Source organism: Alosa sapidissima, chromosome 19 (genome assembly GCF_018492685.1).
Source record: "Alosa sapidissima isolate fAloSap1 chromosome 19, fAloSap1.pri, whole genome shotgun sequence".
In the NCBI taxonomy this organism is placed as follows: domain Eukaryota; kingdom Metazoa; phylum Chordata; class Actinopteri; order Clupeiformes; family Clupeidae; genus Alosa; species Alosa sapidissima.
Window position 1 is genome coordinate 18429105 of NC_055975.1, and position 72089 is coordinate 18501193.

General features: G+C 41.1%; 4 protein-coding genes across 5 annotated transcripts in view; 1 reads left to right on the forward strand and 3 right to left on the reverse strand.

The window, feature by feature from the left end:
- Positions 1 to 10073: 10073 nt before the first annotated feature.
- Positions 10074 to 17931, reverse strand: LOC121692846 (MAP3K12 binding inhibitory protein 1). The gene is made up of 9 exons (XM_042071794.1): positions 17731 to 17931; positions 17174 to 17290; positions 16722 to 16964; positions 16292 to 16388; positions 15757 to 15822; positions 14502 to 14657; positions 12173 to 12270; positions 10770 to 10808; positions 10074 to 10546 (listed from the first exon to the last, which is right to left on the reverse strand). The coding sequence occupies exons 1-9, from the start codon at positions 17905 to 17907 to the stop codon at positions 10439 to 10441; spliced, it is 1101 nt and encodes a 366-aa protein (XP_041927728.1). The 5' UTR covers positions 17908 to 17931; the 3' UTR covers positions 10074 to 10438.
- Positions 17932 to 38047: 20116 nt separating this feature from the next.
- On the reverse strand, positions 38048 to 40298 carry nkx2.1 (NK2 homeobox 1). The gene is made up of 2 exons (XM_042072252.1): positions 39768 to 40298; positions 38048 to 39287 (listed from the first exon to the last, which is right to left on the reverse strand). Exons 1-2 carry the CDS (start codon positions 40132 to 40134, stop codon positions 38617 to 38619), a joined length of 1038 nt encoding a protein of 345 aa, XP_041928186.1. The 5' UTR covers positions 40135 to 40298; the 3' UTR covers positions 38048 to 38616.
- A 5435-nt stretch (positions 40299 to 45733) lies between these two features.
- On the reverse strand, positions 45734 to 46928 carry nkx2.9 (NK2 transcription factor related, locus 9 (Drosophila)). The gene is made up of 2 exons (XM_042072253.1): positions 46684 to 46928; positions 45734 to 46478 (listed from the first exon to the last, which is right to left on the reverse strand). Exons 1-2 carry the CDS (start codon positions 46832 to 46834, stop codon positions 45958 to 45960), a joined length of 672 nt encoding a protein of 223 aa, XP_041928187.1. The 5' UTR covers positions 46835 to 46928; the 3' UTR covers positions 45734 to 45957.
- A 17578-nt stretch (positions 46929 to 64506) lies between these two features.
- pax9 (paired box 9) overlaps positions 64507 to 72089 on the forward strand; it is a 9281-nt gene continuing 1698 nt past the window's right edge. Inside the window, exons 1-3 of one of the 2 annotated variants that reach the window (XM_042072250.1) lie at positions 64507 to 64670; positions 65165 to 65797; positions 68322 to 68461. In XM_042072250.1, the coding sequence (XP_041928184.1) occupies positions 64667 to 64670; positions 65165 to 65797; positions 68322 to 68461 (777 nt within the window). In that variant the 5' untranslated portion in view covers positions 64507 to 64666. Of the gene's footprint in view, positions 64671 to 65164; positions 65798 to 68321; positions 68469 to 72089 lie in introns of both variants that reach the window. The other variant, XM_042072251.1, reaches the window with a different exon arrangement.

Here is a 72089-nt window from a genome sequence, read left to right on the forward strand (position 1 = left end):
GATTTCTGCCCCTACGGATGAAATTGGGTTCTGACTTTGTATCTCTTCCTCTCTCTCTCTCTCTCTCTTGCTCACTCTCTGTATGTGCATGTGTGTGTGTGTGTGTGTGTGTGTGTGTGTGTGTGTGTGTGTGTGTGTGTGTGTGTGTGTGTGTGTGTGAATGTGCGTCTGTGTGTGTGTAAATGTGCGTCTGAGACTGAAACTGTGATCAGATGTGTGTTCTGAAGTGAGTTACATTTTCTCTGGGAGAATTGCATTGCTAAATAGAAAGGAGGAGATTCACTTAATTGCTATTTATCCAGCTCAGGTCTCCATCACTGTTCACAGATTTGTTGAATTCTTTTGTTGTTTACTGGCCTGAAGAAAATAGAGTTGGGTTGAAGAGAAATAACAAAAGATATGACAAGCTATGAAATTCTAATCTCAAATTCTAATCTGCACAGGCAATTACCCCAGGAATTACCCTGCTCTGGCAACGCTCACTCTCGCCACTCAGCGTAAATAGCATGGGTAAATAGCGTGTTATTGATTATTCATGGCTCTCCCATAAATCCTCAGCGACGTGTCAACCAGTTGGTCCAAAACGTCAATTTTGACTCGAGATTAATGTGTCTCTCTCTCTCTCTCTCTCTCTGAAATAGGTTAGTTTTACCGTGTAGGAAAGGTCGGGTTTGGGAGGGGATTTCTCCTTAAGATTGCATGTTCCGTAATCACACGCTTCTGCTGGTGCGTTTATGAACGACAGGCAGTTTGCGCGTTTATGGTGGGTAATATTAGGGGGGAGTAACACAGAGAGGTGAAGGGCAGAGGCTGTCGCTCGATGTATAGGAAGGCTACTGGAAGAGGAGGGGAGAGAAGGATTACTCGGAATACTGAGGCGGCCGCTCACGTGGCCTGTAATTATCATGTTTTATGTCGAGGTCAGGCCACTGAACTTCATTTAAACTCCAACTTCGACTGCATTGAGTCAAGATAGGATTTGTGTGTTGGCTTTCCTGTAAGCTTCTCTAGTCTTATCTATTTTTGCCGCAGTTTTTGGGAGCTCTCTTGGTTGTTTTATAAGCTTATAACGTTGTTTTTGTCTTAAAGGCTACAGTAAAGCCTTTACACTGATGTTGCAGTAGGCAGTCAACTTAACCATAATAGTAAGATTTTACTATTACTTCTCTGAACAGATGTATTTGAAAAATAAATAATTTTAAATGTCACATTAATTCATCAATCAATATTCAGATATCATATCATATCAGACATCATATATTAGGAGTTTACACTACTGTCAGACACATTTCTGTTCTACAGCTGATTAATGTACGCATGTTTGCCTGTGTTTGAACCCTGCTGCACAGAATGCTCATTGTTGTGTGTGATGTGATTCTCTAACAGTGTTGTATTTTGCTTGTATGGGGGTACGTGTGTGTGTGTGTGTGTGTGTGTGTGTGTGTGTGTGTGTGTGTGTGTGTGTGTGCGTGCGTGCGTGTGTGTATGTGTCACAGTGTGTCTTATCATGTGTGAGACTGTCAGATGGAGTATGTGAATGAATGTATGTATGAGAGTGTGTGTGCGTGTGACACAGCATACCTGTGTGTGTTTGGTGTGCAGTGATTGCCTCTCCCTCACAGAATGTCCACAAAGAGTAATACAGTTCCCGCCTCCTCTGCCAGCCAAACAGGATCAACACAATCCAATCTCTGTTTGCTCCACCAAGATGGAATCATTTTATGTCTAGAGGCCAAAGGGAGGATAAGGCACCACTATGAAAAAAACAGCCATTACACCAGTAATAGCACATTCATGCATGTATAGAGACAGACACACGCACAGACACACACACACACAACCACACTTTCAAGTGTGAGATTTCTTCGCATGCACTTTAAGCAGCTGTGGCCAGTGGTAATTTGGGTGTCCGAGGCAAGCCAACCACAAAGAGCACGGCAAACAGAGCATTCATATTGGCCTAAAGTCGAACGCCCTGCATTCATCTGATTTCATGTGTCATTATCCAAACACTTTACGACGATATTGTGGCTAAGTGAACACCACTAAATGGGTTTTTCGAGTCCCCCAAAGCCTTTACCCCCTAAAATGGTGACTGGCTTTTACAGTTAGACACATTTCCCCCCCTGTGTTTTTAGCTACTTCCTGCTGGTGAGAATTCTCCAGCCCTTTTACCTGTAGAGTGCTCACAAGGTTGCTCTGAATTCACCCCCATTCTCATGCTACTTCTTTTCTCAGACACTGAGGTAAAAAGTGGATGAATGCCCCCTTTTGATCCCAAAAGAATTTCTCCACTTTTAATCCTTTGCCTTGAATCCAAGGCAACACACAATGTATTGGTTCTTTTACCGGCAAGGAACAGAAACTCAAAATGCTTTTTTTTTATGACATCACCCATTCAGCTCAGTTTACTCTCCAAGGTAAGCCAAAATCCTGCAACCTAGTCTATGTTAAATGTGTTGTTAGGATTGGATTTTCATTTAATTTCAGATTGAGTTTTGTGTGGACTCACTGTCTAAACAAAAACCTAGTTTTCGCTCTACAGATTAAATTGCAGCCGGAAACACACCCAAACAGAAGATTAAAACACAGAGAACAAAGTAACAACGGCAAACTATTTTTTGTTTATTTCGGACTAGGTTACTCTCAAGTCTACAAAGCTACTGAAAAAGAAACCAAAATCGTGAAGTGTCTACAACTGAATGCTTGTGGTGCTGATGTTTACTCGCTACACCTGTCATAATACTAACACAACAATAACAACTCAAGGGCTGTGTTGACATGGGGCACATTTCCCAAAACCAGAGTTGCTAACTAAGTTAGCAACTTTGTTGGTTGCAATGCAATTTCCCATTGCCAACCAACTAAGTTGCTAATAGGTTATGAACTATGGTTTTGGGGAACGCACCATGGAAAACATCTCAGGGGGGTATTCCAAGTACGTGGTTTAGTGACAAACCTGGGGAAGTTAAGCGGTAAATCTCCTACAACAAGAGCCCTTTGGCATTGTTTTGTAAGGAGAATGAAGCCATACAGCTCTTCTATTAGGAGATTTACCACTTACTCTGAGATAACTTACCCAGGTTTGTCACTAAACCACATACTTGCAATACCCCCCAGGTCACTTCACAAATTTCCATGTTTACACTCCATTCATGCACACTGCCAGCTGATTCCAACATTCAAAAGTGACCTAGATATAGCAACAGAATGCGACAAAATAACTGTTTTGATGTAATGTAGAAAACACCTGTGGTGTTGCCTATGTTGACAAGTTATCCACCAAAGTTAGCATGCTAAGCAGCTAGCTTTGGGCCCTGTTCAGACCGTACTCTGTTGTATTACCACTTTGTCCCTCCATGCAATACAAGTCAGTGGACGAGTGCCATCACAAAAATAATGGTGAGTTGAAGACAAATAAAATCCCACAGAATACTATACATAGCCCCTTTAAGTAGTGTGCCAAAGAAATACATCCAGTATACTTACACATAGCACTGAGTTTTCCCTCCGTTTGTGGAGGTCCCTTATCAGGGCAAAAGAGCACATGTGAGACCTACAAAGAGTCCACTTTCTGGCATAAGTTGATAGAGGAACACACACTCTGTCAAAACTGTATGACTAAAGGCTGTCCAAACAAATTCAATGAAAGAGATGTTTTAGGTAAATCTGGAAAGGTTTAAATCCTTTTGGGCTTTCGTCCACATGACATCAGCATTTTCACTTTTTGGAAAACAGCTTCCAGAGAGGAAACTTTTCTGGAGTGTCTATTTACACCCCTGGTACGAATAGCCTTGGCTTTACACAGCTGAGCTATTCACACCCTGTGACATAACAACAAAAACATGTTGCTCGTTTTTTTTTTATTAGCCTACATTGTGTGATCAATATGCTAGAGTAAATGCACAGGGGTGCAAATAGCATACACTGATATTTGTACCAGACGGCATATTAATAGAACACATTGCTGTGTGCACCGGGGTACGAATAGCATACATTGATATTTGTACCAGACGGGGTATTAATAGAACACATTGCTGTGTGCACCAGGGTACGAATAGAATTCACTTGTAATTGCACCAGGGTACGAATAGCATACACTGCTAATTGTAACAGGGGTGCAAATAGCCTTGCGCCTATGTATCGTCAGGCAACATGCCTTTCTTTTCCCTGCCATGATTTCTGTGCAAGCAGCATCAGCCTTTGTAGCTGGAAGCAGACAGGGTATGTGGCCAAGGACAGGGTCACCTGTCTCCAGCATGGCAAGCTAATGTAAGCTCCCCCGTGCAACATGCTCTTAACATTATGCCAAACCACACATACCAGACATTAGGCCCGATGTAAAATGAGCACAGCACAGAACACATCTACAGTCTTCACAAACCTTGAAATTGAAAATATGTATTTTTTATTACTATGGTGCCTATAGTGAGAGTACAGAGTAAGTTACTTCTAAGTATTAGTATATATACTTTTTTGATCCCGTGATGGAAATTTGGTCTCTGCATTTAACCCAATCCGTCAATTAGTGAAACACAGCACACAGTAAGTTGAAGCACACACTAATCCTGGCGCAGTGAGCCGCCTGCAACCACAGCGGCGCTCGGGGAGCAGTGAAGGGTTAGGTGCCTTGCTCAAGGGCACTTCAGCCGTGGCCCACTGGTCGGGGCTCGAACCGGCAACCCTCCGGTTACAGGTCCAGAGTGCTAACCAGTGGGCCACGGCTGCCCACAAACTTCTATACTCTTTGCCTATAGTGAGAGGAGTATTGTATAGGAGGCCTATAGTGTGGTGCATCTACCGTGCTAAAGTCCCATAGTTGTTACACTGGTGTGCGAAATCGACAAAACAAACAAGCCACAGAACTGAAAAGCAAAGAAGAGAAAAGTAAGAGAGCTGCGACGTTGGAGGAAACATCTGTGGTGGGGCTATGAGCAAACTCCCCTCAGTCTTTAATTACATTCAGGTGCATCTCCACCCCACATGTCTGTCTATCTGTCTCTCTCTCTGTCTCCCCCCCACTCTCTCTCCCTCTCTCTCTCTCGTCTCTCATGGCAGCATGGCTGGGCTGTCACCAGGAGGCACACACAAGTGATTTCTGTAGAGGTGTGCGTGGTGGGGGGCCCATTTGGCTGCTATTGGGAGGGTTTAGCAATCAGAATTGGGGAATATGACCCCCACCCTTCCCATACACTCTGATGCAAACTTTCTCCCTCTCTCTCTGGTTCTCTTTCTTTCATTTTCTTTTCTTTTCTTTCTTTCTCTCTCTCTCTCACTCCCTCTCTCTCTCTCTCTCTTTCTCTATCTCTCTCACTCTCTGTCACACACACAGAGACATTCTTCCTCTGAATCGTGCCAGAAACACTAAGTACAGAGCACAACTGAGTGGAGAAGCTTGGGAGCGGTAAGGGCCTCAGGTGCAAAGCCTAATGCCCTCTCTTTGCCTCCGTCTCTCTCTGAAATACACACACACACACACACACACACACACACACTCTCTCTCTCGCTCTCTTACTCTCTCTGAAACACACACACAAACACACACACAGACACACACACTCTATCTATCTTTGCCTCTGTCTCTCTCTCTCTGAAACACACTCTGTCTCTCTCTTCTGAAACACACACATACTCTCTCTCTTTCTTTCTTTCTCTGATACACATACACACTCAAACATAGGCACTCTAAAGAACCCAGGTGTGTAGCTTAGGGGTTCCTCTCACCTTTTCATACACAAACAGGACCCCTGCAATCCCTGGATAGGGGACACATACTGCGCGCGCACATACACACACACACACACACACACACACACACACACAGTAGATGCTCACTTCTCAGTTCTCATGCTACACATACATACATTTTAATCTCATTTGACACATGTAAGAAGGATTGAGATGTAAAGAGCAACAAAATGAGAAAATTAGTCAGTCAGGGTGATGGATAATGTTTAGCAACTTTGCAGGGATGGCTGATCTAAATAAGATAAAGACCAGTAGGCTATAAATTTGCAACATGCAGTCTGAAAAAAACTACCTTTGATAAATTACAATCTGACATGTTTAACAAAGGCAGATATATTCACATAATATTAATTGTATTCATACTGTATCTCTTAATATTGTCCAATTTCTTCTAATTCAGGTGATAGATAATTTTCCCCCTTCAAACGTAACACTCTGGTCAGGGGCTTGCTTGCAGTAAGACGCCGGGGAAGGTCAGAAATGTGGTCAGTGAACACGAAGCACAAGTAGCTCAGTGGCTGACCAGCCTACTTAGCCCTATAGGCCTATGATGCATATCAGAGTTATGTTTAAAGTGGAGCGAAAAAGTGTGTGTGAAAGTATACACAGACTCTGCGCTGTGCTAAGCTCGGGAGAGCAGGCAATGGAGGGTGTCTGGCTTAGAGTACCCTTCAAGTGGAATGTGTGTGTGTGGGGGGGGGGGGGGGGTTTGAGGCGTGTGAATTAGGTGCGCTGTGCGAGTGTGTGCGTGTGTGTGTGTGAGTGTGTATGTATGTACTTTGTGGGTCCGTGGATGTTACCATGAGCAAGAAGGCCAGCCTATGGCTATCTGTCCAGCAGAGGGTGTTGGCAGGCAAGCAGGCGGGCAGGCAGGGGCGGCGGAGATGAGGTGGTGGTGGTTTTTCGCAGGCTGTCGCTGCCACTGCCGTCGCTCAGCGTCTAAGTGGCTCATCAGCATCCTACTCAGGCACGAGGCCCACACTTTGCCTCAGCCCTGACTTGATTGTAATTGCCTGAATTCGGCTCCTGCTGATCCATCCTGCCAATATAACTGCCACATTTAACCCCACCACTGAGCAGAGGGAGAGAGAGAGAGAGAGGGAGGGAGAGAGAGGGAAAGAGGGAGAGAAAGAGAGAGAGAGTTTAGTTCATTATGGTCAAATAAAAAGGCCCTTGCAAGCCCTTGCACAAATACAGAAATGACCATGTTTCGAGCAACTTGTTCAAAAATATCTGGCCATCATCTTATGTGGAGGATTGAAGTATGTTGCCCATTTTCTCCCATTTTCATCAGAATTATTACCTTAATTCACATGTTGTCCTCTTCATTGATGAGCTGCGTTCCATTATACAGCCCGATAAGGCCCAAAGTTTTGAGCTGGTCATGAGCAAAGTTAGTGTACTGTATGTAATTTGATTTTCAATGAGGTATCTCCTCTGGCACACATTTCCATTCAAATAGCTTCTTAGCACATTAGGCTAATCCGTATACTTGTCTGAGAAGCCAATACACATAGACCAGATGCATTTTGTATGCATAGATAGAAGGAAATGGGAAATAATGCACATCCAAAAAGCTTCTTACCATATAATTAAGTTGAGACCTTGTCTGAGATGTCAATACACATACGTAGGCCAACAGTTATTTTTTGCACGTATAATCAAAGAAAAGGGAAAAACAGTATTTCCTGGACAGGACAGTTTTTACTACACTCTCTATATGGATATCAATGTATCTCCCTAAACAGAAAACAGTGGAAGAAAGTAGGCATATTGGAGTCGGCGTTAGATGAGTGTCTGTGCTTGTGAAGGAGCCGCGGCTAACGGACTGAATCCAGAAAACCCCTGGCAGCTCTTACCCCCCTGTAGTAACGCCTTACGCAAGCAGTGAAGAGGAGACTGGTGGACAACAGGTGGTCTTTTCTAAAGCCCGAAGCCAGCACACTCTCAGGACAGAGAGAGTGAATGAGTGTGAGAGAGAGAGAGAGAGAGAGAAAGAGAGAGAGAGAGAGAGAGAGAGAGTGGGGGGAAAGTGAGTGAGGGAGAGAGAAAGAGAGGGGGAGAGGAAAGAAAAGGCCCCATGGCAAATGTGTCAGAATCTAATGTTCGGCCGAATAAAAAAAGCTGTTTTCTCCTCTTTGTTCCCTCCGAGAGATTCAGCCTTGTTCCTCATTGTTCTGCTAACAAACGCGCAACAGTCTTTTTTGACACAGAGCCACGGGTGAATAAAGACTGGAGCTGACTAGTCACAAGAGAGGAGGGAAGAGAAGGGGGGGGAGCAAGAGAGGGGGAAAAATAACGCTTTCTCTTTTGGAGGCCCTGGAGGCCATTAAGAGTTTGGGAGTTATGAATGGATATGAATCTGTGCCCCTCTTGCCACAATGCCAGGGGAGCTTTGCAATGGGGAGGGGGGGAGGGGGGGGGGGGGGGTGCACCGTGGCTTTTTCAAGACGGCCAAAAAGTCTTAATCACACGCGGGGCAGACATAAGAGATAGCAGTCCAGGAGAGGGGGAATGAAAGAACAGGAGAAAGAGAGAAAGAATGAGAGAAAGAGAAAATCCGGTGAATGACTGCGGAAGTACTCTTTTTTTTTTTTTTCTCTCTGCAAATAAAGCTGTGGAGAGGGGATACTGGAGGAGGCAGGCTGAGTTAATCACTGTGGGCTTTACGAGAGACGTGCCCCTCTGCCTCCGCCACCTGTTCACATAGCCCGTCCCCGACACTCGTCACTGAGATGTCGTCAATCACAACATCAGTCCAATTCCATCTTAATGCAGTCGTCGACAACCTACAAATCAATACATTTTGAAAGCCTGTATGAAAAATGCTTGAGGCACTTAATAAGCTTCTTTTTTTTTTTTTGAGGCACTGTTCTCGCATGCATATTTAGCCCGATAAGGCAGTCCTTGGAACATCAACACAACACGTTGCCGATCAACCTCGTTGTCCTGGCAACATACCCCCCCCACCACCACCACCACCACCCAACCCGCCCAGTGACCCTGGCTTTCGGAGCAGAACCGCAGGCCTCAGGTTGCCTCCTAGAGCTCCTCAGGAGCTCAACCCTGAGACAAACCGCACAGGCACACACAACCACGCACAGACACACACACACAAAAGATTTTCAAAAATGAACAAGATATGTAGTGAGTGGCACTTCACCTTCCCATTAGCCTGTATGGCAGGCTCAATGGCCGCGGCCAGGGTGGACCCCAGTGAGACAAGCCCTGACAAACAAAGCTCTTTATTCACATCCATAATCCATTTGTTTCACTCTAACCAATTTGTCCTCATTAAACTACACAGGGTGACACAATGGCTGAGACAAAAGCCTGGCGGGAACAATCGCCCTGCACCCCCAACCATTTGCATTGTCACACCACTCAAGTGCTCGCCTCCCATGGTTCATTGCGGGCCTTTTTTTTAAAATAGAGCCGAGATTTCAGTTTGAAAATGTGAAGGGAACAAGGCAGGAGCCACCGGAGTGGTAGTGAAAGGGAGTTTCCCCCCTCTGTGGCGGGGGGGGGGGGGGAGAAACACGCCCTATTGGGGCCTGAAGAATTTGGATGTTTTGGCACTGGCTGTCAGCCTGTGCTGGTTAATAACCCTTCAGAGCGGAAAAGTCTAAAAATCTATGAGCGGAATTAGAGCCAAAAAGTAAGAGTAGGACAAAGAAGGACTCATTCTTATCCTTTTTCTAAAAAAGTCAGTCAACTGTCGCTCTCAGGAGCTGTGGAAGTGAGGGGCTGGGAATCAGAATTCTCATTCAAGAACTCACTTTGCCTTTTTCAAATATAGACATACATAAATGGATTAACCGCTAGTATGATTTTTTGGTCAAAACTACAAAAATATAAAATATTTCTTGCTCAATTATTTTTTTAAGAAAAAGTTAGTTACAATTAGGTAATTTTATTAATCTGGATTATATGGCAGATGTTTTTACGCACTGCATTGTACCTACGCAGGCTAATGCAAACACAGCAAATTTCCCTCAGTGACTAACGTCTTCATAGAGTTTTGTTTTTGACAAGCTGGAGATGCTGTCGAGGCTTTCGTTGGACTCTCCTAAACATTAAACTTCCTACAGCAAGGAATTCAGTAATTACACATAAAGACACAGCCTGAATGGTATACACATCGTCACTCAACCATACCAAAAGTCCTAAGAACCACAAACTTGCTAGGTGCTCACATACATGTTTGCCTGACTTTTTGGATGAAAAATGCACCAATAGTAAATTATATTCTGCTTAATTAGATCAGTTTTGGCATTCAAGTGTTTGCTTATATAATGATGTAATAATAGATAAGAAACGGCAAATTTAGTGTTGTATATAACATGAAAGTTTATTTACAAAGAGACCAAGACTTTACGGTGGCATGACAATAATATGACACAGCTTGATTTTCCCAATGCAAGGAAATAATAATAATTTAAAAAAAATCATCCATTAACACTGTATGCAAAATGGTCATACATTCATTCTGACACATATAAAGCGGAGGTCAGTGGTGGGCCGCGGCAGCCATTTAACAGCTCTACATACGCCAGTAATCTGTGCAGAATGTCTAATGGCTGGAGGGAAGCTGTGGGCGGGGGATGAGTAGAGTGGAGGAAGGTGACAATGGCTGCTATGACATGAAAGGTTTTTCTTCTGTGACCTTGGTCCTGGGTAAGAGATGAGGTCAGAATGAGAAGTCTCCTGTTTCAGAATGGCGGAACTCGCTCACTCTCTTGAGCAGTGCGCTTTTCACGGCATTGATCTTCCCGTCCAACTCAGTCAGACTGTAGGCCTGAGGAGCACAAAACAGGTTTAATCCTCTTTCCTGCAGGACTTCAGCAATTGATTGAAAATGTAATGAAATCAACCAAATAGTCATATTGAGCAGATGTGTATTTAAAAAAAAACTAAAAAATATTTGCAATATTGAAAATTCTCTAGAAATCCATTTGTGACCATGGCACCTTAATCCTCAACAAAGTTTTGTGAGATTCTAGGTATGGCATTTTTCTCACCTGTGAAACAGACTGTTTGGCTCGCTTGTGTACGTAGTTCTGAGAAGAAAAAAAAAAACAGTTCACATACAGTTACTGATTTTTTATAAACATGCAAAATGAAGGATGCGGTCTCTTGTATAAGAATGAATTAAGTATTTATTGGCCATTAAATCACTGATTTGCCTAAAACAACAAAATGGGAGTTTATACTTGCTACTTAGAACATCAGAAGTGTTCAGTTCAAATTTGTTTCAGAAAATTTGCTTACAAAATAAACTTTTTTGCTTGATAATCAGACCACTCAGCCAGAATGTTTTAGCAGAAAAATTGCCTTATAACACCTCTGCACAATTTTCAGGTCAGTGTGAACTAGACCTAGAAAAAAATGACTGTTAACAGTATTTTGTAAAAATACCCCCCAAAAAAGGCATTTCTCCTTGAGGTACTTTGCTGCAATTCATGTCCAGACAGCAATGTCAAAACAAAAGACATCTGACGCATTCTCTTGGCAAATGCAGCCCTTCTAAGCCCCAACAAAGGCATGTTGAAAAATATAAATCCCAGACACTCCTGAAATCCCTCTAAAGCATTTCCTGCTTTCAAGAAGTAAATTACTATAATAACATAATGTCCACTGGCTCTAACAGATGAGGCATAAAAAGAGTTCAAGTTTTGCACTCATTCTTCCCCATCATCATGTGGAGGGACACAGAGTTGGGAGCCGGACATGCAAAAACTTTTTGAAAACATCACACCCCTTTTTCCCAGACTAAAAGTCACGGTGCACAACGGCCTACAGAAATATTCAGAACATCTGACAGTGCACCGAAATGAATACAAAATTATAATTCAACAAAGTAACAAAAGATCAGTATATTGACATTGATTTCAATTCATCCTACTGCCTCTAACTCTGTTGCCCCCCCCACCCCCTCTCTTTCTCTTAGACACACTCACACACACACACACACACACACACACTAAAGGACATGGAAATCAGCCGGCTCTCGGCTGAACGTTGAACTAATCGCAGCCAGTGAGAGGAGGTGTGCGTTGGCTGAAGGGCACTTACTCTGCTAACTTTGATGGGCTACAATCTGACATGGATAACAAATTCTAAAGAGGAGGAGGGGGGAATCACTCATATCGGCTTTTAATGGCTTTGGAGAACTCTCAGCTTCGGCCGAGTGGGTGCTGCAAACACACACACACAGGCAAGCACACGCACACACGCAATACTAGTCACAACAGCGTACAGCAGCTGGTGAAATATTTTCACTGCCCTGGCACTGTTTCATGCAAAACTGCTCCTCCAAACTGCGCCTGATAGGACCGAAGGGGTCTTCTGGGACCACACCACCCTAATGCCTGGCTCCCCCAACCCCCTCAACCAGCCACCCTCCACCCCCAACGCTGCTCACCACGGACTGGAAGTACTCTGGAGAGAGACCCTCTAGCTCCAGGATGCGATCCTCCAGCTTCTTAAGACGCTGGTACACACTCAGAGGGACGGGGCCAGCTAAGGATGGAGAGAGAGAGGGAGGAGAGAGAGAGAGAGAGAGAGAGAGATATGGAGTGGGGTCACATGTAAGAGATCTCTGAAGAGTTACATGGTGAGCCATTATGGCTAATTGAGGACTTGTGACCATCAAGGAACATCGGTGGAATTCACAGCAGAGACCTCTACGTAATGATAATAAGTGTGAAAAACAGTTACATCTGATAAATCACAGCATTTAGATGGCAAATTACAACTTCAACTACCAACGTCAACTTCGACTACAATGCATTCAGAAGTCTCCATTCAGCATTCAGATTAAGACACTAAGAAGATAAAACGCTAAATAGAACTTCCAAGGAATATAGGACATTACAAATGTGAAAACAATTGTTAGAGAAAAACCGACCGTGAAATGTGTAATTAACCATGAATTGTGTACTACAGTGCCTTGAAAACGTATTTCAGTTAGCCTATTAGCTGGTTTGATTTGCATTGAGCTCAATGAGCATCAAACCAGCTAATAGGCTAACTGAAATACACACCATGCCAATATCTAGGTATGGTGAAGGGTATGTGATGTGGGGCTATTTTAATTCCAAAGGCCAAGGGAACTTTATCAGGATGCATAGTATCCTGGATCCATTAAATAACTGGCTTTTAAAAATAAAAATCTGCCTGTATCTATGGGAATTCAACATAGGGGTATGAATACTTAATGAAGAACATTTATTTATTTACGAAACATTATTCAATCACAAAGAAAATTGGTGTCCTTATAGGTTGGATTTCCTCTTTTTTTTTTTTTAATTAAGGCATTAAGATCCATTTCCAAAAGATGATTTATTTATTTTTTTATTCCTCTTTTTAGTCAACTTTAGCATGGGGCTGAATACATTTTCAAGGCACTGTATGTCATTAAAACAGGTTTAAGCTCTTGCATTGCTTTCAAAGTTAACAATGATACAAGAAAATATATACAGTGCATATGATTTATGGGAACTTGGATGATTTATGAGATACCTTGAGGTCTATACCCTCAAAACACTTGAGGCATCATATCTAGAACTTGGTTGAGCTCTCAACATCACAGAAAATACTATTGCGATCTCATTAAGAAAATGAGATTTAGCATTTCTGGTTTGGTCACAGAAAGACCAACTGGCTGGCAAATGTTTCTCAACAACATGTCCTTTCATGACACTAATTTGTATACTCAGGCTAGTGGCGGTTGCTGCTCTTTGGAATATGGGAAGCTCTGATAAAACATTGCCAATTATTTCATTAAATTATTAAGGTGCCATATTGTTCTTTGAGGGCAAATGTTATCCCAAAACCCAGAATAGACCAAACAGTATAGAGTTCTGCTGAGACATGGCAGCTGGCTTGGCTACATTTTACCAGTTCACTTTGGGGGTGGGGGGTGGGTCGGTTGGTGTTATCTCTCTGTGACTATTCTATACATTAATCTGCCTTGCCGTTTTATTTTGAATCTCCCCTGGTGGGGAAGACTATCAAATGGCTTGTTCGTAAACAATAGCATAATGTAGCCAGGCTACACAGTAAGACCGACTGTAGACAATTAGAAACCGACTGTATTGCTGCAACTTGCCTTGTCTCTCGACATCACCTGCCAACACTAACGTTAACGCAACTTGAAACTCTTACTCTCCGATCGCGACATATGCTGTCAATAAAAAAGAATCCAACCACTATGACGGTTCCTCCAATCATACAGAAGCTCGGCATCCGGGCCATCCCACTGCCCCGTTCACTCCCAAAGACGCCGGGCTTCCCTGGAAATGACGATTTTGTGGCGTTTGTCCGATAAACATCTAGCTTTTCTGCACCGAGATCAGCCCACTCTGTAGTGTCATTGAAAGTCCAGTGACTGGACTGGAAAGTCCAGCGTCTATGGGGGTTTTGATGGATCTGTGTCATCACAGCAATGTATTAGGGGTGTGAAATCACGATAGATGATCGGCAAAACCTTATTACTGAACGAACTAGCCATGAAGTTGAACACATTTTTAGCATGTTCTATTTGGAATATAGTAGGTTAATGTAATACAGTATTATTTGATGCAATGTTCCATAATGTAATACAGTATTATTTGACAATTTTCCATATTGCATGATATTTTAGAGGAGGCTGCGCTTCCCCTGTAGAACAATCGCCTCTGACTCAGCCATTAAGAAGGACTGAGAATCAGTGTGACTGTGGTGCTGAATGTCTTTGGGGGTTGGCTGACCTGTGGGTAGCTTCAGGTGGCCCTCCATATTCTGTAGCCTCTCCTCGATGGCAGAGTTCCCGCAGTTCCTGGGGAGCCCACCCTGCTGATGTTCTCGGAGCTCCACCCCGGCCTCTGCTCTGCTCTGCGGTCCGTAGGTGTTCACAACACGTGTGACTGCAAAACCAGGCATACATAGTCAGCCTTTCACATGACACTGATCCATTTTACAGTGAGGGTTACTCTGAACTGTATTCGTACGGGAGGCATCAGAAGATTCTTAGTTTTTTTAAAAGTCATCAAGAAGCTACTGCTCAAAAAAATCTGTAAGTGGTTTTAAGAATAACTTTTCTACAATTCTTGCTGTGGTCTTCAGTGATGAAATTGGAGCCATATTAACAGAGACAGGACATTTACTGGAAGAAATTAGCAACTATAAAACCTGTCAGGCATATATTGAGGAATGGCAGTCTAGAACTCACTAGGCTTAGAAACTTGAGGTGAACCTCAAGTTTCAATTTATATGTAAAACGAGGGTATGTTCCATTCTGCCAAAACAGTGAATGTGACTAGACATGTCCATGTGTAACGGATGCCAGCTAGCTTAGCTGTGCTTGTGGAACGTTGGTAAACCTCACTCCCCGACGCCTCAAGAGTGCTGCTGGCATGCGAGCCAGTAGCCTGGGCTATTGGCTCAATTGTTAGCGCGCTCGCCTCCCGATCTGAGGTGCTGCTGTTTCGCGGGTTCGAGTCCGGGCGTGTGCAGGGCTGAATCGCGCAGGTTCAACAGCAGGTTACACATAGAGTCAGCCATCCAGGTTCAGTTCATATTTTATCAGTGTGCGATTACTATGTTGTACTAGACATCTTGTCTCTAGGCCTTATCATATGGCTTTCCCCATAATATAATTGAGTGGTTTCATTTTGAGCACAGTATAGTTTCACTTGCTGGCATTATATATATATATATTATACATATATATCCATTACGTGTCTGTGTGTTCATGTGTTATGCTCACCATTTTATCGCTATTGTCTGTAGAGCTGTACAAGATACTAAATGTCATAAATAAACATTGTTGTTATTTTTTAAAAAGTGTTCTAATGGACATTCTGGTCATACACACCTGCACATATCATTATCTATTACATCTCTTCCCTGGGAGACCACTTTGCCTAACCTCTGCTAAAGAAAATGGACATGGCTTCCTATATGAAACAAAATGTGTGTTAGGCAGGCTCACAGTTTAAAAATCCGAACATTATCAGTGAATACCTTTGACATGACTTTTGAAGCCGGGATATGGTGTGAAGACTGCATCCGTTCTAGCACAGCTGTTCTCTGTAAAATAAACATTTACACACGCATTAGTAATTTAATTTAATCGTTCCCGCTCCACAGACCCTGACGCACCCAACAACACTCTCTCCCGCAATACTGCAAATGACCCTCGTCTTGTTAGCAGTCGAGTGGCATTTTAAAAAAACATGTTCCCTAGCCCCCCACCCCCCCCAGCCAACGCTCCACGCAAATGGATGTGGCCAGAGCACAAGGCGCCTCATCTGCTGCTCACTTCAGCCCACTCAGCCTGCAGTTCGGTGTGACCTCTCGCACGGCCAAATCACCACTCTCCCAAACATTGGCAATTTCTGAGCACTGCGTGCGTGCGTGTGTGCGCGCGCACACACACACACACACACACACACACAAAGCCTTATGTCCCCCAGGACCCTGACAAACATCACAATCCTAGATAACCCCTCAAATCCAGCCCTGTTCCCAACAAGACGTCGTCCCATTCCCTACTCACCCTGATTACAGTCAATCACGTTGCAGAACTCACGCACATTATTTTCATTGATCTCCAGCTGCTTTCGCTCTATAAATGCAGATATTCTCCTTTCAATCTATGACAAGAAACATGGGAAATAGCATCGGGATGGAGAGGGAGAAGAAGAGATTTAGTACCCTAAGAAAAAGTAATGTGCACATATAATTTAGTTTTTTTTTGGTTATATGTTGGTGAACTGCTCTTAATCACTTCTGCTAATGATTACTTTTCACCTGGATTGATTATATCAACATAAAAACATTAGTCTGCATTTAAAACTATTTTCACTGAAATCCACACTGTGCCTACAAACTGAATAAGTATGATGATAACATCACTATAAAAACGTACAGACTGAGGCTGCACATCATCCACTATAATGGGCAAGCACGCGTTCATGAAGCCTTACCTCTGCCTTACCAGCCTTGATTTGCACAATATGATCGTCCACCTGTGTTTTAGCAGATGTGCTCAGGTCGTTAGCTGGGCGATGGGATATGTGTGACGACTGATCTGATGAGTCCACGACCATCTCCTCCACAGTCTCAGCAGCCTTGTCACCTGCATGGCCGACTGAAACTTCATTCTCCTCCTCTGGGGCCTTGATATTTGGCTCTCTCTCACTCAACAGCTTTAGGTCTGCTGCGATTATCTAAGAGGACAAGACATTTGGTTGTTGTTGCCATTTTCTAAAGGGTCAATTAATGGGCATTCCAACAAGTCTCCACAGAAACGTCTAACTAAATCCACGAAATCAGTGGTATGGGCAAAATATGCTTTACCATGGTATCAAAGACAAGGTAAGTATGTGTCTACATACTCAATGTGCAAGGTATACCTAAGTGTCAGAAGACTTTGTACCTGAAGCATTGAAATATGTCGCTCTAGGCAGGCATAAATGTGAGTGGGCTGGAGAGCCTGCATATCAGCCCGGCTCACATCGGCAGTGATGCTCAACACGGCTGGTCCAACCTTAAGCTTGAAAGGATGGGAATGATTAAGTACTCATTTTCTCTTCAACAAAGGAATAATTAATGACGTTTATTACTTCATATTTCCATTAACCACGGGCGCAGATAATATGCAACAACAAACTACTATTTGACATGTAAACGGATACGACACGTTAACGTTATGTTTCAGTCTAAAGGGAATTAAAATATATGTTAACATTAGCTACTAACTAAGCCTGAGTCTCTTCATATTAACTTTAAGCTTCATCGTTTGTTGATTACCAAAATTATGTGCACGTTGGTTAGATAAGCCGTAGTTTGCATTGGGCTACTTCCGTTATGTTAGTAGTTTGCAATTTGTAACAATATTATCCACGAGACACTGGCTAACAAACTAGCCATTCAGGCTACATATTCCTAGCCTACCCCAGAGAGTATACAATTCAAAAACCCTTTTCGACAAACCTCTGAACCAAAATCAGTTAGCGATATGATAAGAGCAGTGAAACTGTCGCTGAACGTAGCGGCAGGCTTTCCACTTAAGGGCATTTGGTTTGCATTCTGGTCGTGTTTACACTCCGATGTAGCTCTTTCATTCATGTCTGTCTTTTCCGCCATTGTATTTCCGCCCTCAGAGCGCATGTTGCACTGATTGGTTTGGTTCGGTGAGCGAAAGAGAGCGAGGATATGAAAACCGGAAGCTTGAATACGTCACACGTCAAATGAACACGGGCATATTTTGTTTAAAAAATAGGAATAGAAATAAAATCAGTGCCAGTAATAAACATTTCTTTTTTCGAGAATGGACTTAAAAGAAAAAATATCTTATGATCTAGTCATGATTATGATGTAGTTATGATCTAGTAATCACTGTCAACGCGTACGCTCTTTTTTGTGGCTTGGTCAGTGGTCAGTGTTCTCCGTTTTATGATTAGATTATATTCAACTTTATTATTATCATATATCGTGTACAAAGTCAGCGAAATATACTTTCATCCAGTGGGTTTTGGGTGAAATTATGTGCTTGCTTGCTTGTGTGAGAATTATCAGAGTTATATGTTATTTCAGAGAAATTCACATTAATTACCCGTGTGCGTGAGATTAGATTGGTAACTACCCACCCACTCTTGGATGCTCCTTGTTGGTGCAGCCGCCCCCCCATCCCAATCCTCCCCCACCTTTCTTATGCAGCCCCCAATCCCCCCCCCCCCCCCCCCCCATAAATGCACAAATAGGCTGACACCAGACATAATTTCACTGCATTTCTTACTTCCAGTAACTATATCCATGTGACAATAAACTTCCTTGTATCCTTGTACCCTGTGCTTTCGTGTTGCTTATGGGAATTTTAACATAGATACAAATGTATTTCAAAGTTTAAGCACAATATTATTGAAGAAAGCTTAAATACAGTATATCTTCTCTCTCTCTCTCTCTCTCTCTCTCTCTCTCTCTCTCTCTCTCTCTCACACCGACACACACACGCGCATGTGTGTCTGTGTGTGTGTGTGTTTATGTGAGTGTGTGTTCATCTCTCTCTGCACCAAAGTAGACTTTCTTCTTTTTACAGTCGGCTGTTGTCCACTGCACAGATCTTCTACTTGTGTCATCTCACTTGTATAGTGACATTAAGACAGTAGATATTCCAACCCTCTATCCTATGATTTTTTGGGAAAATGAACCACTTTTGGAGGATTACTTCCATCTCTCCTATACTCTGGTCATGGAAGAATGTAGCCTACAACCTCCAATGTCCATGATATCTACTTGATATGGAGGTGTTTTGCACCACTTTAGTGGCTGCTATCTATTGCCTCCAGTGATGACATTCAGTCAATTACTTGTAGAAACATGATCATGGGTGTGTGGAGTTTAACATATTGAACACATACATGGGAGGGAATGAAACTGATAGACTGTACAGGCCTAATTGGAAAAAGAAAATAATAGACAGTGAAATCTAAGCAATATATTATATCCTGACATGGCAGACATTTTAAGTCTCAAAACAAGAACAAGCAAGTCAGAGATTTGACAGAGGCGAGGTATTCAGCACATGTTTTACCTAATGCAATAGTGACCATATAGGTATGAGATTTACCTAACATACTTTCTTCTGCACAACTACGGACCAGATGGCTACCATTACAGTTGGATGCGACACTATCCTAATCATGAGTAAATTTTAGCCGTGCACTTAACTCAAGTCTAACTCAACTTTTCAGCATTAATGCCAACACATCAGTTGCCTTCCATATTAATAGTCATTAATAGGTATGGTGACTTGAACTGTGTTAAAGAAAGACTTAACAAAGTTTCTATGGAAAGCTGCATGCTGTCAAGACTCATAGCATCTGTCTTTAGTGCACCTGTGAAATGGATATGATATCATGGTATGACTCATGTTTAGTAGATAATGGCAGGTGTATTTTGTGAGTTATAAATGATACGGTATGGATGAGAGGCCATACAATTTCAAGATAGCATGTCTCACTAGCTCCTCATAGCTCTGGGGTTCCACACATTGTGACTGTAGCACTCTCCAAGGAGAGGGGCAATTACACGTCCATAAGGTCTGAAAGATTTAGAATAGAATTGAAAAGCAGCTGAGGATTCTTTTGTGATATTTTGCATACAGTGAACTGGGTACAAAAATTGAACCAGGAACTCGGCCAAAAACTCCCATGGGTAAAGCAGGGGTGTGTGGCTGTGCATTTCCAGATGCCTCATGGTTAGGTGGCAATGCTATGTTACGTTTCCTGTGCTCTGGCCTGTTTTAGTGCATTTGTGCTTAAATGCTTTCCAGTTTCATAGATTTGGCTTAGGTTATCCCTTCAAAGGAGGATTCTTCTTTTTCACATTTATGTACCGAGAGTACTCAGTGACCTCGAGAAACAGAGATCTGTGTTAAAAATCACAAAAATTCTCAGGGCATATGGGCTGATTTATAGAAATATTATCCAGAATATCTATTGCAGTATATTATGCTATAGACCAAAGCCAGTCCTGCACATTCTCTCCACAAAAATAAATCACGCTTGTCAATTTGTCTCCATCTTCTACTCCATCCCCTACTTTTGTGTATGTAAAGTGTGTCCATAGCAGTGTTGTAGTACTCGAGTCCAGGACTCGGACTCGAGTCCGAGTCATGAGCTAAATTTAGAGACTCGTGACTTGAATTGGACTTGAGCACTGAATGACTCGAACTTGGACTCGGACTCGTACATTCAGACCATTCAGACTCGGAAATTGAGACGAGGACTCGACTTTTTTTTTGTAATGTCAATAGGCTATAATATGTCATTAGAATATTATTTGGTATATGATTTTAATATCTAAATTATTCTCAGTATTAATATTAGTGCAATGGAATGTTCATGCCATAGGCCTACATCACACATCACGCCATGTTTCTACAATAACGGACGTTAACTTTAACAGCGGCAAATGCCGGGAAACAAGAATGCCTCAAAGGTTGTTTGTTTTGCATTTAATAGTGACTCGACTCGGACTTGACTTGGAATTTTTTTTAATGACTTGGACTTGACTCGGACTTGAACACTGGAGACTCGAACCTGGACTCGGACTCGAGGCATAGTGACTTGACTACAACACTGGTCCATAGTGTGTGTTTGTTTTTGTGTATGTGTGCTTCTCTGTGTGTGTGTGTGTGTGTGTGATTATCATAGATGTAAGGTGTGTGTGTGTGGGGGGGGGGGGGGGTTCTCTTGTGAATGTATGTGTGTCTCTGTGTGTGTGTGTTTATGTGTGTGTGTTCATCTCTCTCTCTCTCTCTCTCTCTCTGTGTGTATGTGTGTGGGTTCGCTTGTGAGTGTGTGTGTGGGGGGTAATGGTATGTGTGTGTCTGTGTGTGTTTATGTGTGTGTGTGTGAGCATGTGCATGAGTGTGTGCGTGTTTATGTGTGCGTGCCTGTGTGTGTGCATGCGTGTGAGTGTGTGCGTCCCTGTGTGTGTGCATGTATGTGGGTGCGTCATAATTACTGTAAATAGGTGACCACTGATATAAACCCTTAATAAAAACCTAACAAGAAAACAAAAAATATAACTAAAAATAAGCTTCTGTGACGCAATAGGTGAAACCAACACATGTTAAATACATTTTGGCACTTGGCACTCAGTAGTATCCTCTTCAAAAATGAAAGGATTCATTGACGGACAAACGAAAGAGCTATCAATGAGCACCTAGACAGACAAGACATGAAGACATTTTCAAGAAGACCGTGAGTAAGCACCCACCCTGTTGGGCACATTGGTTGTGATTTTTATATTCAATATAAACAGCAATGTGTAATTTGTGAACACGTTGCAATGTGTAAAATTTCCAATAACCGTCTTGCTGTGTGTGTGTGTGTGTGTGTGTGTGTGTGTGTGTGTGTGTTGTTCGAAGTGAGCATGCCATAAAGGTGACCTGTGTTAACATATGAATGAATTACATCTATGATATAGTTAGAGGTCTGGTATATTTTCTATTTGTCCCTATACACAGGCTAACCATTCAGAATGTTTCCTTGGCCATTTTATAATGCTCCTTTACCTGTGAAGCACAATATGACAGACAGCCACTCTTTTTTTCATGCATTGCTGTCCATCTGTCAGACAAAAGTATGGGGACATTGGGAACTGGAAACTGGCCCACAATGCAGTATGTCTGAGGGACTGAGGGTCTGTGGGAAAATTCTCCGACTCTATTCACTCATTTTTCCTCTCGTTTTCTATAATGAGGGGAGACTGATGAAGGCAACAACAGAAAAAAAGAACAATTACTCACAGTGACAAAGCCTTGCCACTCCAGGCTGAACTCCATAGTGTCCTACTCTGGGGTTAATCATTTTAGGAAGGGATTTCTTTTTTCTTGGAAAGGTTTTTAAAGAGACAATCCTTTCAGTGCCCATCATTTTGAGTTTTTTGGGGGGATGGGGGAGGTGGGGTCAGGGGGTGGTAATTCTGCCAGTAGAAGGGAACTGTAACACTTGACATCTTTTGACATGACAGCCTGTCGCTCTGTTATTCCCACACGGTGCTTTTTCCCAGTCACCTGGCTGGTCTCAAGAGCAAGGGCCTGTCCTCAGTCCATAGCCCTCGACTTGCCCGCGCTGAAAGAAAGGCTTGGGGGCGAAAAACAGCATCATTTTATTTCATTTGTGCATGCTGAACAACTTGTAATTAGGGAACTATCTATGGCCATTTGTTTAATTGAACATAGAGAAAACGGTAAGGTTTGAGTGAAAGCCATTTTAGGAGTTGATGACTGGTTGAATATATGCTTTTTAGAAAAAAATACTCATTTAGATAGTCATATGACCTTTGTGATGATCAGATGTATGATCTACTACTTCCTAAGTCAGAGTATGCATAATCATGTGTGTGCATAAGTGTGACTGAGTTTGTGAGTCTGGGTGAGGCGGTTGTTCATTGGTGGGTGCATTGAAAAGATACAGTGTTCTAAATAATACGATTTTTTTTCTAAATAATACGATGGAAAATAACTAAAATAAAACAACAGAAAATAGGCTATATTGACATAGTTATGTTTTGAACCAGAACAATGATTGGTCATATTTCAGCATTACTGATGTATGCTGTTGTAAACAAACACATTGGCAAACAAACATAAATCAAATGTATGACCTTTTTAAACGAACAGATGAAGACCTATGATTATGACATGGTTTTGCTTGTTTGTGATATTTTTGAGACACACACACACACACACACACACACACACACACACACACACACACACACACACACACACACAAAAATGCAAAATATTTATGAAAAATATCAATCAGGCACTGTTGAGGACAGCTGAAAGGACTCTTTACAAATATTTTTGTTTTATTGTCGCATTTACATGTGAGCGTGTGTGTGTGTGTGTGTGCACATGTGGAAATAAGCTGTAAATATGTTGAAAATAAATGTTGTTTCATCCATCTCCGTTGTGCAGTGTCAGAACACTCTTCAGCAAATAGGCCTAGCTGATTGGTGTAATATTGTGTGCCTGGTCACCAGCTAGCGGAGGCCTAACTTTCACTTTTGATGAAGAAAACGTAGCCTATCGACTGTGTTGAAACAAACAACAAAAATGCAAGTAAAGTAGTTACTTGGTTGCCTGCTGTAGCCTAGTTTTCTACTTACTACTACTTACTACTTTCTACTCTACTAACTGGGAGCAAAGCAGTGATTTATTTTACTTGCTGAGCTAACATAAGCCTTAAGGCAAGCCTAGTTTGAACTACAACGGTAGCCTGAAGCTTACAAACTGGCCTTTTAGGGCTTGCTGTACAGAACACTAGCCTTTGGACCCCTCAATGTATTAGGTAGTCTTAAAAACGGCTAAATTTAGTGCTTCATTGCACAGAGGCAGATGTCTTCTGGCCTCGACATATTCAAATTGTATTAAATTGTTATACAAAATGATGCGTTTTCATGTCATATTGCAGATACAGTATGCAAATTAGGAAAATCTAAATGTTTTTTGTCAATGAATAAGTTCTTCTTTATAAGTGATCATATCAAAGATAATATTGATATTCTTTCACCAGATTAGTCTAGATATGCATTCTGTGCATTATTTTGTGAAAGTTACTATGCATGTGCATGCAAATGTATCACATAATTTGCATACAAGGATAGATTTATGAATTGTGAATTTGAGAATTCCATCTCTCTTAGTTTAAAAAATCCTAGAAACTTATTTCAATCAGCCCATTATGGTCTTTTGGCAGGGTTATGGTGCATTCATGCATTTACCTTGGCATTACTCCGAACTTCTACTACTTCACAACACTTGTTTTTGCTCAGTTCCATTATTTTTCGCTTAAGATTCTTTATCATATGATAAAACTCTGCGTAAAATCTTTTTCAGCATATCTGAAAGAAGTCAGTACTCTGTGGTGGCCAATTTATTTGTGGAGATGATTCTTCATTCTCCTTTATCCACCCTCCCTGAAAATATTCCAGGATGCCAATGTTATCAATGACATTCCATGCTATCCATGACTATCCATCAGGCTGGGTAGGGAGAGGATTGATGAGTTCACTATCTGTTGTTCTGTTGTTTTTTTTTTGGTTCAGATGTCAATGAATGTGACATCATATCGAATTGTTGATGATACCTTTAATTTAAAATTCATCTGAAAAAACTTTCATGAAGGTAACCTTGTTGACACCAGACTGCATATCTCAATTGAGATTGAGAGTGGGTCTCAAAAGTATACATTGACTTCCTGGGCGTAGCAAGCAGTGAAATTAAACTTAAATTGGTGCATTAAACTCTTACCAAAAGGTTTCAGAAGTGTAGCAATGAAATCTTTTTCTGTAAACAAAGGTTTTGTATGGAGTTGTTTATTCAGTTCCAAAGATACACATCTGTATCCGTTTAACCACCATCAGCGCATACCAGGTAAGCGATTGTGATGGGTCCCTGGGTTCTTGAAATGTTGTCAATTGCCAGACCGACCTGCAGAGCGAATTCAAATTCGCTAACGGGTTCATCTGGGTTCTCCCAGGCTACCATGAAGGTACAGCATGCTTGGAAATGAGATAGATAAAGCTATTATCTGCTTAAGCAATTTCTAATTTGGAATTTTCCATCAATAGCTGTGTAAATAAAAATGTATTTCTTGATGATTTGATCAGACATGTGTTACACTGTTACTGTCCATTTCCTTAGCAACCAGCTAATACAGTTTTTGCCTATTGCTTACACACTAAAAACTAATGCTTAGACCACAGCCTCAATACCGGTTGTTGTAGCATACATTAAACATTGTGTAACCTTGGCTTAAACAAATGTTCTGCTTTGCACATTGTTTGCAATTCTGCAACACACTTATTGTGAAACACTTAACAGTTTTTACACAGTTTTTACACAAAAATGAAATCTCCAGAGAAAACTGAACACGAGTCTGAGGCTTAGCACTAAAAATAGACTGCAGGTAAGTTATTGTGTACCTGTTCAAGTTTGTACTTTTACACTGAGTACCCGTGTACAGTTCTGTATACCACAAACTTTTGATTTGTTGCTACATTTTTTTTATTTGTTTAGAGTACATTCACTTACAGTATTGCATTGACTGTTTTTTTTTTTTGGTAAAAACCTTTGTTGCAAAAAATGTCAGCTGATTACTGAAGAAATTCTACATTTTAATTTCACAGAAAACTGAGTCTGAAAAAATGACAGTAACCTGTTATGATCTGGGCTGAGTTCAATCTTTCCTTCCGAAATAGCATGGCATGGGAAAACTCCAGGATGACAATGCCAGGAATGATCTGCCTCAAGTGAATCAAGGAGAATGAACTCCACTGATAAAAAAAAAAATGTTGTATGGTTCTATAAGTTTGTCGAAACAATGCCAATTGAAATGCATGTAATAATAAATAATAAATACATCCTCATATGCAAATAAGTTCATGAAATTGCATATGCATAACTTTCACAAAATAATGCACCGAATTGTCATACTGTATATGCAATATTACAAGGAAAAACATAATTTTGCATAATTATTTGAATATGTTGATGCCTAGTCAAATTATCAATACATGTCTTTGAGATATATTTATATCTGCTAATTTATTCAAGTGTGCAAATTATCTCATTAACTATGCGTGATACAAAAATGTCCCAAGCAGAAATGGATTCTATGCGAAAATTACTATAGGATCAACTGAGAAAAGTTTGGTAGTGACTTTAATCAGATCGTTGAGGGTTTTGCCCTGTCTATAAGCACATGGTCCATATTATGAAACTGCTTTTCACTCCCTGGTGTTATTTATGGCATATAGAGAAGCAGTGTTTGGCACGCTTAACAGTGAGAAATGAGGGCAGAGGATTTAAACAAGGAAACAAATGCAGAGCATGGAGACTGGAATGGAGAGTAGTACGCGGAGTTCTCCTCAGATCCACTCTACTGCTACATAAAAAGATCATGAACCCTGAAGGATGCTCTAACTGATCAGCACACAATACAACAGCACATTGAGAATTTACAGATTGGAAATAGAAATGAGTCTGAAAATAGCTGTTGGAAGATTATTTTTACAGTCAGTTATAGATTGTTACAGATGCAGGTTAGATATATACAGATGTAGAGATATAGATGAGCTGTAAAAAAAACATTTTGATCAAAAACAGAATGAAATACATGTTTAGGGTTAAACAGATAATATTATGTTGACTAGATTCCTTTTGTCTCATTTCCTTGTTGCCCTCTTATTTCTCTCTCACACACACACACACACACACACACACACACACACGCATGCGCACACACACACACACACAAACACACACACACACCTCCTGTTCTCTCTCGTTCTCTTTCTTTCTCTCTCACACACTCATATACACCATCTCCCTCTATCTGTATCCCTATGTGTCACTTTCTCTCTCCCTCTCCCTCTCTCTCTCTCTCTCTCTCACACACACACACACACACACACACACACACACACTTTAGGGTGGCTGCACCTGTCACCTGGGGTCCCCTGTCTGCTCTCTGGATCAATTTACATAACCTCATTTAGCAGTTCACAAATCAGAGCCATTAAGAGCCGCTAACAGGAACCAAGGGTTCTAATTTAGCCTGCCTTTCACAGGGGGAAAATTGGGCAGCTCGGGCCCACAAATAAAGACCCAGGTCTTAGCTTTGATTGTTGATTGTGATGGTAAATGTACAGATGATTAGAGGAGATTTTCCCCTTTATTGATTTCCTGCCAAAACACAGCATGTCATGGACCTGCGCTGAGAAGCTAACAGGAGCTTGCTGGGGGTTGGGGGGTGTGGGTGGGGTGGGGTGTTAGGCTAGGAGGGCCGGGGAAGTGTTCGAGTGGCGTAAGGTGTGCAGTGGATGACAATATCTGACAACCTGTCTGTGCTCATCGCTACGTCTCCAAAGGTGGCACACAGCATAAATCCATCTGTTGGTAGCAATGGCAGTGGGGGTAGGTGAGAATTAGGTTTGTCTAAAACCACCCATAATGTGAGAGAATGCAACTTATTGCTACAGTACATGCCAGAGGGAAGCCCTTTAGCCCTAGTGCAAGTCTGATGCTCTGGTCAGATATTGGTGAAATGTATGACTGGAAAGGACTGCCGTAGGCCTACAAATCTGCATTTTTTTTTCTTATTCTAATATTCATGATCACTGTGAAACAGTATATCTGATCATTGTTTTGAAAATAACAAAATGACGCACATTTCAGACATAGTTTAAAATTCCTTCCATCTGTCTGGAACTGTGCTCGGGATAAACATAATTGTAGAATAGAGAGAGAGAGAGAGAGAGAGAGAGAGAGAGAGAGAGAGAGAGAGAGAGAGAGAGAGAGAGAGAGAGAGAGAGAGAGAGAGAGGGGAGGGGGGGTGAGGGGTGAGTGCATTTACAGATGTTTGTGCATGGTTTTGCATAAGTCATCATTCTGCCTGCCCACAACCACACAATCATGTTAGAGTTTAGATAAGCTTTAACCCTTTTTATTTACAGAGTGGCTGCAATAATGTGAGAAACACATTTCTGTTTGCCATTACGCAGACCTCTGTCAAGGGTTCTGTAATGATTCTCAATTGTTGTTCAATTTGGCAAGGATTAGTCCTTATACACTACAAAAACAAGGCTTGATTCAAGTTTCCGTACTTTCCCTCTCCAAACTCTGGCCCCTGCGGCTGTTGCTTAAGTGGATGTTACCCCTTTTCTTCTGGTCAGTGAGGGGGTGCACCTCTGACTACTACAATTAGCTGACAAATCACATGATCACAGGCTAATTTCTAAATAAATGCATTAGAGATTTGATGCTTGAATGGTGAGGATTTGCATGCATTTCCTGATGAAGATATAACACTCAGGTCAGTTCAAGTGACTCAAGACCCATGTATTGTCGTAAACAAGCATAAGACAAATATCATGCATCTTCTCTTGCAGACTATTGTCTTATTAAGGAGTACTTTTTGGTGCTTTTAAGGGCATTGTTATGGTGTCATGACTCATTCTGATCTAGCCATTTAGACAGAAATGGAGTGAATCACATCGGTCTGCTATGTCATATCCTTTCTGTTCTACGGTGTTATGGTAAACTTACGAGGTCTGGTTATTGAATAATGAGGCTGTTATGAGTTATGTTTTCTTCAATTGAATTAGCAGTCCTTAATAGCCATCTAATACAGCAATCATGCGTGACTGTATTTGCAACTACAAGACCACTGAAATAAATGCACTGTTAAAGGTCTTCTGGGTGAAATTGAAGATCAATTACCAAATGTAGCCATGTAGTGGTCACTTACAAATTCACACATAGCGTGTCCATGGTAGTGTTAATCTTATTCTTCTTCCTTTTCAGATATTTTGTTCTCAGATTTTCAGTGATGTATTTATTTTATCATTTATTGTAATGTTGGTCTAGGTAACATGGAGCCTCCAAGGCGTTTTAATGATTTCGATGTATAGGCAATAGGCCTACTGGGCGTCGACCAGAATCTTTTCTTTATCGCAGGTCTATTCTGGTAATTCCGTTTACTATTATCCGACTGGGGACTGCAAATCGAAATGGCACGTCGCCAGTTAACGGGCTGTCAGTCTAGTTGTGTAGACAAGCAACAAACAACTGTTGTTTCTTCAGCATCCCCGTTAAATCGGCTTTAATGAACATGTAATTGCCTGGGATAGACTGAGCAATCTCAAAGCGTACAACGGCTCTAATTGATTTGCATGTTCCCTTTTGGTGCCGGAGCCTGCATTGTCCAAGATCGCTATTGATCAGCTTGTGGGTGTATCGCCTCGCATGTGTTTTCCCTCATTAAACGATAAAGGGTTACTGATTACTCCCATCCCCGACTTTAATTTGGCTTAATGTCTACTTTGTTCCCGTGTCATGTCGGAGGGCAGTGTGGGGATAATGCGAGGGTGGGTGGCCAATGATTGGGCGATCAGCGGCAGCGGCATTTAGGAGGCCGGCTGCATGGGGATCAGTGATGGGGGTTAGAATAGCAGGACCTTTCGGCTCAGCATGGGGCTTTCAGTTGGTGTGATGTTATACGCCACGACCACACAAAACAGAATCGCGTTGTTTCCGATTGGATCAGATGTTATCCTAGGATAGACAGTGACAGTGACAGTGTTTCGATGGTTAGTCTGATTACGAGTAGCCTTCTGACGCCATATTAATTCACATCATTTAGCCTCATTTACTATTGGTACCCTGTAGCCTATTTATAGTAATTCACAACAGAATATTCCTATTGAAAATGTATTGACCATATTGTCCTATAGTTCCGACTGGACATAGCAGGGCGTATAGGCCATAAAGCTACCTAAAATGACTCCCAGCTTAAGGCCTAACATCCTCTGACCCCTACCTCCCATACGAGAATTCTGTGAATAGCATACAGTAAATTATAGTTACACTGTGCATAAATTAGCCTATGCCTGGACTGGTAAATGCAGTGACCAAACAACAGTGAACTGTGAACTGAGGAAAGACAGAATTGCATGTTAGCTAATTGTCAATTTGGGTTAGTCGCGCCGGCTAATTATGGCAGCACCCCAAGCTATTTGCATGATGGACTTGCCACCTGCCTATGAGCGAGACGGCCCGCTGCCCGGGCAAACTATATAATTACCAAACAACAGTGGGCAATTTTTGACTCCCGTTCCCTTTTGTATTGGATGAATTCTCACTAATGACATATTTTATGAGAGGGCAAATAGCATTCCTCCCCCTGATTCTGGTACAAAAAAATCTCAACAGGTCCCACTCCCCACCGAGTTCCACGGAACCTTTGGCCATTTGTGTGTTGGTTATTTTGCTTTTTGCTGGTGAGTTAACTAGATGCAGCTTATGTGCTCCTTCATCATGGTGTATTTATCGAGCATGGGGCTACTTAAAATGGTTTCTGACTCGGAGTCATTAATGTGTCAGGTCAGGTGTAGAGAGGCTGTGAAATAAGACCTCTTGAATGCACACGAAAAATCACGTCATTTTAATGGCATTTCACGTAGCCTCTGCCTGTAGTATTTTTTACTATTTGACGAACGTATTGCATAATTGGACACAGGCCTACACCATCCTGGAGCCAGTGTCGGAGCATAAGCATAAGTTTGGTAGGCATATTTAAAATGCTGCTTCAAAATTATGAATAGTCTCCTATGTTTATTCAAGGCGGCTGATTTCAATATCAACGCAGTTTCTAGTGGGACAGCGTATCAGGGGCTGCAACAAAACAATGCGCTCTTGAGTTCTTCGCAAATGAAGTGGTTCAGGCGAGCACCTCCAGCCATGGCGTGCATCCCAGCGCTGCCGTCGCGCTTCATTATCGCGGCATTAACACATCGTTCTTGTTTCCTCTCTTGACCATGGCCCAGCCAGAGAGGATTCATTGCAACCTCTCTAAATGCATTTATCCAGTTCAGTAAGCCCGTTGTTCAATTCGACAGTAGCCCAGTAGGTGGTTGCAAACTCTTGCAATTAAGGTCCATTATGCTAAATCTGGTCGTTTGAAATATATGCAATTTTAATGAGATTCTCTCTCCGGCGACACGCGCGAGTATTCAGTCCGTTCTAAAGTGAGGTGAAAAGTTGATCAGAAAGACGGCGAAATGCTGCGATTATGCTGTTTAAAAGGGGGTCTGATGTTAACACAGTTAGTAATGGCTCGGTGACTACGAAAAGACTCCCGCTGATACATGTACAAAGTCGGGGAGGAGCGCCTCTTGTCAGGCAGAGACCCTGTCTGCCGGCGTTTCATAGCAGGCTAGCCAAATGCATCTGCATCCGGGCTGCTTCGGAAAATTTAGGGTGCTGAAACGAGTTTAACAGATCCCCAAACAATTTAATTTCAGAATCTATGTATATAGGCCTATAACGACAGAAAATAAATCAATGTCATAATATAAAATAAGATATGTTATACTGAAGTCCAGAAAACGGCCTTTCCTCCAGATGTCCTCTCCCACTTCAAACATTAAAGAACCCATAAATACTGCACTGCTGTCATCAGCTGTGCGCGCTCTGAACCGGGCTTGCTCTCACAGACATGTGGCTAGTTCATCCCCATATCAATGAGGGTCCGTGATTGGCATGCCGCTCGTGTCCGCTGCCTCATTGATTGTGAGGCCTGCGAGACCCACAAAGACCACGGCCAAACTAAACCCTCTCCTTGCAGTGAAAATAAGTGGTTTTGTTTAGGGATTATTGCTGTTGCTTTAGATTCAGAATTCACTAGATTTTTAAAAAATGCAGGTCAATGAGCACTATTTGAATATATTTTCATTTGATAACTCTCGAGGAAACGCCAATCTGTAAGATCAGTTCGTCGTCATGTTGATTGGGTCTACATACAAGTGGCCTATCGTACTAACCCTCCTGTTGTGTTGAAATGAAATGAAATGACATTCGAAAATGACCGCTGCATTATAACTTGTTATAAATCCAAGACATATACCATTTAATGTTGTTGTGATAGACCTTTATATGAACTTATTTTTATTGTATATAACCAGTTTTGAACTTCCATTTGCTATTTATGGCTGCAGGCCTCACTGACCTGAGGTCATGCAAGTCAGAAGGATTCTATTGGGGAAAGGTTCCAGTGGGGGCTGGCATAGAAACAAAGAGGAGGGGGGTGCGCTTGTGTGTGTGTTTTAATGTAGGCCTACATAAGCACACAGCACACATACAGTCCATCTGATCAATAGGTATGTGTCTGGACTCAAGTTTATGCAACTGGCCATTTTTTCACCCATTCATTTCTAATCAGTCATTTCTAATCTAGCCAGTCATTTTTGACCGAGAATACACAAGGGTGTTCTAAAGTTAAATAAAACACTGTTATGAAAATGCTCAACATTTGTTTTGTGTGTTCAGATGCCCTGTGTTAACAAAGTCATGGAGCCTCATGGTAGTCAGAATAGTTTAACAATATTTTGAGATAAAAGAATTGTCAATCGGTCACATTTGACCGCGAACACAACAGGAGGATTAATATTTAAAAGCAAACCGTTTATTATATCTCCAATTTATGTTTATTCTGTCCTTGCCAAGACATCCAGAATGTAAAATGACTACAGTCATATCCATTGAAAAAAATAAACACACAAAAGCAAATAAAACGAACAGCACGGCATGGAAATGTGTTAGTTTTTTTTTTGTTCATGGGGCAAAAAGGTTCCATTCATCCCGGGCTGAAAGCACTGCATTTCACTGCCGCTACAATTACACTGAAAGGTCAAGTATTTCGGTATAGGCCTATCTTGTATTCTGCTTTGCATGCTAAGCATTTCACTCCCAAAATGACCCCCGCCTGCGCTATACGGGCACAATAGTCCCAAGAACCGGATAAATGAAGAACAATTAAATATATTTTTTAGTGTAAAGTGTAATTGCACCATTTCTAATACACATTAAGGAATGAGCGCTACATTTAGGCGTGCGGTAAACAGCTACCGCCTGTAGTCCTGGTGTCCTGAGTAACTTTGGGTAACCTAGAAATGGATTAAATTAGAGGAGTCAAAATAAACATAGACTGAATGTACAGGAGATCGGTTAGCTTTGACCTTTACATCACAAGATTTGGTTGTTTTTTGTTCACTTGCAGGGCCTTTTGTGTGTCGGTTCACAAATTAAGCTAATTTGTTATGCAATAATGCACATCCTGTGATATTAATATAAATATTTTAAAGATGGTCCGTATTATACAATACTGACATCTAAATCACGACCGTATGATTTGCAAAAGTAGGCTACACAAATGCATTCTCAGATGTGTGTGTGATCCCTAGCATCAGTTAGATTATGTTAAGAATAACCCGACTGACATGCTTTGCTCTCACGGCTGTTGTTGTTTTTTATATTGACCAGAGCTCGTGTTGGCTGTATACAGTTGTGCTCATAAGTTTATGAACCCATGCTAAAGTTGACTAAAAAGAGGAATAAAAATTCATCTATTGGAAATTGATCGAAATTAAAATGAGGAAAAATACAACCTTTAAGGACACAAATTTTCTTTGTGAATGAATAAAGTATCGTAAATAAATAAATGTTCTTTCTTAAAATACAGGGGGCATAAGTATACACACCCCTATGTTAGAGGCAGGCAGATGTTTATTTTTAAAGGCCAGTTATTTCATGGATCCAGGATACTATGCATCTTGATAAAGTTCCCTTGGCCTTCACATCACAGGCCCATCATACCCATCACCATACCTAGAGATTGGCATGGTTTTATTTCAGTTAGCCTAATAGCTGGTTTGATTTGCATTGAGAGAGGATCTTATGGAAAGTACCCCAAGTCAATCTCTAGGTATGGTGAAGGGTATGTGATGATGTGGGGCTATTTTAATTCCAAAGGCCAAGGGAACTTGCGTTGAATTAGAACTGTTTCTCCAAGCAAGCACGTTCTCTTTTTTCTTTTGAAAAAAATAAAGTAGGCCTATCTTCCGTTGTGACCGGCCACAATGGAAACAACACTGCATTCTGTTGTTTAAGCTAATTGACGATTATTTGGCAGTGGAGAAAAAAATCTAAATCCAACCCAGCCTGCGGGAATTCATTTTGCGTATTCTTTATTGCTTTATTTCACCATCAGCATGGATGGTCTATATAATCTCAAATGTCGCGTATAGACACACAAAACGTGTTCTTCACTTTTTGAAGACGCTTTATTGATAATATGGGTCTTTTGAGTCCAACTTTGCTTCAGCACCTTGGACAGCAGCATGTAGGCTATATGTCCTGTATCTTTGTGCAATCGATGTTGGATTTTGTTTTCACAAAGTCGTGAAACCATTTACCATGAACATCTATCAAGTTGTCGGGAGGTATGTGTTGGTTTTGTTATCTCGAGATCACGTTAAAAATAATCATGGTGCTGATGACTTTGCGTCATTATTTCCAAACGCATTATACAACAATACCACAAGAATGGACCTAAAAACGGTAATGTATCGTGTGCTGTTTGAAATAAGATCCATCACTGGTTATATTTCTCCCTTGTAGTTTTCTACGAGATGAGAAAGTATATAATGAGGCACCCTCGATATTTTGCACAACAGAAATGGTCTCTCTTATCTTAAGCTACTGTAGGCTATATGAAGACCTTCGGGTTTTTGAATATCAAAGCGACAAAAGCAATCAGAACTATGATTCTCACGTTGACAATGCTCTTGATCTCCACGTCAATCGAGATAGTTAGGCATGATGTCAAATATGTGGGTATAGACCCTTTCAAGAGAGTTCCATTATCAGCATCATAGTTGGCCCCACAAGGCTTCCATTTTAACATTCCATATGTTATCTTAATGCAGAGGAAGTAGATTGGGAACCAAATAGAACGTTCAAGCATTGTTTTTGTTTTTATTGTTGAAAGGGTCTATAGCCTCCTATAATTTAATTATGCCCCCCCACCCCCCCACGATGTGAATATGAAAACTGCTACTAAGCAATGTTGTTAAATTATGAAACATTTTAGTGAAACTACATAATTCTTAGTTAGTGAGAATTAATGATTGAACCATTCTGTGTCTTTAAAAGGTAATGTTTGGTAATATTCTTCAGATGATATATCCATGACATTGTGGATTATAAATTGTTTTATATCACATTATATTGAAATCTGGTAGTTTTGTAAAGGTATTCCATACATTGGCATGACGACAATGAATTAAATATTTGTATTCAAGCTAACTACTCCGAGGTGGTCCTGCATGGATAACTGAAATCCCCTCCAGGCAACTGCTATGATGCTTATTTTTGTTAGCTATATGAGGCAATTCTAAATCGAAGTAAACACCCACAGCAAGTCGCACAAACCCGTAACTCAAATATGATTACCTTGAGATTAGCGTCTAATTGCTGAGAGTTCAGTGAAACCTGCCCGTATAAAGCTGGGAGGACTCGTCGGAGTAACACAATGTGTTAGTTAAAAGAACTGTATGAGAGCACACACGCTTCCAACAAGTCATTCTAAACAGCTACAAGCCTTAGACAAAGACCACACAGCGCGCCTAAGACATGCAAATGCGATCTACACTCTTTCAGAGCGACGTACAACAAAACGGTTCCCCTGCAGAACCTAATAGAATCTCAATCTCTTTTGCCGGAGCCACTACTCCTCAAAGTAGCCGACCTCGAGGTTAAAGGCAAAGGTTTTTTTCTCTCAGTCTCTGAGTTAGGTGTCTAGAGAAATTATGTGCAATGAGGTTTTATAATTATTGGCTTGTAAAGTGTATTTACAGCACTTTGCTAAATTCCCAATCTGAACTACCCTTGTAGTCCCCTGCCCTTGAAGTAGCTTTCCCTCTATTGGGCTTTTAAATTAATTTCACATTCCACCATGCTGGCTAGATGTCTGATAATTATGTTTTTTGAAGGTGCTTGAGAGACAAAATTGTCACATTCATAATCACTTAAAGATGTATATGTGTCCATTACATCATAGACGAAGCGACTAGAACAGCTCTGTGAATAGTGAACGTGCAGATTGAACAACGTGATTATTCAAAGTACTTTCATAAATGCGAAACTTTCAAGTTTACTGTTTTCCTCTTTTTCATCAGCTCTGCATCTGTTTGTGGTTGTCATTTATCACTAGATAGATGGCCTACTTCCTTTGGGATAAAATGCGAGATGGCTACAACATTACAATTATCCAAATTGTGGTGAGCTATGCGCATTAGCCTAGAACAAGTGTTGTAAGGATTTTCAGGTCTGCACAACAGGGCAAATAATTGGAGCACCTTAGCACTGGACAAGTGACGCTCTCTCAGGGGCATCGACGATATCATTTTAGAGGAAATAATGGACGAAATGCACAGTTGATTGAACGACTCTTAACTGAAAAGAAGAGCTCCATTATAATCAACACCTCATTACATGGCACACGGCTCTGCCCGTGCATCGGAGCAAGGTCGCGGCTGCTGTCTGAGCTTTCCTAGAGCCCGGTTAATTGCAGCATTAAGATAGTAGCCTAAAAGATGGTTTAAATCCGCTTACATGTTCCGTTTACTAAATGGGTCGACTGCTGATATGCTATTCTTGTCAAAATAAGCTTGCAATTTGGTTGTGGTTTTGCAAAGTCTGAATGTTATACTTCAATATTTTCATTTCATGCGTGCTCACACAGATTCAACATTTTAAGAATGGCAGCAAGCTAATTCAATGTAGGATGGCTATTCAATTACTCAGGACCCACTGCCGAAATGTAGTATCGAGTTTATTATATTATAATAGAATATTATTATTATTAATAATAATAATAATTATTATTATTATTAATAATAATAATAATCCAGATTTGATAAAAAGATCATTTGAGCATGAACTAAACATAGGCTACACTGCGTAATCACGCGAGACTGTAAAGAGAATGAGTCACTGGACTGGCATGACAGGACTATATACCTTATGAACCAAGGCGAGCAAAACAAAACAATAGACAAAATCACACAAACTCATGGAACATGTGCGTAAATATAGGCCATAAAAAGTTGGTATTTGAGCCAGATCAGTAATAAGGTGTTTATTCCAAGCATTTAGTGTAATAGGCTAAAATATATAGCCTACATCAGCTATCATCAAGGCATCATCAGCTACCGATTAAAAAGAAAAATAAGCGGAAGCCGATATGATTCAATGGTAGTAATGAGTCGAAGGGTTTGTAATCATGTTGAAATCAACAGATTAAATAGGACCTAACTTATACAAATTAAGGCTGCCAACTGTTTGCACACCGGGCCATTGCACCGACGCGGAACTAGCCTATACCCTTTCTGAGCGTTTCTTCCTCGGTCATAGTTTTTAGGCTTTATGTATTTGTACGCTTAAGTTTTTCCTGTAAGCCATCTGAAATTTGAACGGGATACATTGTGAGCTCAGATTGGTGACATATAGGCCCAGATCTTCAAGAACTGAGCTAAATTTGCACATTCCTTACGTTGACAGACTTTATCAGTACGTCAACACGGAGGGCATTTTACTTTGTCCCTGCCTTCACAAACACAATATTGATAAAAGTGCCTTTGATAAGCTCGGCCATATTGTCTGACTGAGTTTTCAGGAGAGTCGTTGTTTGGTCAGGACTTTGATTGATAAGCGGCATTTTAGGTGCGTCTGTTTGATGTGTCAGAACTCGAAAGGTGCGGGGACCTCACCTTCACTGACTCAGTAGGCACACACACACACACACACACGCACGTTGAAAGGAAAGCCTGTGCCTCAAAGGTCAAGCTCAGAGTTCACCTGTTTAACCCAGGGTAGAGTTTTCTCACCAGCCATCCAAGTATGATTATTTGGGCAAAGGCGATTTTCTTTTTAGCGAGACCTCTGTCATAAACCTCACCAAGAATAATTGCGAGCATAACCGACTGGCAGTGCATTACAGTGTTAAGCCTACATAAGAACATTAGATTAGTGCAAGACAATACTGCAATCATAACCATTCACATCGGCCTACTGGGTTTTCAAACATCTGCCACATCTGTCGATCAATTAGTTATTCTTTATATTTTCAAACATAGACAAGCATTAGTCAAAAGGCTGTATAATTTCAAAACATGTAACTGTATGGTTCATTTGCAGATGTGCATTTTCTCAGAATGGCAATAGGCTATAAACGTCGGCAGGCTATCTTATGTCCATGAGTTTTCAATATTAGCGCCCTTATGCAATTGTTCCGAGAGAACACAAGAGGCATGGTATGCCCATATCTAATAGTAATTTTTACAAGCAGTAATAATGTGTTTTATATAATTTATTAATATGATTGTGGGACTGCGTGAAGGTCAAATATCTATATAAGTTACAAGCAAATGAAACGTACAAATAACGATACAACTCAAAAACAAAGAACCGTCAATAACGATAAAAATCTGAACCATATAGAGATTGCTAAAAACTATGAGTCCAATCCAAACCTTTTACAGAAATATACAAGCTACGTCTTACATTAAAGTTTATGGGAAAGCAGAGCCACACTGGTCCTGTTTATTGTCTTGGTGTTTCACTTTTTATCCAAGCAGGCGCACAAAGAAAGTATTTTAGTGTATGAATCTCTTGAACAATGTCTGTTAGATCTACATAAATAATTCCGTCTTCTGGGTAGAATTGGGAGGCGTGTATCCTTAAAATACACAAATCAGTTTTTTCCTCCCTGAGCTATCCTCCTCTGCCTCCGTATCCAACTCTCTCCAGCAGAGTGGACATTAAGGGGATGCAAGTACCAACGTGAGGTGTGTAATACAAACGCACACACAAGTCTGTCACTCTTTGACACCGTTTTAAAACTCAAAACAAGTTCGCAGTGGTACACACTGTCCGTTCTTACTTGTGTGCCAGTGCTGTCACCACGTCCTGCCGTAGAGCAGGGCCGAACAGGGCAAGGCCGCTCCGTACTCAGAGCTGGAGGAGTTGAGGTGCGACAGACTGGCCACCTGTGTCTGTAGGGACGGTGGGCTAGTGGAATGGTGTGTCAGGTCGGGGGATTGCCCAGCGCTTCCCACTTGCTGGTTCTGGAGTTGACCCATGCCCGTGGCATTATTGGACATGATCATGATGTTGCCACCTTGCTGGTGGTGAGTAGGCACAGTGGTGGTTGGTGTGTGCCCGCTGCCTTGACACGGTTTGCCGTCTTTTACCAACACTGGCACGGCCACCCGCCGGGGCGACTGCTGCTGTTGCTGACAGGAGCTGTCCTGCTGCATCTGTTGCTGGGACACCTTGTCCTTGGCTTGTCGCTTCATCTTATACCTGTGGTTTTGAAACCAGATTTTGACCTGCGTGGGCGTCAAATGGATCATGCTGGCCAGGTGCTCCCTTTCGGGGGCCGAGAGATATTTCTGCTGCTTAAAGCGCCGCTCCAGCTCGTAGACTTGGGCTTGGGAAAACAACACACGTCTCTTCCGCCGCGGGGTACTGGAGAGAGAGCCCATAGTCTTGCCCACATCTGCCAGCGAGCTAAGGCTGCCCATACTGCCCATGTTCATACCCGAAGACGAGCCCATGAACCGTGAGACTGAAAAAAGAGAGTCACGTTTTAACTGGTGATAATTGCAATCAATAGTCAATGTCTAATCATGATGATGATAATAATAAAAATAATAATAATAATAAAACACGTCATTCAATACAATATGTTATATTTCCGGGTGCGTTTTTTCATGAAACGAGCAAAGGTCACAAGTTAAGAACTGGCAGATATGTCGTTTTAATTTTCAATCTGATAGCAGCTCTACGGGCAAAACACCGATCCATGTGCACATATAGACTTGACCTTAAATGATACATCTAGGCTAAAAGTTTTTTGTGACAAATTATTTCCTTGTCATTGTTTACTTTTCTCAAGTACAAACTGTCATTAGCATCAGTAGTAGGCTATGCTGCTAAAACATACATGTCACTGTATTTTGTTTGTTTTGATTTATTCTGAAAGTAAGTGGAAAAGACATTATCATAATTCTGTAACCGGCTAGTGAGGAAAAATAAAATAACTTACTGGTGGAGAAACGTGGGTCTGGATTGGCTCCATACCAGCTGGTGGCCGTTGTGCTGCCTCTCATGCCATCCTGGTATGGCGGAAGGTCGCTCATATTCCCGAGGTTTCCGTTACAGTAGCCCCCCATCGCCGTGTGCGAGAGTTGGGACACCCCCGCAGCAGTCATGTGGTAAGCTGCGGATACCGTTCCATTGTGACCCATGTGGTGCTGCTGCATAGTCGCCTGTGAGACTTGCGGCTGCCGGTACGACCCCAGAGGAGCCCCCAAATTGTTACTCTCCATACTTACTTTCTTGTAGCTCTCCTCAAGAGGACTCAAGATATCGGAAACGGAAAAAGGAGTCGTATGCTTGGGGCTCATCGACATTGTTCTGTGGCTAGAGAGAAATAAAGTAGAAGGCAGTCTACAAGCAATCTCTCCAGTAGTAGCTCTCTGCTCCCAAGTCCTCCGTGTGTGTTGTTTTTGCGTCGGCGAAGCTGGATGAACACGTTGGAGAGCGGCTGAAGTTGGCGTTAATTGGCTAGAGTGGGAGCTGGAGTCTGGCTTTCGTTTGTTTTAGCTGTGTGCCAGGTTTAAGGCGACCATTAGAGGCGGGGCATCGGCAGCTAGGACAATAATATAAGCCAGCTCTATCATCAAGACAACCGAGTATAATTTGTATTACGTGTTCAAAAATATCTACCCCCGAAGACCCTCACCTACCTCCAAAATGGGGAATCCACCAACACTTAAGTACAATACCATAGCCTACTCATAGACAAACAATTTGATGTAGATGCATACTGTTGATATTGTTGTTGGTGTTGATAAGCAGGGAGAGGGAGACAGCTAAGCAAATATACAATATTAGCAATTGGAGTGATGCTGATAAGGGCCTCCTTCATAAGAGTAGCCTACATGAGCGGACTTGAGACTTTGAGAACCATTGAGTCTGAGAAAAAGCTCCAGCTGAACTCCTGACTTTTAATAGCCACAAGAGGCTTCTGGTGATTGCAAACGTTGTTTGCATTATGCCCCTGTCTCACTCAGACATGCAAAAGTGCACTTGCTAAGAGGGAAGGAAAATAGACAGATAAATAAATAAATACATATCCGGGCGTTGAGAGGTCTTGTTAATCATTAACCCCTCTTCATGTGATATCATTGGACGAGATGCAGAGTGCCGTGTCGGCCAAATTCCCTCTCAGTCGCCATAGCCCCGAAGCTCGCAAAATGCTGGTGGAGGCCTCGGTGCTGAAGGGAGTCAGGAGAGCTCTCAGGTGAAGTTAACGGCTCTCAAGTATACCCCTTCAAAGGAACGCGGCAGGTAGACAGCAACTGAGACACCAATACGCTTCATTGCTCTCGAGGGGCCCCGTGATTTTCCGCCTCAATTAGATTTGAAGTTAGAGCATCTCCAGCATTTCCTTCCCGGGGAAATGTAGAGCAGTGGGGCACGATGTGCTGCTAAATCTATCTATACAATAATTTAACCTATTCTCATGAAATATTGATAAAAACAACAACAACAACAACAACATTAGTATTCGTGAAAATTGGCTTATTTTTATTATTTTGCCATGTTCAAGTATATTCACCGGTAAGCCTTATTATTTATTTATATTAACTTCGGACCTTATTTATGTTGATATATTGTAGCTCACAATGATGGTTTATTGGGTATACGAAAGTCTCTTTATTACCATTTTGTAATGGAATGAAATGTGATCGAATTTAGTGTCGACATAAGACTGGAGGATAGGTTACTCTGCATTATATTATATTATATTCCTTTGTTAGATTGCATGTCGATAAATGAACATCTTGTATGGGCAGGCAGGCACATTATAAACATTTATCATGGTAGAAGTGCGTGGTGATGCCATAGGCCAATCCGTTAAAATGTCTCCATGCGTGTTAGCTGGAGCACCTGCTCAGAAATACCCTAATTTACAGTAGGAGATAACACTTTCAGACTCCAACGTTGTAATGGATACATTTGAATCCACAGATAATTATTATTTAAAAAAAAACAGTAGCCTGCCTCTAGTTTGAAAACCAGCAATTCACGTGATGGGGTCAGTGCGAGTTGGAAAACACAAGGTACCGTTTCTATTCATTTTATTACACTCTCACGCTTAAGAGCAATGGGTTAAAGAGAAGAATTAAGAGGAACAATGTGAATTCGTTCTCCGCTGTGCTGACTAGCTTTAAGGGTCTGACTCACAGCTGTCCTGCTGAGGCCGCCACTTAAACGGCAACCTTACAAATACGCGCAGTACCAAATGGACTGTATGGTGACATAAACTGTGCACTCGCAACGCGCGTGCGCTGACGCAGGAAAGTCGCGGAAGGGTACAACGAAGTGGCCACTCACAAATTGCGCCAACAGGTGCAAAGACCTGCGTGAAATCGAGGAAAGACAGCGTCTTCTGGTGGTGAGATGACGTTAGTGACTCAGTAGGCCTAACGCACTTCTGTGGTAAAGAGACAAATGTGGTACAGATTTATACATGCTCCTTATTTGGAGGTGCAATGAGCCGTAAGCTACAATGACCCCTACCTCCGTTAAAGTAACAAAAAGATGTTAAAAATACTGTATTTTGTCAGGGTAATCACAGCCAGCTTGTTTCAAAGAGTACTAGTGTGTTTAGGCCTAGGCTCTTACCAAAATCCAGAGATGTGATCAGATCCTAAACGAACTCTATTTCTCTCCACTTGTATAGGCCTATGCCTTAGGCCTATATGTCTGTCACATAAAATAACGTTTAACCAGAACACATTCCTGATACCTTGAACTTAGAAATACAATAATAGTTAGTAAATACCGCATCATCCAAATAGGCTCTATGGATAGCTATCCATTAACCCTTTCATTTTGATATATGATTTTGAATGGCCTCGAAGCAGGAGCGCGTCAAATAATGCAACAACAGGAGCGCGTCAAATGCAACAATAGCGAACATACCGCGCGCGTGTTAATACGTGTCAACAACACATAATTTCTGTCAGAGATTGTTTTGAGCACAGGTGAGCGCACCTTGTCTTGCTAATTACTCATGTGTAATTAGGGAGAATTAGAATTGTAACATGTTTTCTTCAGAATATAGACCGTCCTTAATTACAGATTCTCAAAAAGCATTGTTAATTATCTAAATCAGGACCTCCTTTCTCATCAAGAGCAGGACTATTATGAACAATTAGCGTTAATTAGCCAGAATGCTTTCTCTAATTCCCTAGATTAATGCATGAGGAGCTTTGCGACAACCGCACACGTGCTCAAAAAGAGCATTGTTCTGTCATGGCTTAAATGGCCACTTTGTTATGAACCCCTCGTGGAACCTGTACATTTGAGACATGGACAGAAATATGACGATGATTTCCCATCGTTCTTGACTGAAGTTGGTCTTTCTCTGTGCATTTTGGGCGGAGGCTGTCCGCTTAGGAATACTGAGGAACAGACTGAGAGTTTGTTCATGTTTTTGTGATGTCTTTACAGCTTTTTGTTGTTTTTATTAAAACAGGAGTTTATGTAGTTTCACGCTTTCACGCTACTTACGTTCATGCACCATAACTGAACATGTGCCACAACTGTAACTGTTCCGTGTGTAGGCTTCAATGAAGTGAAAAGATTTTGCAGTGCTACCCTGCCATCTAGCGGAAAGGTCGACATGCGCATTATTAAGCCATTTGCTGCTTGTCTTCAACGTTCCAGATGCATCTCTTAAGCATCTCTTAAGATGCATCTTACATATCTTTCTTTCTCTCTATTTCCATCCCACCTTTCTCCGCAGTCTGTTTCCATCTCTCTCTCCTTCTCATATATTTATGTCTTCCTCTGTCCCTCTCCCTCTCACTCATGTTTATCACTGTCCTTTTCTATCCCTCTCCCTCTTGTATTCCTCTCTCTCTCTCCATCATGTTGATCTCTCTTTCTCGGTTGTATTGTTTTGTTGATTTTGTGAAATATGTAGTTGTTGTTAAGCACATTTAATGTTACAAACATGTAATGTTTGTAGTCCTACAATGATGCAACTTTGAGGGAGCAGTAGCCTATAGGCTAGGTAGATGACATCTGACATGTTGGTGTCATCCATATACATTTTATTTCTTCAGGTTTCTTATTTTCAATCAAGTATACATTTCTTTGCATCACAATGTAGTAAAGCATTTATTTAATACACTTACATAACACTGAATGATTATGCTGAAAGTTGTTTAAAGAGTCACTTTAACTTTGTCTCTACTCGCTTTTCACAGATTAACAAATTAGGAGATGTAGAATTGATACATTTAGGCCTATGTTAGTTTCCATGTGATCAGTTACTTTTCTTACTTATCAAAGCTCTTTTCGGACAGTCCGACTGCTGTCCAATTCCAATTCTCTGATGTTAACCCTGGTCTGGCGCTGGTATAGTTTTCATTGGTCATAGGCCAATCATGGGAATATTGCCCTAGCCTACAACAGGGCATTATAGATAGAACATAAGGAAAAAACATTGTTTGTTATTTATTATTTAGTAAAAAATAACCTTTTATCATTCCCAATGAGTTTTTAACAGAATCATTAGTGTTGGCCTATGTTGGGTCAAATGTCACGTTATCGCCGCTTGCACATAACGTTGATGGTCCACTTTGTTGGTTGTTTGAATGGCCTAACACACTTAACATGGGAGATGGATTTATCATTGGTCATCGTTTGTCTTTAGTTTCTTCTTTTTTAGTTAATTCTGTGAAAACGCAATCTCTTCAACTATCTATTTATATCTGGCATGCAGTTGGTTTGGTAGCACTTAACCGTAATGTTTCTCAGCATATTTCTGCGCGTAATAACTCAAAAGAGAAGCGTAGCCTAGTCTCTAAAGGCCGATCTTTGTGAGGGGTTAAACCTACGACGTTATAAAACACCATTGTGTTGTTAAACCCCATAAATTTGTCACCGTGGCCTGATTAAACATGGAGAGAATTGCAACACGGGGGATTTTGTCTGTAGGTCTCTTTCGGTCTCGGACAATAGCGGCCATTCAAGGAGAGACACAAAAAAAGTGTTTAGGAGGAGATGCAGCGAGAGAAGAGATGCGGGCAGTCCCCTCCATATGTGAAACAAGGTGGTCCAAGCGAGCTGACAAAAGACCAGGTGACAGGGACGATCCGCCACTGGGAGCCGGGATTAATAAGATAGGGGGTCGGGGAAACAAGAAGGTCCTGTCAGGGGGATGCCTTACAGATCTCTCCTCTGTCTGGCTCGAATATACACCAGGCCCAGACATTTAAATGAAGAGTGCAATCCCGTAAACATTTGCAAATTACGTTTCTTGCATTGCGCACAATGTCCATTTTGCTGTTTAATGCATCTTTTATGTACAGGTTGCAGGTGGTGGGATGCTCTCGCTCTCTCTCTCTCTCTCTCTCTCTCTCTCACGCACTCTCTCTCTCTCACACACACACACTATATATTCGTATTTCATAAAAGGCTGTAGCATTATACGTGCATATATAAGTGTTTTAAATGGATTAATTCAATATGATATGAACATAAATTAGAATAAAAATCTTTCACGTTTAAGGACATCTTTGCATGTAGTAGGCCTCATTCTATTTAATACTTGGTGATTCATTGGTGATTCATTTAGAGTTTTAAGTATCTCAAATACAGACCATGCCAAAAATATTTCAGGTTAATATATATATTGAAGGATTAACCCTAGAACTAATTTCTTTTGCAAACAATTAGTCACATATCGCTATCAATATTATTATCTAAATTGAAATAAAAATGTTTTTATGCAAAGTACATTTCATATATATGGGACTGCAAACAACGTTTAGAGCAAATTGTTGGCTACATTTTATTCATATTACAAAAACACTGAACATAAACATCTGTTTCCAAGACATCTGCAGATCGTTAAAATTGTAGTTATATAAAAATATAAAAATAACATTCATTTACGCAAAGTTATAAGCGACAGAATCCACTAAAATGTTCATCATATTCGAATATACAAAACAAGACTATAAAATGGCAGTAAAACATATAATATGTGCAAAATATCTTCTGGTATTTCTGAAAGAACTATGTTTAAATAGTTTTAATCAAACACACCTCAAACGGATGTGACAAATATCTTCATTCTAAAAACTGATCCAATTTCGTGAAGTGTTTGTATGAGTCAAAACGGTCTCCTTGTTGGTGTCTTAGGTGAGATTTTACCAAACGAAATGGTGTGAAGTGGGCACAGAGTGCGTAAAGTGCTGAAATCTGGGAAATAGGCCGAGCGGCGTGGGATGCTGTAAAGACTGGCATCCCTGAACGCTGTAGTGAGGGGCAGGTGCTGCTGAGGCGACCATACATCCGTTTCTCTCAGCGCCGATGAAGCAAGTCTGGTAGGGTTTGCCATCTCGCATTAGGACAGGGACCATGATCCTCTGCAGCACCGCTGGTTGGCCGAGGTCCGAGGGTCCCTCGGCACGGGCTCTCTTCATCTTGTAGCGGTGATTTTGAAACCAGATCTTCACCTGCGTCGGAGTGAGGCTGAGCAGGTGCGCCAGTTGTTCGCGCTCGGGAGCCGACAGGTAGCGCTGGTGGCGGAAACGCCGCTCGAGCTCATAGGTCTGCGCTTTGGAGAAGAGCACGCGGCGCTTCTTCTTCTTGTCGCTCTCAGTTTCCAATGAGGCCTCCGTCGGATCGAGTGAATCAGATGTGTTATCTGGAGTGCCTTCATCTGATGCTGTAAGTAAACAGAAATGTTATATGGTTGCCTTGAATGCATTTGTGTGATGACAGGCCGAACGCTTTAATAGACAAAACATGTTCATAATTATGTAAAAAAAACATTCTTACAACATCAATAACATTAGCCTTCCAAGATTGATTCTCTAAAGTTCATACAATTCTAAATTCTAAATAAAATTCTAAATGTTGTGGTCACTTACATATGCAGTGGTTTCCGTCAATATTCATCCATGACGAGTAGGCTGCATCGGAGACTGGATCCGCCCGGAAACGTGGAATAGTGTTCCCCTCGTCCTCGGGTAAATCCAAAATGCTTCTCACGGTGAAACTGAATTTTGTGGAGACCGACATGTTTGCGTAAAAATGTTTTGGTTTTTTTGGAAGCTCCAGCGGGAGATGACAAAATGCCTCTTCAGGTTATCCAGTTGATGTGCAGATAGACAAGCAAGGTGCACCCACTTCCACGCCAAACCCCTCAATGCCTGAGTAAGTGCCTCGGAGGGTGTTTATATATAAACAGCACTCAGCGCTGTTGAACACTGTCTCTTTTCAGGCCTCTCCGTCTCAAGGATGCAAAGTACCTGAATGAGCCGGGTACTTAAACTCCAGTGATGGTAGGTGTGAACCCAGGAAAGAATAGCAGTGGCTCGCACAATGTGCTAAGGAAACACTCTTCATCATTACCGATTCGGTCTGAACAGTGAAAAGTGGGAAACAGATAATGGTAATTGTTTAGGCTGAATCACGTCTTGGGTGGCAAGTGACAACAAGAACGCACATCCCTCCCCCAAGAGCAAATAACGTGCCTGGGTATTTGCATACAAAGTGATCCATTAGGATGATGTCTAGAGTTGGTTTAACTAATGCATTTATTGGTGTATTGTCGAACCATCGGCAAATTGTTTAGAACATAATGACAAATGTTATCAATCGTATCATAATCTTTACAAGCACACAATCAGGCCTGCCAGATTCCACACATAGTTTGATGAGGCAAATAAGCCAAGAAAACAAAAAGGTGTTTTACTGTTCTCATGCTGATGGACACAGTTACAAAGTTTGTGTTGTGTTTATCTTCGTGGACCTGGTTCCTCCTGTAGCATTACGCAATACATTTAGGCTATTCTAGTGCTATCTCTCAGTATGCCTTGAGAGTCAGGCTTTGCTTTTGTTGAAAGAGCTTAAGGGTTGTGCAAACAGTGGACAATTTTGGGTTATTTTTGGACCGGTGGAGTGTGTGGGGTTGCTTTTGAGGATGGAGCAGTCAGTGGCTCGCGTCCATCTCTTCACGAGTGAGTGTACACTAGGCGGGTGTGAGGAGCCTGAGCCGTTCCCATGCCACCGCCGTGGACATGCACGGCCTCTTCCTCTATCATAGAGAACGCGCCTTGGTGACAGCGCGAGCCCTCCCGGCTGGGGTGCTGGATGCACCTCTATGAGACAGCCTGGGTGGTCGGGCCGAGAAAGAGTGAACACAAATACATGCCAACCAGCGCGCCAGAACAAAAGAGGGAAATGTAGCCCCGCGTCAGAGACCCGTTGGAAGCATTTGTTCCAGTCAAGATTTTGCATTTGTTCAGTCGTGGAATAATGCATGATTGACGCCCGGCTACAATGTCCTTTAACTTTCTCGGATAAATCCGCGCTTGTTCCTTGTTGTCATGGTTGTGAAAGGGACTGAATGGGATCTTGGCTGATATCTACTGCTACACGTCTACTACCGCCCAAGTCTATACACCATTATTAGTTATGCGTTTCGAAACAGAATCAAAAGCGCTTTAGTCCGCAGTGACACATCAAGTCGCAGGCCCTATGTTTTTTTGTTTTAATGCGCGTTAAATCAAAATGATGGTGGCCCGGTTTTAAGGCTTTTTGCTGTTCCAAAAAGTTTCATTGATGGCGACATTAGGCAAGTGCAATAGTCACAGGAGAACGCGGTTGCTCCGTAGCCTCTAATTTGTGATACAGAAGCATCTCTCATAAAATCAATCAGTGAACAGGGAGACAAGTTGATTGTAGGCCTTATATAAAAGAGACATACTTTTTGTGTTTTTGTTTTGGCGTCCAAGATGTAGGCTTAGGTGTAGTCTTTATAGTTGGCTGAAATGTTTAAGTTATTTTTGTACCTCTATTATATTGGGTAACTATGGAGTTTCTATGAAGAGAAAGGGATACTGTTTGTGGTAATTCACTGACCATTCCACAGAAAGCATAGCCTACACTCATCCCAGTTCCATCGAAAATTCAAACGGATTTGGCGAAAGGATTGCCACAAGGATTGTTTCGTTTATCGTGGAGTTGACTTAAGGATTACATAATGTAGCAAGTGCTCCTCCGTTTACCCAGTAGTCGTACACAAAGTGCCAATTCTCAAAGGACAAATGGAGGTTCTCGGGGAGAAAGTTCTGTACCCTTAATCTACGAACCACCGACTGTTTCCAGGAGGCTTCAACAGAAGAGCCTGCTCTCCAGACGCCGAGAGCCCTCCACCGACAAATATTTACTTAAGTTCTCTATCCTGATTTTCATAACAACCAGGCTTTCGTGCCTTCGAGACCGTGTTGGGAGTTGCCTCTTACATATTATACCCTTCACAAGCTCATATGGATAGCAAGTGTATCTTGAGGAAATTAATAATCTATGATCTGAATATTTTTGTTTTATTTTACAGATGTGTTGAATTGAACAGTTTTATGCTAGTTTTGGATAATCTGTTTCAGACATGTTTTCAGTTGTCCCTCGATAACTTTAGACAGATGTAATACACACTTATATATCAAGCTAATGCCGTTTTGACATTTTGCAGTTGAACGTTTTTATTAATATTATATTTTCATTCCCTTTAGATAGTATGGGGCTAGTGGTCTGAAATGGGGCCCGTCTGAAATAGAATACAAAAGTCTATTATCACAAAAGATCAGCTGATTGCCTTTCTGTAAAACATCTCTGTGCTATAGCCCTATAAATAATGAGGGTTTTGTTGTTGCTATAACGAATCAAGACAGAGATGTTTTACATCATTAGGTTTGGTTAGATACTATAAGCTAGTCTGATTCAGTACATGCCTCACCTCAGAAATGGTCACCTCATCTTATGTCTTACTCAATGCAGAAAAACAGAAATCACAAGCAGAAACATTTAAATCACTATCAAAGACTGTCTTTTGATGGTTTAGACTTATGCTATTTCAATATGTGTTTGTGTAAATACATTAACTCGCATTGTAAAACTAATCTTCGTTACAATTTACAGCTAAACATTTGTAATGGAGCCTGTACGCGGCTAATATGATAAAGACTTTTTCATTTTAAATTAGTGCAATGGCGAAGGCCTACACCAATACAACACTCTACAGAACCTTAACATTGTTGCTTTAGGTTCGTTTGTTTTTACAGTCGTTCATGAAACATGCGAGTGAAAACGCAGGGCCGCCGCTGTTCGTTTGAGAGGTGCTGAAAAATCTATTAATTTGAATGCACTATGACAAACGTTGTAATTGACATACAAACATTCTGTGTGCTACAGCTTGTCAGGCTACTATGTGCTAAAGCTAAACATTCACATTTACATAGATAAACGCAGGCTTGTTGAGAGCCCATGGTTCATTACAGATGGTGTATATTGGCCTGTTTTGCTATCGTGACGAGAGGTTTTAAAAATAGGCCTATTGTCTATCTACAGTATCTACTGAACATTGGGGACATTTATGAAGCACAGGTAAAGCACACTATACAGAGTTTTTAGATTAAGATAGTGTGATCGGCCTCCAGAGATACATTTTAAACAGTGTCAGCTAAAAGCTCCTTCTTAATTATTTAACAGGGGAGCTTGGGTCCAGCCTTCATTAGGAAAATCATAGCAGAGGGACACCTGGACTGTAAGACTTTTCCGTTCCAATTGTGAGCTGCTATGGTGAATACCTAGCCTGAGGTCGTCATCAGAGGCGGACAGAGTACACAGCTTCATTATTTGAGTAAAAGTACAGATACCATTTGCTAAATTTTACTCAAGTACAAGTAAAAGTACAACAGTCAGATGTCTACTTAAGTAAAAGTACTGAAGTACTTGTTTTTAAAAGTACTTGAGTATCAAGAGTACAAGAGTAGCCTACATTTTCTAAATATTGCATTACTACTGCCACAGTGCTTACATTAATGTACAGAAACGTCCTACATGCAGTTATAAAAAATGTTAATGTTAATACCTTGGAGAATGTAAAAGGAATTGGAAGTCAAATCAAGTCATTTTCATCTTTTTACCATGTTGCCAGGGATGGGCAGTATTTCTAATACATGTATTTAAAATACGTATTTCAAATACAAAATACTATTTTGTAATTGAAACACTTGAAGTGAAAACTATCATTAACTTGTTCAGAAAATTGAAATAGTCTGGCTAGGTGGGGCCACAGGTTGGCACATTCCCGGGATGGACCTGCTGCGTCTTCATCCATTGTTTCGTCCATGGTTTCGTCTCTTATCTAAATCTGACCATGGAGTTGCCTTTGGCGGAAAGCTGAAGGTGATTGCTGATAGGCTGTCCCAATCGGTGGCGCCTGCACAATCCAATCACGTTTGAGAGGGAAACAACAAATTGAGGGTTTCTGAGATTTTTCTTTTTTCCTTTTTTTTTAGAAGTAGTAACAGGTACTCACGGTTATGGATAGAAATGTAGTGGAGTAAAGACTACAATATTTGCCTCTCAAATGTACTTGCGTAAAGTCATGGGTACACCCCAAAAATGATACTCGAGTAAAGTACAGATCCCTCAAAATTGTACTCAAATAAATGTACGTTACTGTCCGGCTCTGGTCGTCATACTCAGTTCTAGTCAAGTTTGAGTCTGATACTGATCCATGATCCATTGGGACGTGGGTCATGTTTCAACTAATACAGTAGGGAAATGCCTCTGCACAAATAAGAGCAACGAAATAGCTTACCATGAGCTGTAGGAAGAACACCCTAACCATCCTTCTTCTCCACAAATGCTTTAAAGTTGCTTGAAGGATGTTACGCGCGGTTTCTAAGCCAATTTTTTTGTCACATACAGCAAACATCACCTCACCATTCGCTAGCTGCCTGCTGCCTGAACAACATCATGTCACAATGCAAAAACGCTGTTTTCCCTTGATGATAGTGAACCTGGAGTTTTCCCACATATCCACTTTGTTTTCAGAAGTGATACCTCTGTTTTCGTGCAAATGAAAGGCCAAACCGCATGGAATATGCATTTTTCCTATGTGTAAACGGGGTCTTAGAAGCCATCTGTCTAGCTTCTAGCCACAGTGTTTTTGTTGCAAACAAAATCAACTGAAGCTTGCTCAGATGACATATGCACTGTTGCTCATCTGTCCATCATCGTACAAAGCCCAATTTGATTGGTCCAAACGGCTCTGGTTCGGGCATAGTTGCTCCATCAGACCGAACTTCCTTCCTTTATGGGCAGCCGTGGCCCACTGGTTAGCACTCTGGACTTGTAACCAGAGGTTGCCGGTTCGAGCCCCGACCAGTGAACGGAGGAGCACTGAAGTGCCCTTGAGCAAGGCACCTAACCCCTCACTGCTCCCCGAGCGCCACCATTGTAGCAGGCAGCTCACTGTGCCGGGATTAGTGTGTGCTTCACCTCACTGTGTGTTCACTGTGTGCTGTTTGTGTTTCACTAATTCACCGATTGGGTTAAATGCAGAGACCAAATTTCCCTCACGGGATCAAAAAAGTATATATACTTATACTTCCTGACCTGGGGCGTGTTTCCCAAAACCATAGTTGCTAACTAAGTTCAAAGAGTATGGAGTAAAAAGTTCAAAGAGTATAGAGTATAGGGCTTCTATACTCTTTGCTAAGTTAGCAATTTTGTTGGTTGCAATACAATTTCCCATTTCCCATTAGTCTACTAAAGTGGGGCGGGACCAAGTTCGGCTGGCATCCACACCATCCCACAGGGTAAATTTATCATGTCACGTTGGCGTCTGCCAAAGTCCTTTCAGGGAAGTCCCTCCACTCATTGGCCATAAAGTAACGCTTTTTGGACACTTATCAGGCATCTATTTCGACAGAAATGCACGTGCGCAAGGCTTCACTACACCAACCTTGCTCCAGCTTGAGATCACAACACATGATTGGCACAATGTATTCACATGTCTACTTTTTTGCCGTGCAAGGGGCAGGATATTATTACATTAGCCTACATTACATTTGACTGACGCATTTTCAGCCAAAGCGACTTACAACATGGTAAACAAAAGCTTTTAAAACAGCTTTTAAAGCTTTTAAAACAATTCTCTCAACAACTCTAGAACAATTTAAAAAGGTAGCGTACAATAAAAAAAGTGCATCAGTGAGTGCTGTTTTTATACAACTAAGTGTCAGTTCTAGTGTGGGGGCGGTGGTAGTGTAGTGGTTAAGGAGCTGGGCTAGCATGCAGAAGCCTGAAAGTTGTCAGTTCAATTCCTGGCTTCCACCGTTGTGCCCTTGAGCAAGGCACTTAACCCCAAGTTGCTCCGGGGACAATGTGATCCCTTGTAATATGGCTGACATATGTAAGTCACTTTGGTCAAGAAGTATCTGCTAAATGTAATATAATAATAATAGTCAGGTGGTTAGTGTTAGAATTAGCAAGACTAGTTGTAAGTAGTGTTACGAGAGGAGATATTCTCTGAAGAGCTGCATCTTCAGGAGTTTTTTAAAGATAGAGGGAAGTAGTAGGAACTGGTAGCGCGTTCCACCAACGAGGAACAACAGATGAGTTTGGATTGGCCTGAGCGGATATGTTTATGTACAGTTAAAGGGACACCAGGCAAGCTTGATGCTTTTTCTTTACGAAACTCCCCCTCGCTCGGTCTAAAGCTTTTTTCCTTTTCTTTGCATCTTCCGTCAAGGGTTTTCGCTGCTTCTTCACTGGCTCTGCCATTATACACACGTTTGCAACAATCGCTAGAGTTTCGTTAGCCTGCCTCTGCTGTATGCAGGATGTAAACTGATCCTGCTTGGGTCGGCGGGTAGGATACACCGAACTTGCAAGTGGGATATTCTTCTAACAGGCAGTAGGGGCGGGCGAGAGAGTCTTCATTCGCCCTGTAATGAGTCATTTAACCATATACCAACTTACGAAGATGATTAATTAACACGAAAACGTTGCCTGGTGTCCCTTTAAGAACACAATTATTCATACCCCTGGCAAATATTGATTTAATGTCGATTTTCTCTTGACCAATATGTTTTTTTTGACTGACACTGCCACATGCCAAAACGTTGTAAGACAATGTGGTAGAAAGTAGAAGAAAAAAATAAGCGTTTTTAACTTTTTTAACGTTTTTATATTAAAAAAAGGGGTGTCCACAATTATTCATACCCTTTTAAAATAAATCACTGGAAACATCTTTATTTGCAATCAAAGCTCTTAAAACGGTTCTCATAATACATACCAAGTCGTTCCATGTCTCCACAATGATTGTAGGCCTACACCGCACCTTTTTAGCTGCAATCCGGGTTTTGAGGCAGGGACGATTATTTGCATCACTCTGGCCTTGTACTCACCTTTTTCACGGATTGCGGTCTGGACTCTGGCTGGGCCACTCTAAAATATGACATTGTTCTCTGTTAACCATTTCTTGACTTGTTTGGCTGTATGTTTTGGATAATTGTATGGTTTAATGGTCCAATGATGCCTATTGGGGCAGGTCTCTTGGCACACTGCCTGATCTTTTCCTCCAGAATCTCAGTGTAGCCTCTTGCTTTAGTGTTACCGTTTACATTGAAAAGGTCACCAGGTTCCCCTGGTTGAAAAACATCCCAAAAGAATACTTTTCTAACCCCCACAATTGAAATGGACATGGTGTCATTGGAATCTCAGGCCATGTCCCTGGATGAAAGCTAAATTACTGTCCAGGTGTGCCCTTATAAAGGTTTAGATTAGTTTAGATTAGTTGTGCATGTTTGGAGAAGAGTGATTCATGCTCAGCATCCAAGATGACCAAGTGATCCATTTTGAGATGGAGTGAACATTTCAACCACCAAAACACCATCCACAATGTGGAGAATACTGTAGCTATAGAAATGTATTAGTTTTGGGTGTTTTTCAGACAATGGGACCTGGTGAACTTCTCAAAGTAAACGGTAACACTAAAACAAGGGGCAAATTGAGAATTTTGGAGGAGAAGATCAGGCTGTCTGCTGAGAGACCTGCCCCAATAGGCGGCATTAAAACCACACGATGATCCAAAACATACAGCTAAACAAGGCAAGAAATGGTAACCGAGATCAATACCAACATTTTAGAGTGGCCCAGCCATAGTCCAGACCTCAATCCATCAGAAAAGTGAGCACAAGGCCAGAGGGATGGCAAATAATCACTCTTGACTGAAAACCCAGATTGCTGATAAAAAGGTGCTGTCTAGAATCATTGTGGAGACATGGAGAGGCTTGGTAGGTATTATAATAACCATTTTGAGAGCTGTGAATGTAAATAAAGATGTTTCCATTGATTATTTAAAAAAGGTATGATCAATTTTGGACACGCCATTTTCATAAAAATGTTAAAAAAGATGAAAATGCTTCTTTTTTTGATTCCATGTTTCTACCACATTGTCTTACAACCTTTTGACATGTGGTAGTGTCATTTTCCGTCAGAACAAACATATTGATAAAGAGAAAATCAACATTGAATCAATATTTGCCAGGGGTATGAATAATTTTGTTCGTAACTGTAGGATATGTGTAGCCATATTGTTACAAACTAACCCCATGCATTTCTATGGAGGATTTTTTTGAGTGCTGTGTCTCCTCATTAGAAAGTCTCTGCGTAGGCTACGTCCTGTAGGTGACCTCAATGAGTCTTTCCCTTCTATATACTTATATATCCTTTTAAATCTAGTGATTGGGGTGATGCTTTCTGCTATTCTTCCTGAAACTGGCAAGTGCACAGAGCCACCAGGTGGGGATCTCCTGCCCCTTTACCCTCCGACTTCATAGCATTTTACATACAAAAATGTCAATCAAATTATTATTTAATTATTCTCAACAATTGTGTTTGAGTTCTTCACTGCATGAGCCTATGCGCCTTCCCCCCTTGACCTCACTCACCCTAGGAACCACAGTTAACGCGCATAAGGGTTAACAGTTAACGCACGAAAGGTCACGTCTCCCAAAACCGACTTGATCGGCGACAGTACCATGCCTCGGTCTTGGCACTGTCGCTATTGTGTGAATAAAACATGCTATAAAATTCCCCCTTCCACCCCCTCGTGAATCTGTGCCTCTGTACCTTTTAGTCTGGGTTAGCCTACACAAGGATGGCTGTAGACGGCTACATGAAGTTGAATCATGCAAACACGTTTCTAAGCAAAATTTGGATCGAAAGGACGTATTGACTTATTGGTGTATACTGACAATAAAACTCTTGCTACACAAGAACTCCTTTGAGAAGAAGCATAATCTTGGTGTCAAATGAAAGCTAACCCTCTGGAGTTTCTTGTTTGTATCTAGATTGCATGGAAGTGACTGTCATAGAATCAAAGAAAAAGTATTACTTCACATGAATCTGCTATGGTGAATAAGTTTTCTAAAAAATACACTGAGCAACACAAATAAATTTGTGAAAATTTCACTTTATAGTCATCTACTTGGAGTTACAGCTTCACACGACCTGGTTCAAGGCCTCATTGTGTTTCTAGGCCACTTCAAGTAACCTAGAGGGCCCAAATGTGGGCAGTTCCAGAGATGTATGTTACCAAGCATTTGATGATGGGCCAAAGTATGTGGGAGCAGTGCCCTCCTAAGTAGATGATGTGCAATGTAGGGCAAAACAAATTCAAAATGGGGCTGGAAGTTAACAGACTAGGTTAAATAGTTACCCACAGCTAACAGCAACATAACAGCAAATTAGTTTGGCGACACATAACGCAGTCAGTTGAATATTGATCCAATCAAATTGGCACAGGGTTAACTTTGCTCCCTGTTGCTGTTGCTGACATTCATGGTGAGCAGCTGCCCCCTAGAGGTAACTGTGGTTAGATTTGGCAGTGCTGCAGACAGTATTTTAACTTTCACACAGTCCCTTTCACACTCACACTCACACTCACACACACACTCACACACACTTGATTATTGGAATATCCAAATATTTACAAAGAGCCAGTTATGTTTCACATGATAATACAAAAATGGGCTAATAGTTTCAACTATTAGAGGTGCTGGTCAGGAGGTTATAAAATTAAAACGAGAGTAACATCAAGACATCCTAACAATAACATTTAATATTTGCAAATTCATTCAGCTTCCCAATGAAAAGAGTAACAGAAAAAGGTTACACCATCACCAGACACTTGCACCTGGATTCTCAGACTTATAATGATATGACGTGTTACCATTAGTATTACATGTCGTTTGGAACAATTGGAATGTTTCGACCATTTAGCTTTGCAGGGTGTTCCTGTCTGACATACCAATTGTATAATGCAGTATAGCCCATGCAAAACTCATCATATACACCAGGGGGTGCTGCTGTCTTATTGAATTAGCGCAGACCATCTTTTAGAAAGAGCAAAGGCCAATATTTGTATGAGGCATGACACAATTAGGCAGGATTTTGATGTCATGCTTTTTCATGACAAATGTTACCTACTTTGCCTACTAGATCACAATTAAGATTATTGTCAGATCTTGAAATAGATGCAAATGTGAAAAAAACAAAACAATGTTTTTGTGTTTCTGTGTTTGCTGCTGGTTAAAGAAAAGGTTCTAGAAAGACTAGAAACGGTTTCAAATAGTCAATGTAAATGGAAAAATATTTATGTTGTGACGAACAGACTTGAGATCAAGAAATGTGGCCAATTTTTGTCGATAAGTGACTTTTTAGTGTTATTCAACAAATAGGTTAATTTCAGATTTTTTTTCATGAAATAATATTTAAAATAAGTTCACAGTTTTTCTGATTGGATGATCTAGGGTAGGTTAAATCAAGCTGGAATGAATTATCCCTTTCGTTGCCATCCAGGTGTCGGCTCTAACAGCTGTCAACGTGATAGATGCTTCAAAGGGTCGTAAATATAGTCGCTTTTGCCCCTCTCTTGTGAAACCTGGCTTTGCCCCTGAAACACCCATACACACGTCGTTAACCTGAGTTCGTCCTCATTACGTCGGGATTCAAGTTACAAGGGCTACTCAACCCCGTCAGAGGTGCTAACCTGAAAAGGAATTTAATGGTGTCAATCCCATTCGGTAGATAAAGGTGACAGTCATCAGTTGATCCTTTAAACTGGTTACAGTAATGTGATCCAGACCGTCTTGAATTTGAAAATGATGAATCATTCAGACGATTTCTTACAGAGACAATATGGTTGATTATAGCCTAACTGTATCCACAACATCGCCGCATTTGTTAACCTTGTAACTCTGAAATCAGAAGAAGTCTGTCGTGTTGAATGCGAGCCTACTGCATGGTGCGAGCCTACTGCATGGTGCAATTGGCTCTGTAAAATGTCAAGGTGCAGATTAGCCTATTCAACATTGAGAGCCCAAAAAGTGAAGGCTATTCTTCGGAGGCGACACACACAAAAAAAAGAAGTTATGATCGCTATTTATGCACACAGGCTGTTTTATTAATGGCAGACATTATCATTGGCCTATTAATACAAGTATTACTATAAAAGATGAAGACTTACACGGGTCTAGTGAACAAAAGTAATACTACATTCTTCCTGCTTTGCATAATGAGTAAACTCGTTAATTGAAAATATCCATATATCAGGATGTTTTTTGCCAATGATTGCAGCTGTGTACAATTGGTTCTCACTGTTACAAACTACAGTGTATTCCTAAATGTTAGCCCTCGCTTGACCGACAGAGGCCCAAGTGAGACACACTAAGAGATAAGAACAATGGAAATGGTAATGGATTTATAAAAAGATGAGAAAATCCAAACGGAAGTTGATGCCACATTGATCTGGCTCCCCACTTGGAGCCAACGCTGTATTCAAAGAGAATAAAAAATAAAAAAATATATTCGCTAAACAGAAGCTTCCAACATGGCTAACAACTGTAATAATAATAATAATAATAATAATAATAATAAACATTGGAGGAACAAACAACTCCGAGATCAGCAGACAGATTGTTCAATTTTGGTCGTCAATTTTATCTGTTTTTAGACTTCTTTTTTGTTTTAATGCCTTCGTGTTTTTCAAAGTTGGACATCCTGTTTCTTTATTTTGTAACATTCCCCATATATTCTGTGATAATGTCCAATGACATGTTGGTTTCATTCATACGTCCTCAGACTTGCTTAGATCGAAGGATGCCTTAAAAATATGACCAGGATGAACAAGAAACGGAGGCATAATGTAATGTGGTGATATCTAATTTAATGTAGACTAATTTATTCCTGAAACCCTTAAACTCTTTCACCTCCCACAACATACTGTCGCTATTGAACTCATTATAGCCTAATCATGGAGGAGTGAGTCGTGCGTACAGGCTCAGTCCCTGCCTCCGTCATTGCAATCGCCTCTGATTGATTAATCACCACTATGTGGATACTGTTTTTAGAATTGATTTAGATTAAGTGTTAGTTAGTATAATTTGTATTTTAGTATATTTAGCATATACTTTATCTTCTACTGTCCTTATTGCTTAGTTGTGTTTTTATATTATATACTTTTATTACTCTTTCTGCTGTTAAAGAATGTGTTTGTGTTGTCTGTATGCTGCTGAGACCTTGAATTTCCCCTGGGGATCAATAAAGTATCTATCTATCTATCTATCTATCTATCTATCTATCTATCTATCTGTATAGGTCATCACTCATTTCAGAACGCGCAACGGACGATGCTGCGCTTTACAAACTTCGATTTAAGAGAAAACGCATGTCGCTTGGAGAATTTGAGTTAGGCAATTCAGGGCAATACTTCACCACATTTTGTTGACATGTCATGCATACTATATGCAATCAGCAATCGAGTCCTTAATCAACCCCTCCCTGCTTTTCCTTTTTGGAATAAAGTCGCGTTTCTTGACTTTGTTGCGTCAGAGAAGACACAGAGAGCATAAATGCCAGTGGGCGCAATATTTTAATGAATTAGATGTGTGCTTTTTCTACAGTAGGCTATTTGTACAGTCGTCAAACCATCGCACGCCTATGCCATGTCAACAAATAAATAGCTAGGCCTCTATCGTCTTAAGCGCATCAGTCTCCCAAATTAATCGCAGTTGACGCCAGACTCTCGCAAGATTCTTCACATAACTGGGCATACATGCGTTTAAACCTGTAGCAAATCATTATGCATTATATTACAACACAATTAGACTAATGTTCAATAATTTTCTAATTGAATTAATACTATGAATACAATGCAATATTGGTTGTCTTAAAAGTGGCCGGGTCATAAGTTCTGTTGTAGCCATGATTGTTTACAACTGCTGTAATTTCGGCACCGAAACGTAATCCTTCATCTGGAATATAAACAATAGCCGTTTATATTCTGAATCCCGCTCAAATTGACTAGAGAATGCAGCGCTGTGAATCCACTACCCTATCTTCGGCCGTGACCTTGGGGGAAGTAAGACCGGCCAGTATAAACAGTGAGCTCCCACAAAGTTGGCTTCTCCCCCGGCTAACGCGTTGAGTTCTTCTCCAGCACACATGCTGAGACACGGTCTACGGACAGTTGGGCTGCATTCGTATTATCCAGTACATCATCGGACCGCAAAATAATAAGATCACTCAACAGGTACGGGCGAGTCTGTAGCTTATGTCCATGCGGTCACTTCACTGTTTAGTCTTTTTATACAGCTGTGGAGACAGTATGACAGGGGTTATTTTCGTGAAGGTTAGTAGAGCATAACCTTTATTCCATGCAGACGCCGTGCGAGGATGGCATCCCTCCCTATGCAACTTCATGTCAGTCTCTCGTGTATGAGGTCATGTCTTAGGTAAGAATGGAGCCCGACAGACTTCCAACTGTGCTGAAGGTAAAGGACGGTGAGGTACCTGTTGGAAACTTTTTCACACCTCGCTCTCCATGAAATGTGGCGTCTGTAATGAAAGGCGACAAGTAGCGGCCCACCAGCTGACACGTATGTCAATCAACCTCACAAGTCGCGCCGTCCTCTCTACTCGTCTTCTGATGGATGACAGAGAAAACAGAGAGGGGAAACACACACACACACACACACAGTGAGAGAGAGAGGGAGTTGTCTTGAGTTTGACGAATTACAGGAATAGAAAAACACCTAAAAGCAATAAAACATTTCCGCATGCCCCGTGTAATTATGAGTGCAACTTTTTCCGATGCTGCTGATCCCATCAGAAAAATTCTGTGTGCGTTTAAGAGATGGAAGTCCATTAGCTCTAAATGATCAAATGAAATGTTAAACTAATTAGCGCGGCTACACTTTGATTAATCAAAAATATTTGGGATGCCTGTTATCGGAAAGTTTGAACAATTAAAGAAACTCTAGCCTAATGGCACGCGACGAATTCCCTTGTGATTGCAATGCTGAGTCAAAGCATTTTATCCAGTAATTGGAGAGAAAATATAGTGTTTTAGTGTTATCCTGTCCTTTATTAGCTTTGTAGGATAGGCTACTCTAAGCATCTATGGGCGAATTATTCCAGAATACAGTGAAGCTCTCTCCTGCATGGACATCTTATATGATATACAGATCATTAGCAGGTAAATTGAATATTGAACACAAAAATACAAATATAACGTGTTTTTTCTTTAGCGCAGAGTTCACAGGCCCGGGTTGTTATCTTCTGGTCGAAATGTTACGCCGAAAATAACGTTTGTAAAAGGGTCGGACTTCATTCTGTAAGATCAGTGTGCATTAAATATAGGCTATTAAGCATGTTGCCATGTCTTGCAAAGAAAGTAATATGTAATATGTAGCCATATTTGCCTTAGATTCACTTCAGGTGCCATCACTTGAACACAGTGACTCTGGCAGGAATCAGACTTGCCAGACTGAAGTGATTGATAAACGAATCTTTTTAAAGCTCAGCCAAAACGACAATTCTTTGGAATACTGTTGCATTTTACGTTGTTGAGCAATCACACGCCATTTTACAAAAAAAAGAGAAAAAAAGAGAAGAGATCCTGCATGTATAAAACAGCTAAAAGGATGTGCTGCTGTCTACGTAATGCCTACCAGGTGTGACGTGTAGTACCTGTCATAGGGCTGTACTTTTACCAAACCACTTTGCCCGTCTTTTTGTTTATCATTAGGTAGTCCTATAGCTGTGCGTCTAAAACTGATTGGCCATAGAAACATACTCAGCTTGTTTACATTATAGGCTACATGCATACCCACATGAACCATGCGTGATAACACATATGTTAGCCTACATGCGTAGCATATACTACGCAAAATAGTTTTAAACCTATGCGCTTTGTTTAATTTGAATTAGTCACAGTGAGATGAAAGTTCTGATGTTTGGAGCTGAAACCACAGTCTCGCCAATACGATAAAATATTACGAAAAGATAGGTTAAGTCATCGAAATGTAGATATTTGTAAAAAAATAAATGGTAAATGCAGGTCCATGACGTGTTTAATAATGTATGATATTTCTATAGCGTTCTAAAATTGAATGTCATATAAAACTGCAGAACAACACAATATTCTTAATACTGAGTTGGAGCTGATAAGAACACTCACACCAAACCAAGCCTTGGACATGGGCAGGAAAATAAATGACAATATGGAGATAAATGACTAAATGAGGGACTGGTGGAGAATATTTTCTATCAAAGTGTCAAATTTCAATCAGAATAAAGCTGACTAGTTCCTGTAACATATAGCATTATTATAATGTTTTATTCTTTTATTTTTTATTATTATTAATAATAATAATATGAGTATTATTATTATTAGAGTAGTGGTGGTGGTTGCACTATTACTACCAACAATACTATTATTACAACAACAACAATGATGATGATAGTAGTAATAATAATAATAATAATAATAATAATTGTTATTTATTGTATGTATGTATTTATTTAGTTATTTATTTATGTATTATTAGTATTAGTAGTGGTCTAATAGTTTTGAATATTGTTTAAATATTTGTTGTTGTTTACTCTTGCCTCATTCGTCTTACATTTGGATGTCACCCTGTGCAGTAGAATGTGTGGGCAACGCATGGGAGAGGCTGAACGCTACATTCCTCTCTTCACCTCATTGACGTGCACGTTCCCCTATCTTTCAAAGGTTAATTAACATACCAGATTTATGTTCTCCTTGGCTGAGACGAGGGGAAGCTTTGTCGCTAGAGCAATTCAAACTAGCACACGAAAAGGAAAGCCGGTGCTCGAATTCTCACACTTCCTCCGGCCATGCACCTCAAGAGACTGCATGCGCACAGTGTCGTGGTCATCGCCCAGGTTTAAATCATTGCGGAAGGTTATTTATGCCGAGTTGCCCTTCGCGCTGACCACCAACAGAGTGCGGGGAATGCAACGCGGAAAGTCCTGTATCATGGTCAAGGAGCCAACCGATTCTCAAAGTCAGCAGTCGATTTGTCACATTCAGATGTGTTGAAAAAGCTACAGTCTCATCTGATGTAGTGAAGATAATTTTCAACATTATTTTCTGTATCTAAGGTGGGAGAAACCACTAGGCCTGAATGGATTCAAATGTTTAGGTGGTCCGGTATGTTGACCTTCAAGCAATGCTACAGAAACAATGACTTACGATTGCACGCACATGTATTACCTTGGACTTAATTATTAACGACTGTGAGAGTTGCGAACTATACAAACTATACCGTTGCAGTAGCCGCCCTATCCCTCTTCCCTGTTTGGTTAAGGTTTCTTAACTCCAGCGTTAAGTGGCTTACTGAAAATTGGGTTTGCACTGGTCATGTCAACAGTTTCAACAGCGTTGAGACAGGCCTACTTTAGAGGGACTTGGCTGCAGGGAAATATCGTGTAGTCAAGATCAAGTGCGAATCACACGCAAAAATTGATGACCACAAGTGCACAACAATTTCCACAGAAATGTGAATAGGCCTGAGCGGCACTCAGCAGCTTAGCAGATGTACAAAAATTGACTTGTTCTCGATGTGGCTAAGAGAGAAAAGACACAGTGACAGTCAAAATTAGTGAGCATCATTTTGGATTTAAAACCATTTTTGCGGTTTGGATAAGCTTTGCGCATCGAGATTAAATGGCTGTTATGATTAGGCTTCAAAACAATAGACGACCGGTGATGATGTTAACCTGATAGGCTAGTGCCCTCCCTGACATTTCATATTTATGATGAAGGAGATTTGCTTGGGTTTTTATCTGATGCAATCCCTATGCCCTTATTGCCTACAGGATCCTACCACACAAACCAGCGGGAGCTTCATATTTTTTTCTAGCACAATGGCTAAAATAATGTGTGAATTTAACTGTCAGATTCGGTCTACAACAATTTAGTTCGAACATATTTCAATCTCGATTTCATACACATCAAGTTATTAATCATTTATCAACTGGAAGTAACAAGCCTTTTCTAACAGATCACAGCCCTTCGCAGACCTTTAGACCAATAATTTAATTAGTCGACGTGTTTGCACCAGGTCCGGTTATTTTATTTATTCTGATATGTAGGCCAAAGAAGCATGATTATATATATCACACATTATATACCCTCCTTATTCAGTATGGTGAAAGGCCGATGATTCTGCACAGAAACAGACTGATTAGAGCATGCCGATTATATGCTAAAGGCTTCACCTATTGAACATTTCATTGCATTTTGGCTAAAATACATATATGCTTGTGAGACAAAATTGGATTTGAACTTACCATTCTGTAAAACAATTCGATTCAAATATGGATAACAAGCCTCTCCATATGGCAAAAAAAGTGTGACGTTCAAGCCCCTGCCACTACATGTCATGTCAACCCGTAACACCAATAGAAACGCTTGTTTTAGAGACGTCAAAACCTGATTGGGGGGTTGTCTCTCGCCGTAGAGAAAAGTTTTGAAAGTCCGTCCCATGAAAAGTAGACTGAAATGTAAGGCTGTTCTCCGTGCCACCAGGAAACAGAAGGAGAAATTTCCCCTATCGTAACTATTGCTTTCGCACGAAGCATATCTTTCACTCGATTGGACACCGGAGAATAGCGAAACTGGACTCGACCTTAGCCAGGCGTCCTAATTCCGAGATTTGTGTAATTACGGGAGGACTCAGCGCAATGGGTAAGTAGGATGGCTCGGCATGGGTTCTGATATTTAAAAACTAAATTTAGAGTACGGATTGCTCAGACCATCTTTGTATCCATTTTCTGCAGTCAAATCTTAATTGAGATGTATCCATAAATGTAAGAATAGTCACACTTCAGTCGTGAATACACGCTAGTCACTGTGGCGTAACTCAACCTAGAATATTTTCTCAAGAATCACGATCACATTAAATAGATTTTATAATTATGTGATGCTATACAATGCGTAATATAGCAACCTTCATCAGTTCGGTAGGTGTTGGCTATTGTAAAATAATCCAGCCCCGTTTCCAATGCCATCACTTTGATGCGCGCGGTGAATAACTGACGTGGTTCTATGAAAAATCTTGAAATACACCATATGCCTCAAATATAGTATAGGCAATTGATGGACAACAGTGGGCCCTGTATATTTTCCTTCTCTTCAGACGTTATCATACTTTTCTTTTCTGTATGTGTCCGCTCCTCCAGAGCCAGCCTTCGGGGAGGTGAACCAGCTAGGCGGTGTTTTTGTCAACGGAAGACCGCTACCCAACGCTATCCGGCTGAGGATCGTAGAGCTTGCCCAGCTGGGTATCAGGCCTTGTGATATCAGCAGACAACTCCGAGTATCCCATGGCTGCGTTAGCAAGATTCTGGCCCGGTATAACGAGACCGGCTCCATCCTTCCCGGAGCCATTGGAGGCAGCAAGCCGAGGGTCACAACACCAACTGTCGTCAAGCACATTCGGACTTATAAGCAAAGAGATCCGGGCATTTTTGCCTGGGAGATTCGGGACAGACTCTTGGCAGATGGGGTGTGTGATAAATTCAACCTCCCGTCGGTGAGCTCCATCAGTCGGATTCTCCGTAACAAAATAGGGAACTTATCTCAGCAAAGTCAGTATGAGTCGAGTAAACAATCGGCTCATCCTCAACCACAACCGACTTTATCGTACAATCATATCTATTCCTATCCGACTCCCATCGCAGCCACTGGGACGAAAGTACCAACACCCCCAGGAATGCCAACCCTACCAGGACACATGGCAATGCACAGGATATGGCCCTCATCTCATTCTGTCACAGATATACTGGGCATTCGGTCCATAACGGAACAACAGAGTAAGCATTATTTATCTGTTTATCTGTAATCTATGACAGAAAAGGCCTCGATTCACATATTAACTGCAAGAGGTAACCAACAAAGTGGTGGCAGTGTATATGTGTGTATGGGTGTGTTTGTGTTTGTAAAGAGAGGTGGTAGTGGTGGCAAAAGGTGACATTCTATCTACCTTTGTCCCATATGACTGCTTATTATTAGGCTATATGACAATGTCTTGAATGTGTTAGGCTATTCGAAATACGAAAGCCTTGACATAGACTAAAGAAATATGGCGCACACGTCAAATGGAAACTATAATTAGGATTTGTCGAAAAACACATCTGTCTAAGAACAGCTCCTGAAAAGGAGTATTTGTGTCGCCGTGTGTTGCCCTTTTGGAACTCAAGCGCTATAGCGCATGTACTGTGGTTCGGTTTGTTGCGTTAAAACATATGGTTCGGGGCTCGCAGTGATAATTAAGGAGCGGATGTGGCATATTAGTTGGATAACGAAGGGTCGGCTCGGCGGAGAGGAGATGAACTGAAATCAAAATGAGGTGTTCAAAGCCTTACTTTCAAGCCAGACATATTCAGCTATGCTTCCCTCAGAAGTGGACTAGGTTTCACACGCTTGTGACTCGAGACAGCCATGTTTGAAGGACAGCGAAAACAGAGACGTTATACCCATTATTTTTTTTCTCTCAACCCTCTCGTGAATCATGTAGCCGTGATCTGAGAAAAGGATAAAAATAATCTATGGCCGACAGTGTAAAACGTCAGGAAGGCCTACGTTACGCAATAGATGCAATGTAGATTCTGTATAAGCTCACACTGATTATCAACGTTTATTGGAACTGGCCTTCTCTCTGTGCTATATTTGTTTGTGTTTTGTCTCTACGTACTCATTCAACGACTGTATGGGCCAATTGCTTGCATTCGCAGCCTGATTTCGCCATGCACTAACATGCTTGTTTCTATGGACAGGAAGGCCGCAGTCATTTCCATGTTTCAACTTAACTCAATCTAAACAACATCAGTTTACCCCTCTTTTTTTAAAGCCACGGGGAGATTCGCACAGAATACGAAATCTTAGCGGGGAACATGTTCTGAGAGGGTCTTTATAAACAATTTATGCATTTCTAAATTATTAACAGATGTCTGCAGCAGGTTTTGAAAGCCGAAATAAAGTACAATGTAGGCTACACGCGATGGCGCGAGGCCTTACAATGCTGCAATGATTTCACCATCTCTCTCCTTTTTTAAAAGAAATAAACGAGTCTATATAGAAATGGCGATTGAATCGGACAATTCAACATAAGTGTGATAGACAGGATAACAACAACAGGCAATTACATAATTAACCCAGTGTGTTCCTTAAACTGATCGAAGTAATTTAATGCTAGGATAGCCTAAGGTGGTCGACTCTTTGAAATCTCTCTTACTCTCTCTTTCTCACTCTCTCTCTCTCATTCACACACACACACACACTCCCTCTCTCTTTCTTTCCCTCTTTCTCTCTCTCATACACACACACACATTCTCTCTCTTTCTTTCTATCTCTCTCTCTCTCTCTCTCTCTCTCACACACACACACACACACACACACACACACACGCACACACACACATTGTATTACACGCTCGTGCACTGGAGCATTTCATTGAGCAATGCGTCTAAACACATGACTGAGCTATTTGTCCAAATGTAAGGTAGAGATGTTGCATTACCGTCTTCAGTATATATCACAACCCATCAAAATGTGCAATTTACACCGCGATTATTTCGAAGCGTTTCAGTCAGAATAGATTTCGGAAGGGTGAAAACATCATACACGCAGAGGGCCTCTCAAGTTACAACACTGGTGGGCTTGCTTTTTCAATTTCAATCTTAGGGACCGTGTATAATATAATATCCATCACGCACAAAAGAGAAACGGTTAGAGTAAATCTAATTTGTCTCCCACAGGAAGAAGCCGGGTAAATGTTCTTAGTCATTACAGGAAAGAATCGTCTTACTGCATTCCAGTGTCTAGCGCAGCGTGGCTTTTTGATCAGCATCGCCAAACACACACATCTCTCTTATACACACACGCGCGTAGGCCTATACGCACACAGACGGCTTCTCCCGTGAGCGCAGAATACTGGGCTTCTCCCAGAGCAACGCAGAATACTTTTTGTGTCTTGTTTAGATTTTGGTCAAGCGATTTTGATGTGGTTTTGTTTTGACTGAAAAAAAAAGACTGTGACAAAGTGAATCACTGACGTCGAATATTCCCGCACTCTCTATTACCAAAAAAGACAAATTATGTTTAAGAATGTGTCAGTCTGCTCTCTGATATCTTTTTTCGGTAGCATATATTCCACAGCCTATAGGCCTATACATCAAACATAACTGACCTGAATCGAACACAACTATTTAAATGATTCAGAATAGCCAAGAAGGCCTAGGTCTGCTGAAGCAGTGGTCTCTTCTGCTATGGTAGTTCTGCACAACTCTTGTCCTCCTTTCTGACTTTCCTCTCTCCCTGTCTCTGTTTTGCTCCCAGTAAGTGACTGTCCTTCGTTTCCCAGCGCCAAACTAGAAGAATGGAGCGCTATAAACAGGACTAATTTTCCGCCAGCGACCTCTCCACTAGTCAATGGTGTGGATAAAGCTCACTTAGAGCCTGAAGCAAAATACACACAGGTAAAATGTAAGAGATCACCTCATCATCTTAACTTAGTTGACCCCTCCCCTCTCTTTTTGCAAGTTAGTTTTGTATAGTCAACGGACACGTCTGGTGGTGGTTTGACCTGTCAATGAGCCCATGAAGAATTAAGTGGTGACTTTGACTCCAATAGATTTTTTCGAACGGTGTCTTAAGGAACTGCGGATGCACGATTGGTCACGCTGTCTATTTGTAGCATGTCATCATCCTTTTCTGTTCTTGTGTGTGTGTGTGTGTGCGTGTGTGTGCGTGTGTGAGTGTGAGTGAGTGAGTGCACGCACGCGCTTCATTGTGCATACGCGAAAGCTGTGCTTAGCCTTTTGGCTAGCCTGTAGCACAGAAGTCAGGCCTTAGAATTGTCCTTTGCTCGCTCCTTACATTTTCAATATTATAAAGAGTAAGCCTACAAAGGTGAACCCTCATGTTGTACAAAATACCGAGTATTTGGTTCGGAGCCCATATTTTCTTTATTTTGTTCAAGACCATAATTGTGACGCAAAACGTTTTAAGACGGCCCACTAATTTAAATTTTATGCCACACAATTAAGAGATTATGATAGGCCATACATTTTATTGTTTGCACGTGAGTAACAAGCCTGATTACTCAAACGAGACACTGCAGAACTTTTTTTTAGAAAAAATAAAATAAAATATAAAAAATAATAAAATGAAACTGAAAATATAGTTGCTGGAACTACCTTGGGGAATAAATGTTGGAAGAAAGACTTAAGTATAGCAACTGTAGAATCCAGTAGCCCAAAGCTGCTGTGAATCATACAACCACTGAAAATTGAATTTTATTTAAGATGAGCTGTTTTTGCATAAATCTGTTGTTAGATTCTCAATGATTGTAACTACGGGTCCAATTGAACAATTCGGTTTGCAAAGAGGGATTTATGGCGTGTGTGTGTGTGTGTATATATATATATATATATATATATATATATATACACACACGTATATATATTTCAGTCTCATGCACCACTTTGGCTAAAAGCAGTGATCATAACATATGATCAGGTTACTTTCGGTGTTATAGCCTAATGCTGTTCGACATTTTAATAGGCAGAATATGCATTCATACTCGAAAGAGAACTCTTCGGTTCATGGTTAGGCTGACAATGTATTCATTATGTTGTTTACAATTGTATGTTTGTATTCATAATTGAGCATATGCAGTAGTTCAGTATACACTATATAGCAAAATAGTCAGAATTGATCATTGTTGCCTGTTTATGTCAGAAATTAAAATAACACGTCACCTATGCTGTCTTAAAAATAGACTCAGGCAATTTATCGTTGTTGACTTTATGTGTAAAATAAAAAAGTGAAAACGCTGAATGATTTTGTCCTTGCTCGAAATGTTATGCCATAATTATTTTCATCTCAAATTCTTGACGAGAAAAGCTTGGCACGTTTTATTCACTTGGGAAAATCCTAGTTAAATTTAATGTGGGTCCTACAGGACCACGCTTTACCTAACTAGTAGAAAATTCTGCATGAATTTCAAAGCCCTTGACTACAGATACATAGTTCAAATAATAGATTATCAACAAGAAAGTAAGTGTAATAGTAAACGTATTCGTTTCATTTGGGGTTGTCAGCTTGTACAGATGATGAGCAGAGTGCGTGTGGTTTGTTATGAAAGGAGTGTTTGCATTTGTTTCGTTGTCTTTCTTAAATAGTGTGACACATGTACTCAGATAATTACAGACACGAGTCATTGTAATGCAAGTTCAGGGTCAGAGGGGTAGCCTAAAGGTGATTCGATGACGAGCATATGACAGGCGCGTTCTAATAAGTGCAGGGTGTTTACTTCCATCACGTCGGTCGACAGACGGATGGAGAACCTCTAGGAATCGCGTTACTTTACTTTCGGGAGAGCTACTCTCTCTGAATAACCAGCTACTCTCTCTGATCAACCATATGATCCCGTTGGCAGTTTTTCAGCCGAAGCAGAGTTTTAGCACAACATAATCCTTCCTAGTGGGTTTGCTGCAAGTCAAAGTGAAGCTTTGCCAGTATTAAGGACGGGCATGAACCAGCAAAATGGTTCCTAAAATCAATCATGATCATTTCTAATGATTTAGATTGAAATACGTTTTGCCTCTTGAGGCCTGGGTGCAATGTGTCGGGTAATGTTGTGGCATACTAACTCATGTCCTATAGTTTAAAAGTAGAAGTGCAAGCTTCAGGCCTATAGGCTCTCTCTTGTCCTCTGAGTATAACTGAAATGATGGCTTATCGTTCATTTAGTTTGAAGAGGGATGTTCAACGTAGTCTTTTAAATGTAGGCTATTGTCATAATTTCAATTTAGGCCCAATCCGTAGAATCGACGGAGTTTAAATGTGGAAACCCATGTCACACTTGTTGCTGAATTTAGCCACATTGACCTAACTACCGTTAAGCAAACGTCAAGAATAGGCTATCAGCAGTAGGCCTTTATCAAGAATTTGAAATGCCTAACCCGTTAAATGCACTACCACAGAGCTATGGGATTAGTCACCAGTTTTTCAGTGCGCAGCTGTGAGTGACAGTTCTTTTCTGAAGAGGGCAGGTAGAAACCTATGTTCCATTACCGCTAAATGAGTCATGGCAAAACCATTAGAGCGAAGACGCTTCTTTGGATGGGCTATCCGTAACCCGCAGGTGTACCGCAATTGTTCACTTTTGTTTTGCATGCATTGCGGGATAATTGTGTTCATTTATTTAATGTAGGCTGCAACAAGATGGCGAGCACTTTAAAATATAGACTCATAACTTCAAATAATAGAATACACAATAGGGTTAATTCCGAGCCTCGCATCAACACATTCCAAAGATGTTGCAGTGACTTGACTCGCGATGGTTTGTAAAGGTGAATTTAGTTGTATTTGTCAAGTTGACTGGATCCCGTTTAGCGCTCGCTTATCTGAAAGAAACTTTTTTTGAACTGCTACCTCCTGTGCCAGTTATCTTTGCACGAAGTCTGAGCTAGCGTTACTGATTGTTCGGGCAAGCTGGAAACGGCGCCTTGCTAATAATTTAAAGCAAACGTGATTTAAGGACGAGCACAGTTTTCCTATCATTTCAGTTATTTAATTAATTTAAATATTTTTATATAAAAAGGCAAAATGTCTCATCACACACGAGTCAAATAATTTCTGATTCACTGTTCTTAAATGTGAATAAATAAAAGTGTTCTAACGGATAGAAATTACATTTTAGATTTTATATCTGGAACGTATGCATGATCAAATATGATTGTTATTGTGTAAACATGACATAAATATTCAAGGAGAATTAGTTGTTATTAAATTAATAGAAAGGTAAATAAATGTTCTATTTTGATGACATGTTTTTGTTGTAGGAAACAAACAAGAGGCTGTATCTAAAATTTCCATTTAAGTTAAATGTAGCTAATTTAAAGTGCATTCCATGGGTGTGTCCAATTTGGCATTTTAGGTGCCGAATCTCACCAAGTTTCCAAAGCATCTGGCAGCTGTTTGATCAACACCCCTCTGCCCCCATACACTATTATTCATATTTAAAACTGAGTGGCATTTGGATGAAGGCTCAGGTCGGGCAGCTGAGATAGCACGGTGCTGAAAGTGCACCATAGGAGC

Bases quoted from the DNA above. Each gene is read 5' to 3' on its own strand.
- LOC121692846 (XM_042071794.1), bottom strand. From the start codon at position 17,907: ATGCGCTCTGAGGGCGGAAATACAATGGCGGAAAAGACAGACATGAAT. The intron at 14,658-15,756 runs GTATTCACTGAT...CTGGTTTTGCAG, and splicing joins CTTCAAAAGTCATGTCAAAG to TCACACGTGTTGTGAACACC. The intron at 12,271-14,501 runs GTCAGCCAACCC...CTCCATCCTTAG, and splicing joins CCACCTGAAGCTACCCACAG to CTGGCCCCGTCCCTCTGAGT.
- nkx2.1 (XM_042072252.1), bottom strand. From the start codon at position 40,134: ATGTCGATGAGCCCCAAGCATACGACTCCTTTTTCCGTTTCCGATATC. The intron at 39,288-39,767 runs GTAAGTTATTTT...CTCTTTTTTCAG, and splicing joins AGACCCACGTTTCTCCACCA to TCTCACGGTTCATGGGCTCG.
- nkx2.9 (XM_042072253.1), bottom strand. From the start codon at position 46,834: ATGTCGGTCTCCACAAAATTCAGTTTCACCGTGAGAAGCATTTTGGAT. The intron at 46,479-46,683 runs GTAAGTGACCAC...GTTTACTTACAG, and splicing joins TGACGGAAACCACTGCATAT to CATCAGATGAAGGCACTCCA.